General features: G+C 44.6%; 2 protein-coding genes across 6 annotated transcripts in view; both read left to right on the top strand.

Moving 5' to 3' along the window:
• ACVR1B (activin A receptor type 1B) overlaps window positions 1-27,388 on the top strand; it is a 60,893-nt gene extending 33,505 nt beyond the window's left edge. For 3 of the 4 annotated variants that reach the window (XM_044422001.1, XM_044422000.1, XM_044421999.1), the window contains exons 2-9: window positions 3,881-4,120; window positions 7,854-8,102; window positions 11,938-12,168; window positions 15,313-15,480; window positions 16,323-16,479; window positions 18,238-18,362; window positions 21,933-22,063; window positions 23,446-27,388. In XM_044422001.1, the coding sequence (XP_044277936.1) occupies window positions 3,946-4,120; window positions 7,854-8,102; window positions 11,938-12,168; window positions 15,313-15,480; window positions 16,323-16,479; window positions 18,238-18,362; window positions 21,933-22,063; window positions 23,446-23,571 (1,362 nt within the window). In that variant the 5' untranslated portion in view covers window positions 3,881-3,945 and the 3' untranslated portion in view covers window positions 23,572-27,388. The remainder of the gene's footprint in view (window positions 1-3,880; window positions 4,121-7,853; window positions 8,103-11,937; window positions 12,169-15,312; window positions 15,481-16,322; window positions 16,480-18,237; window positions 18,363-21,932; window positions 22,064-23,445) is intronic. The other variant, XR_006413892.1, reaches the window with a different exon arrangement.
• An 8,051-nt stretch (window positions 27,389-35,439) lies between these two features.
• Window positions 35,440-62,955, top strand: TAMALIN (trafficking regulator and scaffold protein tamalin). 2 transcript variants are annotated; one of them, XM_044421997.1, is made up of 8 exons: window positions 35,440-35,643; window positions 50,735-50,784; window positions 54,756-54,810; window positions 55,284-55,386; window positions 58,570-58,663; window positions 58,779-58,845; window positions 59,483-59,549; window positions 60,425-62,955. In XM_044421997.1, exons 1-8 carry the CDS (start codon window positions 35,482-35,484, stop codon window positions 60,877-60,879), a joined length of 1,053 nt encoding a protein of 350 aa, XP_044277932.1. In that variant the 5' UTR covers window positions 35,440-35,481; the 3' UTR covers window positions 60,880-62,955. The 2 variants fall into 2 exon arrangements, with proteins under 2 accessions (XP_044277932.1, XP_044277933.1); XM_044421998.1 differs by lacking the exon at window positions 35,440-35,643 and adding an exon at window positions 44,376-44,481.
• Window positions 62,956-71,152: the final 8,197 nt, after the last annotated feature.

The raw sequence follows: 71,152 nt of genomic DNA, 5'->3' as shown, positions 1-71,152 counted from the left end.
CGTTAAGTAGGCTGTCTACTAAATAATAATAAAATGAGGTTTCCCCTCTCGGTGTAGCTTAAATGGATGGTATCTCTTGGAAAAGCAGAATTTTTTTGTTTCAATTTCCTTTTTTCCAATCTGAAAATAGAAAGGAAATCTGCTTGTGCCAGACAGCAAGGCTGAAGTACTAATCTAAGTTTATCTCTTGTGAACTACTCTTGAGATGAAAACTTTATTTTTAACCTCTTCTCTTAGTTTATAAGTAGCTTTTTAACACACGTTATATAATGCTTTAGCCCAAACAAACTACTTACCTAGTAAGTTCTTTACTACCTCTCAATGCAATGACTGCCTTGAAGCTTACTTGAGCAACATCAGGAGAAAACTAAGGAAAGCAGTCTCTGGTTGAAATTGTAAGGTCAGTATGGGAAGCCTTAATGTATCAGTATTTAGCCAGTTTCCAGTTTAATGGCTGCATAGTTCTGTTTCTGTTGCCTTCCGGGCCAGCGCTATGCTAGATGTGGGGGAATGTCTGCCCACACATCATTTCTTCCTGCATCATCTTGAATATTTCCTTGGAACTGTCATTACAAGGCTTGACCCTGACCTGACCCTGCTTTAGCTTGTCAGATGTCTTCACTGCCTGAGATAGTGTGATTAGTTTTGTTTTTTGTTTTTGGTCTTAATTCACTCTACAGGAAGAGTTAATAGTGTGATGATTGCAGTTGGAAGTTGCATCAATTGTGTTCTTTTCTTCAGTGCAATTTATTTATTTATTTTATTAAAAAATTTCTATGCTGCCCCATTCGCTGAAGCCTTGGGGCGGCTTACAAAACATCAGTTAAAATATAAAATACTAAAATTATAAAACACATTAACATTATAAAATAAGTCGACCTGGCCGAAGAATTAAGCAAATAATATTAGCAATTAAAATGACGTTTGAATAAAAATGTCTTCGCCTGGCGCCGAAAAACAAATAACAATAATTTGTAAAGGATGAGGTATGTCCTTAAAGAAGCAGTGGACAAATGGTGGAGAACTGCAGCTAATAATGATGTGTCTGCAGTGCCAGAAGAAAGGTGTTGCACAGCAATCCAGGTGAAGCTTCCTGAGACGCTTGTAAAAGATGGAGTAAAAATGCTCCAGATAAATAAAATTGAGTATGAAATGTAATTCTGAAGCAGCTCACACGATTTCTTCATGAGATTTGGAGAAAAGTTGTATTCACAGTGAGATACAGTTACATCACAAACTTTTAAAAAACGTCTTTAAAGTTGCATCTAACCTTTTGTGTTAAACTTTGTGCGGCAGGTATGAACATGCTTATTATCCCCTCTGGGGAAACAGGATCTGATGATTATTGTAGAAAGTATGGCACACTTATTAAACTCACCCACCCCTTCTCCTTGACATATTAAATTCATCTTTGCTGTTTGGGGATTTGGCTGATTTTTTTTCCAGGCACCTTGAGAGAAGAACAACTTCTGCTTGGAGGCTTGAGATGTGAAATTTGGCAGCTGTTTTGCATTTAAATAGAGAGAAGAATGCACTCTTTATCTCATGGCATAGCAAATGGCTGTTAGCTCATAGAAAACAATTGGTGTTGCATACCTGCAAGATTCAGGAAAGAGTTGCATGCACTCTTGACAAATGTATGTTCCCAGTCCTGAGTTTGCTGAGATGGAGGTTTGTAAGAGAGAATGTATGCAGTAACAACTGTTAATGGCTCTAGTATATACCAGTTACTCTCTGTAAATCCTATAGTGTTATTCTAGTCAGACTTGCTTCCCACTTTTCAGCCTGAATGGGGAACAAGGGAAATAATCAGAATGGCAGGTAAAAGGACAACATTTACATGGAGAACAAGATGAGAAAGGGTCAAGCATCCACTCCTGCTTTCCAGTTCTATTTTGTAAATTCCACTCTCTTTCTCTCCATTAACATGAGGTGAAGATGACATTGGAAAAACTGCTTTTTCCTGTGTAACATAGTTTTGCCCTTACATAAGATTTCAAAGTAAAATGTGAGGAATAAAATATTTTAAAATGATAGTATAATATGTAGAAATTAAGTGGGAGTGCATTCTTGAAAATAATGTCACCCTTTATATAATGCTTTTCGGCTATAATCCTAAGCACACATGTAGGAGTAAGCCCCATGGAACAAAGGGAACTTATGAGTAAACATGTATATGATTGTACTGTTGGGATTTTAAAGCTTTTCACTTGCATTTGCCCAGTTTACATGCTATGTTCCATGCCTCCAAGAAACTCTTCAGAGAATCAAGGGACATAGCATGGAGTCATACATTCCCTTCTCTCCTCGCACACCATTTCCATCATTGATTTTAAAGTATCCTACAATTAGTTTGCTGTAACATTGAATTGGTCACTGTGGTTACTGATGATCTCTATTGGTTTGAAATTAATTCATGTGCTGTAGTTCAGAAATTATCAGCAACTTAGATTCCCACATTTGGAGTATGAATTATAAAAATTAATATTCCAAATGCATTATTGATATCTATCTTTATTATTTTGGAGTCCCTAGCTTACAATATTTTTAAATAACATAATAAAAATAATCAATGCAATAAAAACATAAAATAGTTAATATCACAACAACAATAAAGAGGTCATTATGATAAAATATTAAAACCACTGGTACTAAAATACTAGTATTTGAGTTATTAAAATATCTGGCCTACTTGTGAGGAATGTAGTTAATGCCTTGCAACCTGGCCTACTTCACAGGGTTGGAGGTACAGACATGCAAAACCTGTTGAATGAGCCATACTTAAAATTACTGTACATTATTACCATTGTGTCAATTTTCATGGAGTGCAGTTGGGTTTCTATAATGTGTCCTTCGTTAAATTTCTTAGTTTCTCTATCTTTTCCACCCTCATTTGCTTTGCAAGATAGGTGGAGCTCAGATTATTTTTTTTAAAGGTTTCTTTTAGAGAATAGGCTGCCACTTCAGATGACTTCTTGTTATTGCATGTTGGTGGTTTTCAGGTTTTGAAAAACCCAACTGGATACTGGTTTTTGTTTTTTAATTTTAGATACCCAGTTCAAGCCATGCTTTGGTCATTGAGATTTAACTCAGCTATTTGGTGTTATCCAGAAAATGAACTTGTCCTTTTCATAGGTGGGAGGAGGGACACTTTTTATTTAGGGTGCAGTGTTTTCCATGTATATTTATGTAAGACTATCTTCATTATTCCAGTTGAAATTCTCATTCTCACATGCCATAAAGAGATTATTTCTCAGTAAATTTGTTTCTCTCCACCTGGTTTGGTGGAGCAGAAATAAGTCTTAATAGTTGGCATCCAAATTGGGGTATTCTAGAGCACTGCTCCTCCATAGCAATAAGTAAAACTCTTTGGCTTGTTTAAGGCTTGAAAGTTGATTCTTTTTCAGTATAAGATTAAGAATACCAAGAGCCACATTTCTTCCAGTATTCTTCACCTGTATTGAGAAGGTGCAGTTATTTCAGCAAATATTCTCTCAAAACTGAATTGACTCAACAGCCCTTAAGTATAGGTGTGTTTTCTATAAAAGGTAGCTGTGAGTGAGAGAGATGGGCTTGCCTTATCCTTGATAGCAGTTGAGTTCATCTCAGACTTATAGGGACTAGAAACTGAATGAGTCATTCTTTTATAGACTTTGACGGACGGGAAGTCTGTGAAACAACAGTATAACTTGTTTGCGTAATTCTGACCTTTTTTGTTCAAAACGGCTTGCAAATGTTATTAGACCTGTTTTAAAGCCACTCAGATCTCATTGAGACTTTGGAACATTCTTTGGAAGAGCTCCTTTTTGATATTAGTGGGACCACATTTACTCTTCTGCTGTGTATTTCATAGATTTGTTTTTCAATTCTCTCTCTTTAGCGTTACTGTGTTTGTGCTCCGACTGCAACCAGCCCAATGCCACATGTGAAACGGATGGTGCCTGTATGGTCTCAATAACAAATGTGGAAGGAGTGAAACATCATGCCCGAACCTGTATCCCTGAAGAGAAGCTAGTTCCTGCTGGAAAGCCCTTCTTCTGCCTGAGCTCAGAAAATGTACTCAACACACACTGCTGCTACTCTGACTACTGTAACAAAATAGATCTTATGGTACCCAGTGGTAAGTAAATTAAAGGGAGCACACTGTCTGCCTTTCCAGGCAATTAAAAAAACTGATTTTATTCTTGGGGCTGTATTCACGCTACCTTCTATGCAGCACCAGTGTTTTTCTCTTTTTGGTTTTATAGTGTCAACTCAAAGGTTCATTTTATTTATTTGTATTTGTTTGTTTATTACTAATATTTATTGTCCTTGCTTCAGCTGTGGCTCCCAGATCAGTAGCATAATAGCTAGTTCCCATATAAGGTAATGAAGTGATCATGCTGTTGCTTGCAACTTGTTTGCTCACACTCTCTCTCACTTTGGAAATTAAGTTGAAGGAATACACATTCTCTGTTTTGAAACACTGAAGTATACTTGGATAGCATAGCTTTCCTTTTTTTATTTTGTGGTTAGAAGGGAGAACACATAACCACTGGGGGCATCATTGTTCCCTGGCATACGTTCACAAAAATGGGATTTCATCTGGATTTTCAGTTTTAGGGTTCTGTTACATTCCTTTGGGACACATGATTATTAACTTTTATGATGATGACCTGAATAGAATAAGTCAGGGATGGGCAACCCTCCCACCCATGGAGCAGTTTGGCTGGCTTGGTCCATGGACCTCAAGTAAAGCTTGCCCCTAAAGTCAAGAGGAGGAGGGATCCCTGTTGTTTTCACAAGCCACTGATTAGTGATCAGTTCAGGGATTCCTCTTACTTAGCATGCTACATGCTTTGCCCATCCCTCAACTTCCCATTGCAGAGAAGTTGCAGAGCAGGCAAGGCAAGACTGAGGTGTGCAGTGCCTTAGCAAGGGAGGCTTCAGTGTGCTTGAATTTTCCCAACCTGAGGAAAGCCTGACCACAGCAGAGCTGGGTCTGCCACACAAGTGTCACCTGGAGCATTTTCTGTCAGCATTTTTGACCAGGGACTGAATGACATCAGGGGCATGACTGTGTTCCCCCAGATATCATTTGACCTGCAGAAGGACCATACAGCAGTGAACCCATGGGTGAATTCGCGGTGCTGTCACCAGACTTTATAATTACCGTGTATACCAGCATATAAGACAACACTTGAAACCAGAAATAATGAGGCAAAAATGGGAGGTTGTCTTAGACACCAGGTGAATATTTTTCATTATATTCATAATTTTTAAAAGGATAGATAAAGACAAAAGTATTTACAAGCTTGTTTTATTAATAATCATAAAAGACATCTTACTGGTACCAGAGGAGCTTGTCCTGTGTTGCGTCACTGCCCGTATGGGCTGCCTCCTCCCTCTTGCCTGCCCCCCAGAGCTGCCTCCCCATAGCTGTCTGCATTGCTGATACTGGCCATCCTCCCCAACCAACCCTAGCCAGCCAGCCTGCCCCTCTGTGGGCTGCTGTCAGCCTCCAAATCAGAGAGGTAACATGACTATTAGCTAGAGTGCAGTAATATGACATCACAATAGTCTAGAACAGTGATGACGAACCTATGGCACACATGCCGCAGTGGGCACGCAGAGCCCTCTCAGCACGTGAGCCAAGTCGCCCCAGCAGCCGAGCATTGGATAACGATGCACATAGGGGCCATGCTCATGCTCAGAAAGGAGTAGCGGTGCCAGGTGATGACATCACGAGCTGCAACTCATTAGCCACGACTCATCCGAGCTTTCACATGGCCGCTCAGTGTACTGCCAAGGATATATATTGCTTTGACTGGCTGTGAGTTTTAATACATACATTTTTATTAACACAAGATTTTAGCTTTGAGTTTTCTTATGAAAAATTGAAATTTAATATCTAAGATTTAGCAAAGAGATGTTCTAACTAAGAGACTGAGATTCTTTTAATGTGCTGTCCCCTTGGCATATTTGAATCTGTAGCATCATATTTAGTGGTTTTTGTAAACTAAAACCTTAGTATTCAGGTTTTATTGCAGTGTTGGCACTTTGCGATAAATAAGTGGGTTTTGGGTTGCAGTTTGGGCACTCAGTCTCTAAAAGGTTCACCATCACTGGTCTAGAAGCTTCTGGCTGTCAAATACCCATATATACCAGTGTGTAAGAGCCCCTTGAAACTGACGTTGGGGGTCATCTTATATAACTGACATATGACAAACACCAGAAAAACAGCCCAAAATACTGATCTCATCTTAATGGAAGTCACCTTATATGCCAGTATATCTGGTAATGGTTCATCAGGTTTTGTCTAATTTTTAACAGAAACAAAGACACCTTTTTTCACATTTCAGTTTCGCCAAATTGCTATTAGCAAAAGATAGAGATTTTCCTTTAAAAAGGGCGTGAATGCTTTGAGTGAAGGATATTTATTTTTAGAACTGCAATCTCTGGATATAACTAGTAAGTCTGATGTACCTACCTAACTGGGATTTTCCAAGATTTTAAAATTTGGCTTCATAGTCATGAAACTGTATGCATAACACTGGAGTTGTACTTAGGCTCCCCCTTGTGTCATAAAGTTTCATTGCATTCTTCTGTTGCTTTTTAGTTCTTGAGAACCTGTCTTTATACTGAGACCTTAAAGACTTATTTGGGTACCCAGAGACCTGAAGGAATTAGACATCCCACGTGTTTTTTTACAGGGTCATTCTTTGCTATATCTTTTAGCTGTTTTAATGCTTTAACGTTTCTTTGATTTTATATTTTTTCTTTGATTTTATATTTTTATTGTATTTTAGTGTCTTGTTTTTATGGATTCTTTTGAACCACCCAGAGATCTTCGGCTATAAGGCAGTATATAAATGTAGTAGTAGTAATAGTTGTAATACATGCCAGAGAAAAAATAACTTTATAGAAAAATAGACTATTTTTAGAACACCTAGGCCAGGGTTACAATATATTTGTAGTGCATGTTAAGCAAAGTTTTGGGCTTAAGTATTTGACCAAAACAAGAGTGAAAGGAGACTCCTGAACATATAAGTGATACTTAATACAAATTAAGTAGTTAGCACGTGCACTATAGACTCACTAGCTTTAGCTTTATTTTTTGGTTAGAGAGTTATTGCATGTTGCTAATATTTATGTGTATAGTTCCTGCCTATTTAAACCAAGACAGCACTGAAAGCCACACCCAAAAGTGTATTTTTGCCACACAGTTATTCAATGCATGGGGGAGGTTGCTCTTATCAGAAAGAGCAGGATTCCAGAATTAAAAAGAGAGAGAGTTTGAGGTTGGAAACCACAAAGGAGAGAGAGAGCCCTTGAGAAAGAATGTGGGAGAGCCTGGATGAGTTTATGAAAGAAGCCTATGGTACACAGAAAAGATACTTGTTTTCTGACTTTGCATCAGTATTACATCTGCAATCTATCAGTGTGGGTAGAGATTGCTAAAATAAAGATGAAAAGTACTAAAAACAAGAACCACTTCAGTTTATTTTTTCATAATTAGAGTAGCATGGTTTAGGCACAATGCTAAACTATTGTTTAGGGTTATGAATGCAAGCCTGTTCCTTCCTCCCACTTCTGGCTCAGCTACAAGGAGAATCATAAAAGCATCCATATCCTAACTGTCCTGGTCACTTAAAAAATGGAGTAATTGCTTCTCTTTGTGGTCAGAAGAGTTGATAGGTGCAGAGTACACATGAGCTTGAGATTTGTTATTTTAGCCTTTATAGATTCCGGTAATATTTTGCACTTTTGATATGTCCCTTCAGATCTGATAAATATTGATACAAACAAAACCTGAGGTTTCATTTGGTTTTTGATTTGAACCTGATTTCCCCCTTTCTTTCTCTCTTTTCAAGGGCATCAGAAAGATGATGAAACTCCTTCCAGCTGGGGACCTGTGGAGCTGGTTGCTGTGATTGCAGGACCAGTCTTCCTTGTGTTTGTTATTATGATCATAGTAGTTTTTGTTTTTCACCACCATCAGAGAGTATACCACAATCGTCAAAGGTTGGACATGGAGGACCCATCTTGTGAGATGTGCCTATCCAAGGACAAAACCCTGCAAGATCTAGTGTATGATCTGTCTACCTCTGGCTCAGGCTCAGGTAGAAATACTTTCATTTTTAAAAAGAGATGTATATATGTATATAGAGAAAGTTGCTAGGCTATGGAACATGGTTCTCTGTGTGTGTAAAGCAGCATTTCCCTTTCAGTCTCCTCCTTTAAAGTGATGGAATTCTGAAATCATCTTTACTCTTAAGAGTTGCAAGTAAAGAACAGGTGTGTAAGCCAATCACCAAATTTAGCAGCTGCTATGTTTCCTAGTCTGATTGCATCTCAACAGTTCCACACATGAGTTAGCATTCTTTCTGATGAATGCTCTCTTCAACAGAAGAAGTTCTTAGCAATGACATCCCCTTTCCTTCTATTCCACAGTGTTGAAAAAGAGGCATATGGGGTGATGCCCTGATACTTAATAACTTTCTATATAGTTAGCATGAGGCATGCAGCTACATCTGCTTTGTATTTTTATTGTAGGAATACTTCTCAAAGTATAATTTAAATTGTTTAGAATACTTTTCATTAATTTTTACAACAACCATATAAGTTAGTTCATTACTGTCTCTTTTTTAGATACGGAGCTGAGTCTGCGATATGAGCAGGTCATTAATGTGATTTAGTGTACCCTCCATGGCTAAAGTGAGACTTGTATTGAGGGTTTCTCAGTCTTTAACTCCTAGCCACTATGTGGACCAACAGTATGTGTAACCATGTAGCTGCTCCTTCAGAGAACTGCAGTTATAGAAAGGCTGTGTCATCCTGGCTTCCTTTCATACGGGACTCTGTTTAACACTTCCCCTTATTCTGCATGTTTCTGCATGCTTAGTGTAAGCACAGGACTAAGCAATGGCATTTAGGCATACCAGTCAAAGACTTCTATGCATGTAAAACTACTGGTTCTGAGCACCTTTTCAGTGGCATGACTGCTCTGTTTCCATTCAGTTGGGTCCCTCATACAATAGATAGAGAATTTATACTACATAGAATTTATTTATTTAATTCAATTTATATGTGTCTACATTAGCCCATACTTGGGCTCTCATAGCAGCTTACAAGCAATTAAAACAACATAACATTTTAAAAATCTGTAATACTAGAACATTAACAAAACACATTTAAAGAAGCATAATTTACAAATTAAAACAATTACATAAAAACTTTTAATTTCTTCATTGGCTTAAGTAAAATAAAAACTATAAGCCAAGAATAAGGTCAGATTAAAATCAAAATTACCAATAAAATCAACTATTAAAATAGTTAGAGAAAAGATATGTCTTCACCTGGTGCTGAAATGATAACAATGAAGGTGCCAGGCACACCTCTTTGGGGAGCCTATTCCAGAGATGGGGTACAATCACTGAGAGGGCCCTTCTTCCAGCCAGCATTTCCCTCACTTCTCTGAGAGATGGCTTCTTAAGAAGGACCTCCTGGCTTGATCTTAGTGGATGGGTAGGGACATATTGGAGAAAGCAGACCTCAGGGCCCAAGCTGTTTAAGGCTTTACATGTCAAGCATTTTAAATTGGGCCCAAACTTCCACTGGTAGCCAGTGTAGATAATATAAAACTGGTGCAACATGGGCTTGTGAATTAGTTCCTGTTAAGTTGTGCAGCTATATTTTGAACCAGTTTGAGTGTCTGGACAATCTTCAAAGGCAGCCTCACATAGAGCATGTTGCAGTAGTCCAGCCAAGATGTTACCAGGGCGTGCATGACGACGCTAAATTTTGTCTGTCATGATGTGGCCATAGTTGATAAAATAACTGCAGTAGGTGCTGTTAGGGTTTTTATCTTCAAAGTGCTGGGAAAATTAATCACTTCAGAGTGTTCGGTCATCTCCAGTAACGGGCCAGATTTTAACAGCCCTTGAACCACTTGGAAGAGCTCAGTAGGATGGCACTGTGAAGATGCAATGGAAGAGGCAAAATATTGCCCCTTTGCCCTATTAATTGCAATGGAACAGGCTTGATAATGAATTCTAACCTGTGTTTGGTCTGATTCGTCACAAGATTTCCTCCACCTGTTCTCTAGTTGTCTTCTCTCTTCCTTCCTCACCATAAATTATAATGTGCACCAAAGAGCTGGCCAGATTAAACGAGGAGGGAAAGGGAGCTTAGCTGCAATCATGTCAACTGCCCTAGTCACCTCTTTATTCCACGCGGTGACTTGGGTTTTGACAGGAGCACCAACTATATCGGCTGGATAATCCTGCAGAGCCCTCTGGAAACCTTCCAGATCCATTAGACTCTGGGGGCAGACAATTTTAATAGCTTCCCCACCTCTGCAGAGGGGGAAAGGGGCCAAAAGACTAAACCTCACCATGACAGTGGTCTGACCATGACAACTGGGTAGCAGTTAACCCCTCTACATCTGAACCACCATCCTCCTGTCCTTTTGAGAAAACCAGGTCAGGAGTGTAGGCCTTTTCGTGCACTGGGTCAATGACATGTTGAGATAACCCCATGGTTGTCATGACAGCCATGAAGTCCTGAGCCACCCTAAATAAGGCAGGCTCGGCATGGAAATTGAAGTCCCCCAAAACCAGCATCCTGGGGGTCCTCAAGACCAGATCCGAGACCATCTCCATCAGCTCAGGCAGGGAGACTGCTGGGCAGCAAGGTGGGCAGTACAGTAGTAGAATCCCTAATCTGCCTTGGGAACCCAGCATGCAGTACAGACACTCAAGATCTGTCTCCAAGGAGACAGGAAGCTTGGAGAGGGATGTAAAACTTAGAGACTATGGCAGCCCCCCCCCCCCACTCCAGCCGACCAAGCAATGTAGGAGCTAAAACGGGTACCTAGGTGGACATGGTTGGGAGAGAGGGACTCCATCCTCTTCTCCCACCCATTTCTCAGTAATGCATGCCAGGTCAGCCCCCTCATCCTTAATCAGATAGTAGATGAGGGAGATCTTATTGTGAACTAACCTGGCCTTGAATAACAGCACCATCAAGTCTAAGGGCTGGCTTGTATGGTTGCCTGGGACCATTTGGCTGGAGCAAAAACTAGAAAAAGGGACAAATGTAAGATAGCTGACCTCTGTTCTCCTAGATGGACATGTTGAACCCCCATCACCATATCTCCCTCTACCAATCACTACCTCGATGGTTGCACCCTGGACCTCCCCATCCCTCCCCAGCCATTCATTAAAAGACCTTTTGTGTGACTAAAAATGCAAAAAGATTACTAACACCCCACCTGTTACCAACCAATTCCAAAACACTTCCAATTACTGACCAGTTCCAGGCCAACCACTAATACCTACCCCACTCTTTCTATTTCTCCTGAACAGCCCCTTCACTTCTCCGTCTTCCTTCAGCTCACTACAGTTCTTAACTATACTTCCTTCTGCTTCCTCCAATCATCCACAACTAACTCAGCCTTCTACTTTCTACAGCCTTCTCCCTTCAAACAAACAAAACAAAAAGGCCTCAAGTTGACTCTGAGTGGGAACAGCACCCTTTGGCATCGCCCAGAGGCAGCCACACAGAACCATCACACTCTGGGCACTACCAGCTAAGAACTCGTGCTGGCTCATAGCCCCACCCTCCACACCTGCCTTTGGCTGCCTCTGACTGCCTCTCCCCTGCCTCTCCTACTGCAGCCCGCCCCCAGCTCAGGTGCTCCCTCTCACTGAGCACTTGGGGATATTGATTTGGGCTGGTGGGCTGCAGTCACTGGCAGAGTCCAGAAGTCGGGGAGATGTTTTGGGAGGGCAGCAGCAGCAGGGACAGCATTACAGCACACAGGGGTGCCCAGGTGGATCCAGCTAGGAGAACATTGGTTCTGAAATAAGATCAGGAAAACTTGAATTTAGGTGCTTGAAAGCTTTAAACTGTTTGTCCACCCCCTTGCTCCTATTTTAATTCCTTTGCTGGCAGGTTTGCCTCTCTTTGTCCAGCGTACAGTGGCTCGAACAATTGTCCTTCAGGAAATCATTGGCAAAGGTCGTTTTGGGGAAGTGTGGCGTGGTCGATGGCGTGGTGGTGATGTAGCTGTGAAAATCTTCTCATCACGGGAAGAGCGATCCTGGTTCAGGGAAGCTGAGATCTATCAGACGGTCATGTTGCGGCATGAGAATATCCTGGGATTTATTGCTGCAGACAACAAAGGTATCATGTTACATCTATGTTTCAGTAAGCAAATGGGCTGCAGGTGTCTTTGGAATTTAGTACTGGTGTTTGACGTTTGAGGTGGATGGTTTGCAGCATGGCTAGAACAAATGTATTTTAGATTGTTACTCTGTAATCTGTATTTTAGTTTGGCAGAGATAATGAAGCCTCTCTTGCATGCTGGCTGCATCGATGAAAGTTTGACTTCGAAAGGTTTGTGCACATTTTGCATGTGAGAGACTGAAACTGGCAATGTGGTAGTCTTTTGTGAGAGGCCAATCTGGAGATGACTGAAACCTCTTAGTGGGGGAAGAAGAGTGGGGATTCCAGGAAACAGTGCATACTGAAGGCACCGCAAAGTTGACAAAAGGAGTCACCAAGAAAACAGTAAGGTTGTAAGGATGTATGGCTGTTGTAAAATTGGTTCTGTCTGTTTCCAGTTGCCAGCCTAGTTCTGTCATCTACACATTGGCAGAATTAGATTTTGTACAAATGAGTTCGTATTCTTTTGTGCAAATAGGCACTTGTACAAATTAGCACTCCTCAAAATGCAGAAATCCCTAAAAATACTGTGTCCACTCTTTAGTCTATGGAGAAAACACACACTTTCCTGTGACTAAATTTTTGTGACATTAAAAAAAGTCTGTAAAGTCCTGTAGTTTATGGAATCCATGGGACTTGGGGAAAGCCAGTCTGCTGTGAGTCAGATTCTTTGAAATACGAATTCATGTAAGTCTGTTACTGATTTTTCTGATACCCCTGAGCTGGAAAGAACTGTGGAAGACCTAGGAACAGGAGGAAAGGATATAAACTGCCTGCAGGTCAAAAACAGGGAAGCAGAAAGAGAAACCTGGAAAATGGAAGTATTGTGTGCCAGAAAGCCAAGGTGACTGGCTCAAATAATTCAAATAAAGTTGAGTTTAGTACAGACCAGCAGCATAGAGATTAGTTTTCCTGGACCTTTGGAGCTCTAAAGCTTTGAGGGCTTCTCTTTTTTGAACTTCATTAACTTTGAATTTTGAAATGGGCTCCATTTATACTTTTCATGTGAGAGTGAACATCAGGCACTGCTCAGGCAAAACCTGTCTTGGGATGACTGTGTACTAAGTAAATCCTCGAACTTTCATTCATATCAAAATCATCTAGTTTCCTCAGATTTGTTCAAACCATCAGATATCTGCATTTGGAGATCCCTGACCACTAAGATCTGGCTCAGAGGTCCTTCTTAAAGAGCCATCCCTCAAAGAGGTGAGGAGGATGGCAAATAGAAGAGGGGCCTTTTCAGTGGCTGTGCCCCATCTGTGGAATAGGCTTCCCAGAGAAGTGCACCTGGTGCCCTCATTGTTATCATTCTGGCATCAGGCAGAGACATTCCTATTTTCCAGATATTTTAAAGACTGAATAATATTGAATTGATTTTATATTACTAGGAATTTTTAGGATGGTTTTATTACTACTGTACCTGGGTATTTTAAAAATTATGATCTATGTAGTTGCTGTAATTGTACTATTATGTGCATTTTGTTTTTATGATTGGCTTTCATTCTTACACTGTGCACTGTGCAGAGAGCCTTACAGGGCTATGGGAACCATTTATAAATTTAATTTATAAATATACCCAGTCCCAGCTTCAGCCTACCTGGACACTGTGATCTGCACCTAGAGCATTGCTCTGACAGCCATCTCCACGGGAGGCCTAGAAAGAGGCAACAAGAAGGAAGGCCTTCACAGTGGTGGTCCCCCAATTTTAGAATGATATCCTCATGGAGACCTGCTTGGTGCCAACATTCTCATCTTTTTGGTATCAGGTTAAAACTGCTCTTCAGTCTCATACATTTAATGGCATATCATGTCATTCATTTTGGTCAAGTTTAATTTTTATTTCACATTTAAAATGTTTTGCATTTTGTATATTGGAAATGTACACCATGTTTTATTGTATCTCTGTTTCTCATATCCATTTTTATTATAGTACTTTGATAAATCGTTGTGAACCTCCTAGAGATCTTCAGCTGTTGGGTGATAGAGAAATAAAATATATTATTACTAATTAAAATTAAAATAATAAATATTTTATTATTAATAGAGGATGCCACCATTATAAAAGTCTTTTGAGTGACTGCAAAAGTATGCACTATTTACAATAGTAGGTACTTTTTCAAAATTGACCATTCTGTGTTAGTTTAGCTGTTTTCCAGTATTGAGAAACAGTTCCTGCTATATAGACTTGCTTTTGTACATCTCATAAAAAATTGATAATCTCATCAAGAAACAGTGTTAACGGCTGTTCTCATTAGTACCTTGTAAGAGTATTTATTGTCTGATGATGCTAAGACTTGCAATTAATCTGTCAAGCCAGACAAATATAGCATGCAAGTAAATACAATGCAGAGTGTTTGTTTTTGGTCCGCAGGGACAGTCTCATAATCGTACCACAGTAAAGTACTTCAGTCTGGAAATGTTGTTCACAGTGCAGGAATACACTAATACCATATGAGATGGAGAAACCACTGCACACACCCACACATTGACTTCTCTTGGCAGCTGGGTCAGATAACACCAGGGATCTGTTCTTAAACCTCATCTTTCAAGAATCATTACCCAATTGACTTCTAAGTCAGGCCAGGCAACTTACTGCCTTTTGCAGAGCCCAAGGCAATTAGCAGTGACTGGGAACACTGCTGGTATTGCTCTCTTTATGTTGGGATGTGTTCTGGGACCAATCCCTCTGGCATATCTTAACCATAGGATATCCCCCAATACTGGTATGCTGCTAACAGCATTTCCAGTTTGCCTCATGTCCTTGGGGCATATTTGGCAACAGATGTACTCTGGCAGTTAACATCTTTTTGAGAAGTGAAGGGGAACCATTGCCAGGTCAGAACTCTATAAAGTTCCTACATTTTTGAGTGTCTGGCAGCATTAAACTGAACCACAAAAATAACCCTGAAGTAGTGGCATTTGTTATATTAAATTCCAGTATAAATGGCTGTACAAATCGAAGTTGTAAGCAAATGGAAATTTTTCAGTGGTACTTCCCTTGCTACTTACAATACCTGTTCTTAAATGAATTTTGGAACAAAAGTATGGCTGTAGCTCTCTTTCCAATCTAATGCATTTTCCCCTGATTTGTCTTGTAAACAGATAATGGTACTTGGACCCAATTGTGGCTGGTCTCTGATTACCATGAGCATGGCTCTCTTTTTGATTACCTTAACCGATACACTGTAGCAATTGAAGGAATGATTAAATTGGCTCTTTCTGCTGCCAGTGGACTGGCACATCTACATATGGAAATTGTGGGGACCCAAGGTAAGAAGCAGAAGTATGCTAGATATAAATTTTGCAGTGGTCAGTTAGAAAATGAAAAAACAAAAAACCTTTGACAGTGATTGATGCACTTGGGCTGATAAAGAAGATGTAATTCATTCTTAAGGTGAAAGCAGAAATGAGGTTTAAGGAGCCTGGTAAAGAGAGTAATAGAATTTAGGCAAAACTGGGTGAAGGAAAGGATACCTGCTCTGAAGGCAAATAAGGTGACCATAGTGTGGAAGCTAAGCAAATCTGGCGCCATCCTGAGCTTAGAGGGGAGACCATCTGAGAATCACATGTAACCGTCTTGAGTTCCACAGTGGGGGAAAGGTGGGATAAATAAAGCATGCAAGTCCTGACATACTAAGTTACAGTTCAGCTGCTTAGGAGCAAGCATCAGGAGTACCCATGGTTCAAGGCCCTATTTAGTAAACCAGTGTTAAACTATAGCTCCCCATATTTGAAATAACTAGGAAGTATAGATTAAATTAACCAGGATCAGCATGAAGAAGTGGGGAGGGGGAAGCAGGTGGTCTTAGACTTTACCCCTAGCTGCTAAAGTGTGGTTTAACAAGCTGGAAAATACGCACCCAAATTGGACCAGTATCTGAAGTAGAATAGCAAAGAAGCATTTCAGCTCATGCTGTTGTTAAAGAAGGTGCAATGAATTTGATAAAAGACCCCTTGTTTCCTTCAGATTTATCAACTTGACACTTTGAAACTGATTGAGCTTAGTGGAAGTTTTGGTGCTGCTCCTTCCTTTCGGCTTTATTCCTGAAAAGTAGTTACTGGCAAATACACAAAATGCAATGATGGACTTGTCTTTCATTGTGCTTTGTTAGGAAAACCTGGTATTGCACACCGGGACTTGAAATCTAAGAACATACTGGTGAAGAAGAATGGAACATGTGCCATAGCAGATTTGGGTCTGGCTGTTCGCCATGACTCTGTTACTGATACAATTGACATTGCACCCAATCAAAGGGTTGGAACCAAACGGTAAGGCAATATCACCTTAACAGGTTGTAAGTATTGATGTTTTGTGTGGACAAAGTCATGTCTGGATATGGTTGCAAATGCTTGCTTTATACTGCCCTTTTTCCTTTCAAGCTGCTTGACTCTCTAATCTTCAGATTGGCATTCTAGCTGTTACCAGATGCTTACCATCTGCTAACTCTTGCTGGTTATCTGTGTGCAACATTAGAGTTGGGTGTTTAATATGCCATAATATATGGACACATATTTTTAAAGCATTAACTTGTATGTAACAACAAAAATACATTCTGATCTTCAACAGGTTTGATAATGTTAATAAAAAATAAATAATCAGTTGACTGCTATTGCAAAACATTTTTAAAATGTGGCAAATATTCTATACATTTAAACACTCAAAAGTTTTACCATTAACCTTTGATCATCTGGCTTTAACAATATTTAGATATCTAGGAAAAGGATTCAACAACTGCTTCTTTGTTCTATTTGCATGAGTCAGCATTTGCATTGAGCTTTAAATTCCTAATTTTGTTTTAAAATAAAATGCTTACATTATTTTGACTTTTTCTGAAAATGATTTTCAACATGTTGGTCATTTTTCTATCTGAATATATGTTGGATTATACATTTAAAGTCTCACTTGCAGCAGAACCCCATGTGTTTTACTTCAGATAGGGGTCTTTGTTCTATAAATAGCTGCAGCCAGGCTATATGGCAAGACAGATAGAGTCATGGACAATCCTAGGTAAACACCTTTGCCACAGATGACTGGTTGTGCTCCTAATAGCCTGTGATTATAGTAGTGGCAAGTTTGGGTCTGGCAAGGAGATGCGCCACCACTGCTGCTAAGTTAAATTTCTATACTGCCACTTAGCCATAAAAGGTTCTCAGGGCAGTTTACAAGATGCATTAATACAATATACAAGAAACAATAAAATACAGTATGAAACAAGGTACAAGAATCCAAAACAAAACAAGATCAGATCAGCTACATAAGGCAATAAATACAACATCTTACAAAATTTGTAAATTTCTAAAGCAGTAACAGCAATACAGTGGAATTGAAATGAAACGAGTTTGTTATCATGTAGTCTAAAACCACAAACTACAAACCATCCAGCCAACAGCGAACATCGCAAGCCTAACCAGGCAACTAATGGTGGAAGGTCTTCAGGGAAATGGGCCACTGTGAGGGGAGCAGCTGTCTTGGAGTAGTCACCCACAAGCGGCCACAGCTGCCATGCTGCTGTGTTGCTCTGCCCTCGCTTTGTCAGCGCTCTGTCAAGTCAGTCCCTGCCATGGATAGACCTGGGCTGCATCTCAGTGGATCATGGGACAAGGATTTCTCTGGCCAGCTGGTCAGGCAGACCAGTATACTACTAAGTTTGCCCCAACTGCTGTAGAGGTTTTGTTTTGGCATTTTTCCCTAGTGGATTTTCAGTAAGTTGCTGGACGTGGCTGTTCCCATCATTTGAACATTTTTAAAACAGGAGAATAATCACTACATTTAAAATTGAACGGTATTCCCTCAAAGATTTGGTTTAGTTGAATGAGTTTTTGTCCAGCGAACCCTGCCAAGAAAATGGTTGTTGAAGCTTACTTGCTGCAAGTAAGCTTCTAAACTGTAATAAGATACACTTACTAGTAATAGGTCTTATTCACAGTAAATGGCATGGATATGTCTACTTTATAGGTATGTATTTTATGTGTATCCTCAAATAGAACACGTAGTTGTTAATCTTGTTGTTTTTGTTTCTGATTCAGTTACATGGCCCCTGAAGTTCTTGATGAAACAATAAACATGAAGCATTTTGATTCTTTTAAATGTGCTGATATCTACGCCCTGGGCCTAGTCTATTGGGAAATCGCTCGCAGATGCAACTCGGGAGGTAATAGGTCTCTTTTTTTCCTGTCCACCTAGAAATTGACTTAAAATGTTTGAATATGGGAGTGTCATCCAAGTGCATAGAAACTTTGAAGAAGTAATTTGTGCTACAGTAAGCTAGAGGTGTAATGGAAGGAGCAGGGAGATTTGCTGCTTGCCTTGTTTGGAGAAGGAAGTGGTCTTGCTGATTCAGGAGATCGGTTTGTTTTCACTGAGTCAGCATTCTAATCAGACTCTCCCTAACAGGTTTGGTTGGGATTATTGGCATTTGTTCTGGTGGTGGAGTCTCTGTTCTGGAGGAGCTCTAAATAGTAGTTCCTGTTCTTTTGGATACACTGAATCATGAACATGAAGGCTTAATCAAAATCTCCTGACCTAATCTCTGTACTGCAAAATTTGTTCCAGAATCAGCTGTAATTTGCATATAATTTTGATGCAGTTTTTGTGTGTTCTTTGTTGCGGACTGAGGAAAATTGATAGTTGTTTTTTTTTTTTATTGAGTAGAAGTCAGTAGTAGAAAAGGTAATGGGGTACAAGGAATGCTGTGACTTAAGCTGAGCGAAAACATTGCACAAAAGCAACCCATTGAATGAAAAAATGTGGGAAAGGAGGGAGAAAAAGATGCACAAGAGATTTCAGAGGATAAGAAAATGACAGAACAAGCCGAGAAAACAAACATTAGAAAGTTAATTAGGTATATAGAGAACCAGTGGCAAAAACAGGATAATACTTTTTGTTTTTGTTTGAAAAATGAATGGTTGAAATAAGAATAGAAAGCAACATGTTAAGAATGATATAATCTTGAGAGGAATTCCAGAGTTTGAGTCCTGTAATGTAGGGAAATGATGGTGGAAGAAAAGGAAAAGCTGCTTTCATTAGATGCAGTGCATAGGAAAAACTCTGTAGCAAGGAAAATAATCTGCCTACAAATTTTACATGAAACAATAAACTATGTAATGAGATTATTCAGAGAATTAAAAAATATCATGCTTTCTCTGATATAAACCTTGTAAAGGGCTGAGACCAAAAGGAGAAAAAAATAAATAACTGAACAAGTGAAAGGATACTAGATCAGCTTTCAGCTGGGTTTCAGTTACTGGTATATGATAAAAGTAAAATAATTTGGAAGAAGAAAATAGGTTTTTTAAAAAAATAACAGAAGATTAAAGATTAAAAAAACTAGCAAGATTGAAACATGTAGTAAGTAGGTAAGATTGAACAAAGGAGATAAATTATTGTAAACTGTTAAGAGAGCTTCAGCTGTGGAGCCATTTAAAAATAAAAAGAAATTGATCAGTTAAAGGAAGATGGGAACAAGAAAGTGAAAACCAGACCAAAGTAGTAGATAAGAAAGAACAAGATCATTATAAAATACAGAAACAATACTACATCAAATAGAACAAACAAGATATTTAGTAATTTACTATGGAGAATGAGAAGATGATCCTGTGGCACCCAAAACATTCTCTGAAGAGCCGTAGGACAGTTCTTGTGCCAAGCTCTGAGGCTGGAGGCAGCACTGCAACATTGGAGTAGAAATTGGAGCTCTGACCCCCTTCCCGCAACCTCTTACCCCCACTGTAGAGAGCACCATGCTGGTTGCCCTCTGAAGTGGGGAGGATTTAAAGAAGTAGAATTTGAAGGATCATTTGGGGGACAGAGAGGAGACTTGAGAGGTCAGGACATGAACTGTTCTGAAGCCACTCCATTCTCTGGAGCTGCCCTACTGTGAGTTCCCAGGCAGACAGGCAGAAAAGCCTGTCTAGCACAGAAAGGCAGGAAAAGAGGAGGGTGGGGGGAGGGCTGCCCCTGGCCTGCATGGGACGCCTGCAGGCCTTTGAACCGGGGGGCTCACAGACATTCCGGTAAGATTGTACCTTACTGACTGCTCATCAAACAGCAGATGAAAATTTCGCCAACATCAAGGGCCTTCACAGTCCCACAAAAAGAGGGTGTTTAAAAGCTGAGTAAATAAAATCCTGACATCTTGATGATATAGAAGACTCCCACTGGGGCACTAATTTTAAAAATAGGGAATATTTATGCTGCAAGTACAATTTGGGTGGGTTTTTATACATGCATTTTTTAAAACCCAAGAAATACTGCAAGGAAAGACATTTTTCCCAGGGTAAAATAATTCCATGTGGGGTCAACAATGGGAGAATTGGTAAATTGCAAGGGAAGCAAACTAAAGGTTCCTAGAGATGTAGAGGGCCATTTGCAGCACTCCAGCTGTAGCATGCATCATCCCTCGTAATTATATTTGAAGATGGATGATGGGAGTTATAGGGTAAAGCACCTAGAGGAATAAAGGGTGTCCACTGCTGTTTTACAGGCAAGCAGAGCAATTAAATTATTTCCCTGGTTGACATTTGAAGAGGTACATATACCTTACAGGAAAAAAATACGTTTTCCCAATTTTTTCATGAATGGGAATGGGGGGATAATTTCTCCTAATCTAGAGGGGTATCTGTGCAGTTCTATGTAGAGTAGACACATTAAACTGAATGGAACAAGTCCCATTGCAATGGCTACTCTATGTAGGACTAACTTTGAATATCAAGATGTTAATAGTCTAAAAAATAATCTTAGTCTGCTGGGAACTGGCAGAGGGAGGGAGGACTCTGTTCCTCCTGCAGCAGCCTAACAGCCTGCAATATTCCAGTGCTGAGTGCAGAGGAAAGGACTTCTTCTCTGGGCTACCTTGCTTGTTTGGAAACTGGACTCAAAGTAGAGACAGAGCACCCCATCATGTTTCTATCAGCTTGTTCACTCACTTGCATGGAATTAATTGAGCTGGTTCACATGCCACAGTAAACCACCTAGGAATGAGCCACTAACCCACTGATAGTGCTAGTAGATGATTGGCCTCTGAGACAAGGGACAGGAAGGAAAGAAATCACAAGAAAAGAGATTGGGGGAGAGAAGAAATAATGAGGCTGGAGGCTGGTACATGAGTGGGGGAGAGAGAGAGAATGAGAGAAAGCGAAAACTCACAAAAGGGAAAGTCTGTGTGGATGGAAGAAGATTAGGCAGGCCAGGAAACCACTCTTTCCATTCTCCCTTCCCCTTCCGCCTCTCTGTTTCTCTCCTTGAAATTCCTGGTCTAGCTGGGCCTCCACAGTAGCCATAATGTGATTAGTCACATCTGCCCTGGGAACCATTTTGTGGCGGTGCCCACAGCTGTTTCTCAAAATGCCAAATGTTCTTAGAAATCCAAATAGACTTCTGAATTAACAACATGGTATGGAGATCAGAGTATTACACAAATAACAAAAGATGGTGGACATATTTATAAGCTAACCATAGCAGAGTAAGTGGGTACCGTCATGGCAGGATGGATAGACATGCTTAAGTTTGCACTGCAAGTATGTTTCCTCCCCTAACTTTTAGTTGAAATTTTTGGCGATACATACCAATGATTGCAGTAATATTTTAGAATAGTTCCATTTCATATTGTTTCCTGCCTCTCTTTGAAGGAATATGTTGGATTAAACAACACACAGCTACTGAATTGGTGGAAAACAATAATAGGTGAAATGACATTGTGGCTCTCTCCACCCCCACCTTTTAGGTATCCATGAAGAATATCAGCTCCCATACTATGATCTTGTGCCCTCTGACCCATCCATTGAAGAAATGCGTAAGGTTGTATGTGATCAGAAGCTGCGGCCTAACATTCCCAACTGGTGGCAGAGTTATGAGGTATAATTTGTCTTGAAGACTAAAGAAAGAAAACTACCTTGGGAATAGACAGTCCAGACAAAAAATATTTTAATATAGCAGTTGTCACATTAGCTAGGACAGGATTGTGCTAGTTCAGGATTGACATTAAACCATTCAGAGAGCTTTGGCTATTGACAGGCGTAGAACAATAATAAATAAAAATGTGTTCAGCAGCAGTTGATATATAAGGAACCCAGTTAAGAGGTCATATTTGAAGTGGATGCCTCCTCTTTGCACAACGTTTAATGTGGCAGTGGCTTTTTGTAGCTAAGTGAGCCAGTCTGTGCATGTTCTTTATGGCAACCCATAAATAATATAGCAGATAATAAACAAATGACTAACCCATAACCAAATGGACTATAGTGCAGTATAAAAGACTAATAGTGATAATAGTAGTAAATCTCATGCTAAGCATTTCTCTAGCACCTTTCCTATATATAAAGTTCCTTAGAATTCTTACCTTGATTACAGTTCTAACCACTTGTTTGATTCCATGTTTGGAGAAAACGAGAATGAAGAAAACCAAAACTTTGGAAAAGACAAAAATGTTTCAAAGTGTTAGAAATGGGCTGGTTAACCCTGTGAGATGTCAGTTTTTTTGTGGTTGTAAATGTCCACTTTCTGTTTCTTTAGACAATTAGCAATCACTGGGCATTATTTCCAGTGTTTTCTAGTCTAGAAGGGAGAGTAATCATGGTATAGTCATTTTCTGAACCAGCTCCTGATTTAGTGCACAATTTCATGTGCTCCTTTTGAAATATTTAGGAGGCACACTTATCTGAGATACAGACATCTGCAGGAGCACTTGCTAAACTCCCCAAAACGGAATATTGGAAGCTAAGGCTGATACCTTAACTAATGTGCCCCTTGATCATGTTACCATAATGTGCATTGTCACAAACTGCTTGCTTACAAATTACCCTTCATGCACCCATACTTGGTCTTCAAGGCCCAAATTCAGGTGGGGGAAATGGGGTGCTTGGAACCAGCAAAGATGCTTGATACTGGCTTTGTCTTGTATTGTCTTATGTGAGTGACCTATGCAGTTTGTTCCTTATCAGTAAACTTTGCTATTCCTAGGATTGCTCACATGTTGGAAGTGGACTTTCAATCTAGTGGATGAGCAAAAGCCACTTGATACAGGTGGCACATCCTGGTAAGGTCAGAGAAGCTGAAAATCACTGATCTGGTAGCAGAGAATGTCCTAATTTCTGGGTCACTTGTTTGTATTGGTAGATGCCTGCATACTGTGGATGAGCTGTCACAATATGAGCCATTAATTCTATGCGGACTGAAAGACACACTACATTTGACATGCTGTGGAGAAATCCCTGATGATGTTTCTCTCCTTGTGTTCATAGGCTTTGCGAGTAATGGGGAAAATGATGCGAGAGTGCTGGTATGCTAACGGGGCTGCACGCCTGACAGCCTTGCGTATCAAGAAAACTCTTTCTCAACTCAGTGTCCAGGAAGATGTGAAAATATAGCCTGCAAGTCCCACTTTGAGGAAATTGCACAAAAGCTGCCATGCTAGAATTGATATGTGGTGGAGAAGGCCTACCTCATATTTCTACACAGCCTGCTGCTATCAACTGGACAACTTGGCCTGCAGGTGGTTAGGTGAGGGGGGTGGACTTCATGGACATAGCTCTCTCCTTGGTTTTGGAGTGAAATGCATCTTTTTTAAATCTCCTCTAGGAGCATAAAGAGGGGCGTGTATAGAGAGATGCTAGCCACAGCTGAAACCTTTGTTTCTTTGATGAAGATCCCTGTAAAATTTACTGATGGGCTGGCTGGGAAAAGGCTTTGTGGCTTGGGAGAGGAAAAGACTTTCAATGAACAGAAAAACGGCATGGGGGCCCCCCCAAGGACTGTCATATATACCCAGCAGCCTTGAGTGCCCCCTTGTCTGTCCACGTGAAGCTCTTGGCCCTTTTCTAGCTTGACAGATCCTAAGCTAGCGCAGCCATTAGTGTTCAACAGCGTGTGCATGTGCAAAGGTACGTATCCCTCTGCCCCTTGGGTATGTATTGTGTCTGCTTGTGCTCCTGTGCATGTGAAAATGTAGAGTGCCCTCTTGTGACGTGCAGGTCCTGGTGCCCCCTTTGTTCCACTAGTTGATCATTAGCTAGCTATCGGCTCACTAGGAAGGGGTAGAGATCTGCCCTGCCAGTTGTTAGACCTAACAGGGCACCACACAAATTCTCTCACTGCCATCCTTCCCCTCTTTTTAAAGCAGGGAATGGGTTGTTTATTGCTTTCAAGTTCCCTATGTAGTACAGGCTAGCAGCAGTTGGCTACCAAGCAGAGCGATCTGCAGAAAGAATAAATCCGTGTTAGCTGAAATTGATGCTGGCCCTGGTCAGAGGAAGAAAGGCAAGAGAACGGCTGGAGAAATAGGCTGACCATATAGGAGCAGGGTCTTCCTGTTTTTCAAGGTGCCTTTGGCAGAACAGTCCTGGCATTTAAGTTTCTCTCAAGAGTGAAGCATATTTGGGAAATATACTTTCAGAGACTTCTGGTGGGATTCGTCCCTTAAGGAATGACAACTGTAAAAATGGATCTGTTTTTGACAGAAAGTGTGTATGTGTGTGTGTTTGCGCACGCATGTGTCCGTGTGCGCATGCACGCACGTTTATAAATATAGATAGATATGGTTGCCCATATTCTGGAAGTGGCAGTGTGTCACTTGGGGAGGGGTGGGGGAAAGTTGGGAAGGAATTAACTGCATGCATTTTGTTTCATTTAAATGATCAGGGTGTAGCAAGGCTGATTTGGCTGTTTCATGTGCTTTGGGAACAGCTTGAGACTGTATTAAGATGCAAATCATGCATTGAAAATTCCATTGTGTGTGGGTTGGGTGTTTGTGATAACTCCTGAAGCCATAACTTTTAACTGGAGTAGTTTGATTATTATTTTTAATTCTTACTTTAATGGGAGGGTCTGGATTTTAACTTTTTTTACTATTCTTTATAAGAGAAGTAAAACTGATAATTACCTCTCATTCTGTTTATAAAGAAATCACTGCAAAAAAACCTGAAAAAATGTACTCAGCTCAATTTTACACTGGAACTGTTTCTACTCAAACCGTGAGCCCTGACTTCCAAGAGGAGGCATTGTCTTCACTCTGAGAAAGGGCATTTTTTTAAAAATATAAAGCATTACGTGTTTGCTGTCTGTGGGTGTGAGTGTTTGTCAAATTGTCTGTCTCTCTTCCTCCCCTACCTCAGTCCTTTCTCTTGTTCTAAACTGTGTCAGTGTGTAACATTGAAAAGTTGTCGCATTGTGCATTGGAGTCAGTCTTGTGTACTCTTTTTCATTTGGAATAAGCTGTTACTTTCTCTAAGGCTATGTTTTGAAAATCTCAGGCGTTCTTATTCATGGAAGAAGATTTGGAGTTTGTGCTTCTGATTGTAAAACTTGCTTTCCTTTGTGATTTTTGTTCTGATCATTTCTGAGCCAGAGGCTACCACACATCTCCAGCAAAGGGGGCGGGGGCAGTTTACCAAAATCATCCCTACATCTCAGGTCTAAGATGAAAGGCACCTTGAATTTATCTAGAAGATGTATTCCTGTACAAGAGAAATGACAACTATTTAGTTGTCAGTATTGCTAGCTGAAGATAGTAATTAACGAAAGTTCAAAATTGGGGGTCAGATAATGGGAGATGTACATAATTCTATTGTTGAATCTCTCTTGGTTTAAAACAAACTTTGGGGAGCTATTTTCCATAAACCTTGGTGTGCATAATTTGGAGGGGTGAGAGAGTTGTAGTGGCTATGAAATTAACTTTATGCTGAAAGGCTGGTCCTTCTCTTAGAGACATTCCCCCAAGAGGTAAATAATTTTCTCCAGAATACAGGTCCTGTTTCTGCTGAACGCAGTACCTTTATGATGTTGTAATTTTAGGTACATATCCTAGAAGTAGAATCTCTTCAGTTCAGTGATACAAGCTTCCCTGTAAATTCAGTGTTAGAATCTAATTCATCACATTTAATGTCTTACAATAATTTGCTGCATGTACACACCAACATACGCATATCTATATAGATATGTAGACCCCATTCTCTCTTCCTTATGTTGAGCCAACTTAATATAACTGTTGTATCTTGAAGTCTAAAGGGGATAGACTGTATCATAATGTTGGCTGATAGACATATAATTTATATATCTGTCCATACATGTGATTGACCTTGGGGACAGGAATGATTTCTCTGTGTGTATTATATTTTCATAATGATTCCATCCCTTTAGCAGCAGAAATATAAGAGCAAATTTGCTCAATTCTAATCTGCAACCATATCAGAAGTAAGGCAATTAAATAAAGGGCATAAAATGCACTGTGGTATTTCATTTAAAGCATTTCTTTATTTTAACAAAAACCTGTCTAGTGACATGTGGCAGTCTTGCAATAGGTGCGAATTACAGTGTGCTGAAAAGAGGCAGATTTCTTTGCTTGCACCTCAGTGGGTCGAATAGAAAGCCTTATGTCAGATTCATGTGGCTGTTCTTCCTCAACACTCCTCTATGGTTAAAAAGAAGAATTTGTCAGTTCCCTTCATAGGTTGGACAGTGATAATTAAAAAAACAAAACAAACAACTAGACACAATTACACTACTTGCTTTGTGTGTGTTCTCTTAATATATGAAAAATAAGTGCAGGAAAGCAAGAAAAATTCATAATTGTGCAATGACCTGACAAGATCTTTTTAAAAGCTTAAAGGTGCATAAGAGAATAATGGGGAACAGTAACTTCCTCCAGTTAGCCGTAACATCCAGTGGTCTAACTAGCCCAGATCCATGGCAGTGACCGGATGGAATGCCAGTTCTTTAACTCAGCTGAGAAGCAACCAGCCATTCATCTTGCTTTCACATGAGATGTAGAAGAGTCCGGTAGTGTTCAGCTGCCAAATGGGAGAGTTTGTTTGCATTCCCCTTAATCTTTTTTAATTTTCGAAAGTAGAAGGTGTGGATTCTTGGTTGGTGCTATTAGATTCTTGTCTGGTAGGTGGCAGACTGGTTTCAGAATAGATCATTTTTGGTACTGTTGTCTGTCATCCCCACTCCCCGTTTTCCTCCTACCTGTCCTCCTACCCCTGACACCTACTTGACCTTTATATTTGTTTCAGGTTTTGTATGTTTTATTAGAAAAAGACTGTAAAATAGCCACTTAGACACTTTACCTCCTCAGTATGCAAATGTAAATATGTGTAATATAGGAAAGAAATCTTTTGTTTTAATATAAGAATGAGGCTGTCCAATTTTCTGTTGTACATTATTAAAAGTTTGTTTTTATTCATGTAAGCTCTGTGACTTTTCTGTTCTCATTCATTCTGGCTTATCTGTAATATCTGTATATTTGAATCTGGTTTATTTGAATTTTAGTTTCAGTGAAAGGAATAGTACAAGATCAACACACAACAAACATCTTTTGTGCTCCATGAGATTCACTACTCAAGTGCAAAACAAGATAGCCTAATGAAATTACAAACTGGCTTACAATGATCTTGTGCAGTGATGCAGTGATAAATCTGTTATGATTCTTGTAAGAAGTGCTTTGTGCCCATCCATCCATAGAATTAAGTTTCTCTTCTGAGAATAGGACCAGTTTAGTTTTACTGTTCTATTGAGTCAGGATAGCTAAAAATGCTCCTAACAAATTAAGTTTTATGTAATTAAAATATTTTAATGGCATAATTCACAAGAAGAAAAAAACTGCATTAAAGTAACATGATCCAATAATCAAATCTAGAACATGTCTAAAATTACTGGACAAGCAGGAAATGAAAGTACAGAAAATCTCAACAGCTATATAACCTCCATAGCAATAATAAGTATTAAAAGCAACCTTTTGGGAAGAAGATGAGAGAGCAGCATCTCTGTATTTCAACTTGGGCATTCCATAGCTTGAAGATAATAGTAAAGCTCCAGCTCATAACTAATATTTTAATGTTGCTTAACAAAAGACACTTGAATCAAAACATTACTTGCTCAACACAATCACTATTGAGCAGAGAGAACTGATCTCTTAAGTAAATGTGGATCCCAGAACATTTTAATGGTGAAATGAAACTGTAATTTATCAAGATTATAATACATTATAAGCTGAAAATTTGGGAGCTTGGTGTTAACATGATAACACTGTGTATATACAGGACATGGAATAAGTTAAGACTGCAAGACTAGGCTTGCTCACTTGGGAGTGGAGTAGGACTTAATTTTTCTGAGTAACTATACTGCATGTTATCCCTAGATGGCTTTACATAAGGAAAAGCTGGGGACAAAGGGTGAGAACAATGCTCATCTTCCTGAGAGTTGGAGAATGTGTTCCTCCTGAATATGGAAGTTAGGCCTGGGGTTTCTTATCTTTTGCTGCCAAACAAAAAGTGTTTACTGCCTAAGACCACTCTGTCCCATATTTCCCTGCCATATATGGAATTTGGATAACAATCATCAGTGGTAGACAGACGTTGAGTGTAAGGAGGGAGGGAGGGATGAAAAGCTAAATCTTCTACTCCTGTAAAAATGTCATCTTAGATTTCTACTGGAGGATCCCAGGGGCAGTAACAAGCTTATCCAGCTTGAAGCCGGTGGAGTGTGTGTAACAGAAATTAAGGATTTTGTTTTTCTTCTATTAGTCTAGTGGGATAAAGTGTGCCCCTTTTAAGCTGTTCTTTGGCAGAAGAGTAGGTAAACTGTTCATCCAATTTTCTGTGATTAAAAGCCTTGCCACACTGATGGACCCTTTAAGCAGAGCATGTGGTGAAAGAGGAGTGCCACCCGCCCCACCCTTATCCCTTAACAATATTAGGGTGCCTCACCCAGTCCTTACGAATCAGCCAAATGGAATTAGGGGGTTAATTTGGGTGTGAGATGGGGGGGTTGCCATCTGGATGTCAGTTTCGCATTCTAATGGGCTTTTTCCTGGGCACCCTACAATTTTCTGAACCCTATACTTTTGACATGCAATTGGAGAACAAAAAATTTTGGCAGGACTCAGCAACTTGGCAATATTAGAAATACAAGGATCCTGTGGATAGTTGTGCACTGTATGTTGCATGAGTTTTCCGTTCTAGTTTCACTGTTGTGCTCTTAAAAACCACTACTGTAAATAGAGAGCGGAATTGAATCTCTTAGACACGTTCCTGTAGCCTCCAGATACTGTTGGTGGGGGGTGGTTGCATAGGATTGTTCAGAGTCCCAACTTCAAGTTCCTTGGACTGCAGAGCAGAAATTCCAAGTTGTTACAGCTAGCATAGAGAGAACCAGACCAGCACCCTTTCCAGGGCTGGAAATCAGCTGTTTGGATGAATTCAGGTCATAAGGTAGAGGAGCCCTGCACTGGATACACAAAAGTCTCCAGAGGCTTACATGCATTAAGCATGGAGGACATTGGATCACATCCTTGGTGTGTAATCCTGTGTATGCTTAAGCAGAAAAACCTGCAACGTCTTACTGGCTGGGGAATTCTGGATGCTGTAGGATCTTTTCTGCCTAAGCATGCAGAGGATTACACTCTTAAGAACTCTCCTTATCTTGCCTATTTTTGAGAGTCATGTGAATTTTCCAATTTAAGTAAAAAAAGACTTCAAATACCGAGTTTGGGGGGTGTGTGTGTGTGTGCAATAGTGCACACAACCAACAATAGCTTTTTCTTACATTGTTCCGTTCAAAATGCTTGGCATTTCTAGGGGTGCTGTTCTTAATGGATTATTCTAGGCCCCAAGAGATGAAATGCAGACATGGAGTACTTCTACATAAGTAGCAATCCTCTTGAATACAAGGGGATCAACTGTTGCAACTGCCTGAGCAAGTCTGACATGCTCCAGTACTCACACAGGCTTTTGACTTAAAGCTAGAACTTTTTCTAATCTTCTCATGCAGCTCAACCAAACATTTTGGGCTTGGTTGAAAATGTTTTCTGGCCATAAAGCTAATGCATCATATCAACGCAAATGCCTCCTACACTAGGAATCTTAGCTATTTCCTTTTCAAGTTGGATGGGATGGCAAGGGGATCCCTCTGAATATTCTCCAAAGGATAGATGTTCCAAAGAACAACCCCCAAAGGGAAAACCATGCATAATCCGCGTCATTCCAAGGGATACTTCGGAAATATCCCCTGGAATCTTGTGCAATCTTCTTCCAGCTGCTAGCCAGCTGTCCCCAGACACCCAGCTCTTGTGTTTGTTCTTAACTGAGAAATATTTGGCTGCTGGTGATGAGTTCATTCCTTGCTAAAAATTAAGATCAGCTGCCAAACCTAAAACTACTCAGAAGGCAAACATATCAAAAGGAAGTGCAAAACATAGCTGCCAACCCTAGTAATAAATGGCAGAAGGCTTTCACACGCAAAGGAAAGCCACAATGAGGGTTTCGTGTGTTTTTATGTTTTAAAATGTGCATAATTATTCCTTTGTTAGTGACCTCAAACATTTTGGAAAGGCATGCAATAAAGATCTTAAATGAATAAAATTTGAATACTTTGATTTGCATGTAGTCAAAAGCAGATAGTCATTTCAAACTAGAAAAGCTTTTTGTTCCTATTTGTTTATGTAAACACGTATGTTCCACCTGTCCAGCAGTTCAAGGTGCTTAACATATTTTTCCAAGAGCAATTAAAAGAGTTAAAATCATTAAAGTTAAGTGTCTGGGCTTCATCAGGGGACAAACAAAAAGATGACAAACATTGATTTTTCATTTCATTGTAATTTGTGAAGCCATATATGTATGCATTGAATTTCTGTACCATCCAACTGATAGATTTCTTTGGAATGGCATTTATTATATTCATTATCGTCAAGATTAAAAAAAAGAATCCAATCACCATTTTTTTTTTAAATTACACAATCCAAAGGAACCAAAACATTATGTAAACATCAATTACGCTCCTGAATTTTCAAAGTTGCTCTCTATGGTATGTGTTAACAATGGCCAGTGAAAAATAATAACACCTGATAGAAAACAGATTGACTTGGCACTGTTACTGCTGAATACAAGATGGTCAACACTGAAGCTGCAAAATATTTTTATGTGGCATGAAAGTTAAGTAAATAAAAATTTAAATCTAGGAGTCAGTGCTATGCTGAACAGTACAGCATTTGGAACGTCTCCTGCTGAGTGACCTGCAAAGATGTCACAAAAGATCTAGGAGAAATAGAGGCTCTGGAGAAAACCAATGTTGGTTCGTTTCAAAGTTGCCTGTTCCAGCATTGTGTACATCACAAGAACTGATTCGCACATCAGTGTCTAATGTCTGGTGTTCAGTGTTCACTTCTTGCTTGCCGATTCAGCTTGCATGCTTTGACCTCATTTTCTCCAGTTTTTCTCCTTGTAAATTCCAATTATGCTGACAAGCTTTCCCACAATTATGCTAACATATCTCCCAGACATCTTGGAAAATAACACACACACTCGCACTCTCTCTCTCTCCAGGCAGGACTTTCTGGCTGCTGGAACTATTATGGATACTGACTGTTTTGGTCAGCCTCCCTCAACTTGGTGCCCACCGGATGGACCATGACTTTAATCATCCCTGGCCAGCATGACCAATTGCCGTGCTGGCTGCAGGATGATGGAAGCTGCAGCTGGCTTTGATGTTTGGGATGCTTCCTGAGGCATTGATTGAAAGAAGTGAGAATGTTTAGAGCAGGGGTCCTCGAACTTTTTGAACTGGGGGCCAGTTGAAAGATGCCGGCGATGGGTGCGGGCTGCCAAGGCGGTGTGGGTGGGGGGCACAGGCCGGGGCGTGTGTGCGCAGAGATCGGATTCTCCTAGTGAGTCCAAAACGATCTCCTTGTGAGCAAGCCATGCCACTGTGCGGGACCACTTTGCCCCATGGTGATGCCATGAATGTAAAAACTGCAGGAAGGAGTCTGGAGAGGAGCTGGCAGCTGGGACGGGGCAAGATCATGTTCAAAGAAGGGAGAAGAAATCGTGATTTTGGGAGGCAGGGTAAGAAGACTGTGGGAGGCATGTGGAAGGAGAACAAGATTCAAAAAGAGACACTTCTCTACCTAGAGCAGGGATTCCTAATCTTTTTCAGTCACTGGGTACAAAGAGCTGCCATAGAGGGCCTTGCTACAAGCACTGTCAGTCACAAACCATGTGTTTCGCAGAAGCCAAGTGGATGAGACTAATAGAAAAGCAGCTTGCCCAGGAACCAAAGAAGAAAGTGGGGGGGGGGGGCTCCAAAACCTCTCCTTTGAACCCAAATAAAGATTTTGAACCTAAATAACAAGCAGCACTCCCCTAGTTATTATTTACATGTATTTATAGCCCACCTATAATTGCCAAGGCCTTCCTAGGAAGCTTTAAAACTGGTTGATTTTATTTATTTATTTAGAATATTTTTACCCTGTTCTACACAATCCAATTGTCCCAGGATGGTTTACAATATAAATAGCAATAAATACACAAACAAATAAAAATATAATACCAAAACAAAATGAGACAGGGAATATAATAAACCCAGATTAAAATTATTTAAACCATAAAATGTTGGGCAAATTAAAAGGCTTTTACCTGCGCTGAAAAGAATATAAAGTCGGCAGCAGGAGCAGCGAACCTCTCTGGGGAGCGCATTCCACAGTCGGGGCACCACGACAGAGAAGGCTCTTCTCCAGGTGTTCACTCTCCTAACCTCTGGTTGAAGAACAGAAGACAGGATGGGAACAAATGGCAAGCTTTCCCACTGGAGAGGTGTTACCAGTGGAGCCTTGCTGGGTTTGGAATTAGGACCAATTCTTTTCACACCTATTTGTAAATGATCTGAATTCAAGAGTAAGCAGTGAAGTGGCCAAGTCTGTAGATGATACCATACTTTTTAGAATGATCAAAATGATAAGGGATCGTGAGGAACTCCAAAGAGATCTCACCAAACTGGGAGAATGTGCATCTAAATGGCAAATGCAATTAAATATGATTAACTGTAGAGTTATGCATGTTGGGGGCAAAACATCCTAGTTCCAAATACATACAGATGGGATCAGAACAAGCAGTGACAGAGCAAGAAAGGGAACTTGGGGTGGTGATGGTAGTGGACCGCTAGATGAAAATGTCAGCCCAGGGCACAGATGCTGTAAAAAAAAGAAGAAGCAAACTCCATGCCAGGCATAATCAGTAAGGGAATAGAAAATAGAACTGGCAAGATATCACTACTCTTGCACAAATCTTTGGCGCAACTGCATTTAGAGTATTGTGTTCAGTTCTGGGTCGCCTCACTTGAATAAGGACATTATTGAATTGGAAAAAATATAGAAAAGGGCAATGACAATTTTCAGGGGGCTGAAGTATCTCTCCTATGAGGAGTTACTGCAAAATCTGGAACTGTTCTGCTTAGGAAAAACGTGAGTAAAGGGAGACATTGGAGAAGTGCTTAAAATTATACACAGAGTGAAGAAATAGAGAGGGAGACATTTTTCTTTCTCTCCCACAAGACCCAAATCGAGGGTCATCCTGTGATGCTGAATGGGGGAAAGTTTAGGACAAACAAGAGAAAGCATTTCTGTACAAAACATATACTGTAGTTAGATTATGGAATGCCTTGCCATGGGGAGTAGTGATGGCCACAAATCCTGAAGGCTTCAAGAAAGAATTGGATAGGCTCATCAGAGTTTATCTGTGGCTACTAACATTACTGGTTGTGTGCTACCTCCTTCAGCAGAAGGGGCATGCCTGCGTCCACCCATTGAAGAGCTTGGGAAAAGTGAAATTCTTGCACCCCTTCTGCTTGAACAAACCTGTCAGCATCTGGTTGCTACCATGTGTCTGGAATGCTGACCTTGATGGACCTTTGGCCTCATCCAGCATAGCTTTTCTATGTTTCTGGAAATGGTACACTCAGCTGGGAGCGGTCACCCATCCTAGCATTCTGCAGTGTGATTCTGTAAGATGCACTAGTTTTAGTTTGCAGCATTCCTAGTTCAGGATCAGCCTGTGCACCGGAAAATGCCACGGAATGCCACCCAGATGGCACCTGATTCAACTTTTGCTGCTAATGGTATTCCTTTTATTACTAGTATTATCATTACTGCACTTTTCTTATCTGCATGAGTCTGATGATGAGAGAAGAGAGGCTTTCCAGGCTATTATGAATGTTTCTCCTGAAATTAAGATGAGTTGACAGCAGAGGGCGCTACACTCCCACTTTTAGTATACTCGCCAATAATAAGCGAACCGAACACGAGCGAGGCTTGAAAAATACAGATATATGATCGATTTACTTACTACGCTGCAGTCTGTGGTCATATTTTAATCGCATTCTGTCTGCATGACAGAATTCATTGGGCTCGAATAAACCAGCCAGAGAGATTTTTGTCTGTCTTTGCTTAATTTTAATAATTTGCCCTTCTCTATAGTACGTGCACATCATTTTCTTGTCCCTAGAAGTATGCACGCGATGACGAGGAAGGAGAATTATCTTTGAAAGTGCGATAAAACTATTCTGAACGGTCCTCTTTAATTTGCCTCTGCGGGTGCGTCTCAGTGTTTTGCCAGAAACGAATAGTGGAGCGGGTGAGAAGAATCCATTTGAAGTGTAATTTTATATTATTTGCTTAAATGCAAACCGCCTGTTTGTCTTCACAATGATCGCTTTCATGATTTAAGAACCAGACAGGCCAAGATCCGGTTTCCCAGCCTTAGGCGGTCAAGCAGCGGAAGCCTCACTACCTGTGTCACATAAAGCGGCATTGTCTCGTCATTGTAGCTGGCCGGAGACAATTAAAACAATTGTGCTTTCTTTGGAAAAGGCCTCGTTTAGCGCCATCAGCGATTCCGGATGCGCAGTCTCATCGGGATCTGAAAGAAAACTGAGGGCTAGTGACTTGAAAAGAGGTCGGTCACGAGAGGGGTGCCCTCCTTTGGATCATATACCCCCCTTCTCACAGATTGAAGGATTATTTTTTTTCTCGCCAAGAATCTGCGATGAAGGTAAATATAAAAGGGGGGACTGCGCAGAATTGTCTGAAAGGGGGCTGATCTCCGAGCAGGTAGTGGCTAATAAAAGTAATAAGAAACCCCATGGAAAGAGTCCCCAAAAATGGCAAAAAGGGGGTACATAATTAATACATCTATGAAGAAAGGCTTCCAGGCGCCGGCGATGAAAGTTCGCGACCTCTCTGAAATCGCAACATCCCCTCCCGACGGGTAGAATGAAAAGAAGGCGGGGGACTTCTCGGAGGTGGGCGCGGCCTAACAAGGCCAGGGGCGGGGTCTACAGGGAAAGGGCGTGGTCCCCCCGCCTAAACAACAACGGAGGCGCGGCTTGCCACGAGAGCGTGAAGGGGTGTGGCCTATCCAGGAGTTGGGTGTGTCCTCCGCAAAGCCCCGCCCCCAGGAGCCCATAAAGCTTCGTGTAGCGCGGCCGCCCCCTTTTGCTTTCCCTACGGCCCGGCCATGACCCTGCGGAGACTCCGGCGGCTCCGGTCCGGGCAGCAAGAGCAAGAGGCAGAGACGGCGAGCGTGGCAGGTTCGGGCGTGCTCGGGGAACGAGCCTCGGCGCTGGAGCTGGAAAAGGCGCTGGCGGCCTCGGGGGGCACCTTGCCCCGCGCCAGGAGGGTGAGTGAGCGACCCGCTGCAGCCCTTTGATCGGAGGCGGGGTGGCTGGCGAGGGACGCAGCAGCCAAAGCTGACCTGTGCACAGGCGCGACCCCCTCGTTTTCCCGGCGTTGCCTCCCCCCGCATCCCTCTGTCTTCGGCGCTCCCCACTCGGGACCCAGATAAAGCCTTTCCCGGCGCTCGCGGCTCAGTCTTTCCATCCACGTGGCCCGATTTTTCCCGACCTCCCCGCCCCAACAGAGATGATAGGGGCGAGCAAGCAAAATGCACGCGGGATTTCCCAGTTGCCCACCCCACCGGCACGGAGAAACACGAGGAAGGCTGCCTGCCCCGCAGCTCTCCCCGCCACGCTTCTTTTTCCGCACGTCCCATACCTTCCTTCCGCCTCGGATGTGTCTGTCCTGGAGGTCAAAGACGGTTTAAGTCCTTGCCTGTCTCCTTTCAGCACCTGTGATGCTCGCCGCTCAAGGCGGCAAGAAAAGGTGATGCAAGCGCGGGGGCAGCGCGTTTTCAGTTCGGGGGTTTTCAGTTGTGAGTAAAGGCGCGGTGGGTGGCGGGGTGTGAGTTATTGTGGACTAATGAGCGCGAGATCTGCTCGTGTGTGCCTGACGCGCATCCCACTCGATCTTTCCGGACCCACCACTGCCCATCATCCTGTGCTGCGCGGAGAGGAAGCGTGGGACCGGATAGTCCAAGCCAAGTGGCCTATTCTGAATATATTGCACTGCAGTCTCTAGCATTCAGCCCCTAACTACCCGTGGTGCGGAGAGTTGTGTTCCCTTTGGATCTGCCGGCGTTACTGAATAGGATGTTCCGATACAGCCTTGAACCTGATTCATTTCCATTCCTGAAGCGCTGCCCCAGTATAACTCATGATCTGTTGAATGAAACCCCATCCAAAACAAGACTGTAAATATAAATATTTTAATTATTATATCTATATTTGGCTTTCCTCGCTCTTGCAAACAACCCAAGGCAGTTTACCTACCCATCCTCCACTCTATTTTATCCTCACAGCTACAACCCAGTGTGGCGTAGTGGTGAAGAGCATGGGACTGGGACTCAGACGATCTGGGTTCTAGTCCCCGCTCGGCCATGGAGCCAACTGGGTGACTTTGGGCCAGTCACAGACTCTCAGCCCAACCTACCTCACAGGGTTGTTGTGGGGATAAGATGGAGGAGGAGAATGATGTAAGCTGCCTTGAGCCCTTTGTAGGAAAAAGGCAGGATATAAATCGAAAAATAAATAAAAAATAAAACCCTGTGAGGTAGGTTAAGCTGAGAGTGAGGGACTAGCCCAAAATTGCCCCGTGGGCAGCAGAAACCAGATCTCCTGAGCCTCAGGCCACTGCACCACGCCGGCTCTCAAATTCATGGCGATCCTACCCTTGGCTTTTGTTACTGTGTAAGTTTGGCAGATGCTAAGTTTAGAATTAGAGTCTATTATTTGGAGTTGGTGGCATGTTTATTCTTGGGACCAGAAAGTAGTGAAAAAGGAGGGATGTTACTGCGTAGCTGTACTTGTATGTACTAAGCCTTGCTCTTTAAGCCATTCGGTGTCTGTTCCAGCTGAGTTCCATGTAACTGTCTGAGGTGCAATTCAGTATCACACCTTATACTAAAAATGCTGACTCTGCCCCACAGACAATGTTCACGTTGGCACAAGTGGCTGAGAGCCCATTCAGATGTGAGGCATGGAAGCAAGTACAGCTGCTTTTCCCAACCTGGTGCCCGCCAGGTGTGTGGGACTAGAACTCCTACCACCCCCAGGCAGCATGGCCATTGGCCCCATCTGGGGGGCAGCAGGAAAGCCAGCGTACGGCTCCATTATGTATCGTGTTTTTGATCTGCCCGATAACGGATCTTTAAGGTGGCTGTGCATATTTATTCAAAAGTAAGCCCTACTGAATGCCACTTGTGTTTATTTTTTGGGCAGACATAGATTTGTGCTGTCTTTAATGTTTAAACAGCAAAGATGGAAAACTGAGTTAAAGTCAATCATGGCGTTTGGGCATTTTCATGCTTGTATGGGAGCTTGCTTTTGGGAAGAAGCTATGTTGTGGGGGGAAGGACAATAGGAGGAAGAAATAATTGTATATCCATTCACCCTCTTCCCTTGAAAACCTGAGATTTTCACTCCTAATCTAGTCCTAGATGGATGCATGATTTCATTCCCTAAAAAGTTCTATTGACTTGAAAGAGTATGAAAAAGGATTTCTTTAACTGTGACTTAAGTGGCAGGTAAGCCACCATCTGGCTCACAGAGTTGGTCCAAGCCCATACGCAGCGCAGGACACCCAAGTTAAGCCCATCCCTCTCAGATGGCTATCCAGTTGCAGGGTTTAGTGTTTCTGGAAAATCAAAGTGAACAGGGACTCCCTTCGGCTCAGGTGCAGTGTACTCACTAGTTCCTAAGCAGCCCTGGACTTGCTTTTCAGATCGTGGGCAATACTAAGGGGGCAATCCAGAACATACTTGCGTGGAAGTACACTTTTGGATGTAACTCTGTGTGAATGAGATTAACACTACTGAGCTGCCAATCTCTTTGTGCATTCTGGATCCTGCCTCTGCCACCAATGCTGCCTGCATTTTACTTCCAGTACAGGATGGTACAAGGACTGGCACAGGTGCAGCCAGAGAGGTTCTGGTGACAACTCTAATTTTAATACACAAAAGCAGCACTACTGCTTGTGGCCCTTGTCCATAAGAGGCCATCTTTTTATTTTTTGGTGTGGGAAAGAGGAACGATGGCATAAAAGACACATCTTGGCGAGTCTTTCGTGGGCAATTCCCATCTCATTAGCCAGAGCAGAGCTGCCTGCAAACTGCTGCCCAGAACATTGGCTAGGCAGGTCCGTCCACATGGCACACCAATGTGCTACTCCCAAAAGTCCAGTATCTCTCCACAGATAGCTCACCTTTTGCTTGATCTGACTATCTTAGGCTGGGTTCTTGAAATTACAAAGTTTGAAGGGAAGAGGCTGAGGTGGTTAGTTGACATTGTTCCCCATTGCCTGGAGTAAGGACACCTTGTTTAGCTGGTCAGGGTTACCCTTCTCCTGTAGTAGCCTTTCGTATCCCTGTCTTTGGCTGTAGCCTGCTTCTTTGGTGCAGGTGGACACATGTGCTTTCTTTATTGCCTGGTACTGTTTAATGCAGTGTTTCTGTTGCTCTCCATCTCCACTTCCTGTATTTCTTTTGCCCCAAATGGCATAATACCCAAACGCAGCCCTTCTCCAACCTTCTCCCTAGATGTTCTAGACAACAACTCTCATCATCCCTGTCACTGGCCACATGGACTAAATTGGAGAATGCTACACTAGTGTATGTTACAGACTCATATCGCTGCCTGCCAATATGCAGCATGACCTGGGGAGCAGTTGTAGCAATTCGCATGCCAGACTAGGAAGAGCTGGTTTTGAATCTCAACACTGGGGCTGATCAACTGTACTGACTGCACAAGGTCATGACTGAGATAGAGCGCAGGAAGAGCTGTTTGGAGGAAAGGGGTGAAAAGCTGTAGGTACCACCAGCCTTGGGAAACAGAACCACGGCTAGATCTTCCAAAAATGATGAAAGAAGATCCACAGGCCAGTGGATCTTCCTTACCTTCCTGGCCAGTGGCATTTGGTTTTTTTAAAGCTGTTCTGCTTCTGAGGAAAACACCAGGAGGTGTTACCAAAGTCTTGTTGAACTGCAGCAGCTGACTGGAATCCAACAGGTAGTGCTGCCACAGACAACCATTTCTGCCACTAGCACCATGAGTTTGAAAGGTGTGATAGAAAGTGGCACAGATTTTCCTCCTGCTTGCTTCAGGCAAGTCTTTTGTTTCTGTCAGAGAGCATCTGGTGGGATTGGGGTTAAGCTAGTTTAGCAACTGGTTGTTTCTTGCAGCAGCGGTATGGCTAAGCCCGGAGACTGCAGAGTGCTGTAGCTGTTCACTAGAGCAATGCACTGTTTAATGGTCTCTCACGTAGTGAATGTGCCAGATGTTGGCAAATGCAGATCCAGTGAAGGATCCAGTGAGGAATAACTTAAGCCATCCTTACCTGACACACGAAATATTGTTGAGGGCTACTCATGGTCATTCCTGCACCAAGACAGCTCCAACCTGCATTGGATTAAAACTCTTAGCCTCCCTAACAGGGTGGTGGGAGGTTAGCGGTTATTTACTTCTGGGAGGTTCCCAACAATTAAAACCATAAAATACAGCATGTGCAGATAGAATAAGTATAAAAGGCAAACTGAAATAAAACCCAGCACCAGTATTAAAACAACAGAAAGTGAAAGTCTAACATGCCTGAGAAAATAAGGCAGCCTTCATATAGCACGGCAAAGTAGGGACCAGGTGAGCCTCTGGGAAGCTCGTTCCATACCTGCGGTGCCACAGCAGGAAAGACCCGCTTAGTAGCCACCCTCCTCGCTTCCTTTGGTGGTCGCTCATGCACAAGGGCCGCCAATGATGTTTGTATCCAAGTGGGTTTAAATGGGAAGAGACCCTCCTTCAGGTATCCTGGCCCTGAGCCGCTTAGGCTTTGACTGTGAATACCAGCACCAGATTTGAATTGGTTTTGAAAATGGACGGGCAGCCAGCACAGATGTAAAGGGGGATCGTGTTGGCCAGTCCCTATCAGCAGTTTTACTGTCCTAACTTCCTTCCCATGGCACAAACTAATATTTCACCTAGAGCTGATGGGAGTTGTTGGCCAAAACATCTGGAGGGCCACATCTGGCCTTAGCTTGGCCTTACTTTGGACAGGATTTCCAGATCCATGCTTCATTCATGCGAGAAATGCATGTGGTCTCCCTCTTCCCTCACTACTTTTGCAAGGTTTTCCTTGTGCCCCATAACCTGGCTGCTAAAGACTATCGTGCTGCTAATCTGCATTCCAGTCTGTTGATACTGCAGGTCAGAGCCTTGCATTTCTCTTCCCCTCTGCGCACCACGCACCTTGGTTTCCACATGGCCTCTTCAGCACCACGCAGCTCTCTCAGCCTGTGTCACAAAGTCTACCTATAGGTCTCAGTCTGCTGTTACCTTCTGATACAGCCCTTTGTCCCCTTCGCTTCTCATCTGTCCTGCTCCTTCACGACTCTTCCGGTTCTCCTTAGCTTCCTCACATGCTTGGATCTCTTGCGCACTTGCAGTGTTGCTGCCTCTTCCCTCCTTCAGAGCTCTCCTCGAAATGCCCCGCTTCCCCTTCCCTACAGCCACGTGGCTCTTTAAGACCGCTTGCCAGAATGCGTGTGTAGTGTTTCCATTAGCGAAGGGCAAGTGTGGTTTTTGCCTTTTAAGATTCACAGAAGCAGAGTCCTCCTCCTCTCCTGAGCACAGCATCTGTGCAGTTATAAAGGTTGGGGTCATTTGAAATACATGTCTTCATAACTGGCAGCATCCATCAAGGAGGGCCTTTGTTCAGCCTCCCCTGCCCCCATGTTTAGCCACTGCCCAGCGGCTCCTTTGTCAGCTCCGCTTCCTCTCCTTTCCTCTGTGCATCACCTTAGGGATGTTTCCAGTGATGTATACGTGATGATCCCTGGGTACCAAATATCTCATGAAACGCATCCTGGAAACTCCTGCCAGCCACGGATGCCTTACTGTGCTGTGTAGGTTGCCTTACTTACCCAGCACTCAGGGTATTTGCCTGATCTGCAAGAGCTGTACTGAAACTGACCTGGTTAATAATGTGGTGTTATCGTCTGCATTTCATTCCCTGCTGGTCTCAATATTCACCTTTCTACTCCATGTGTTCAGTGAAGTGGGCTATAGCCTGTGAAAGCTTATGCCAGAATAAATTTGTTAGTCTTTAAGGTGCCTTGAGACTCTTGGAATAATACAGTTTGCTGTCTATTCCACTGAAGTTGTTTACAGCCCTATTGGTGGGAAAGGAATAGTGATGTGTCTTTTATTGAGAGTTCCTAAAAACAAGCTTACATGTAAGTACTCTGAGTAAGAGAACCATCTCAGTAGCTTTCCCTTTGATGAGCAGGGACAGTCCAGCCTTGAGTACTATGTAGCACAAAGTCCCTGAACTTGGTTATATTTGAGGCAACAGTTGGGGGAAATAAGGACTCATTTCCTGTGCAGCTTTCCACATCCCATAATAGTATCCTGTGGCTATGGCAGCCTGCTACTGCATGCAGAGATAACAGCTGTTGAAAGGAACTTTGTCTGTGGTGACCTCTTCCTCGAGTGCCAGCAGCCGGCTCCAAACAAGTTGCGCTGGCGAAGTACACAGAATCTGTTACCTTGCTGTGGAGAAGGCAGGGGAGGGAAGACAAGGCAGGACAGGCGATGGTAGCCGAACGAGGCCTTTGTGGCTACTGTGGCATCGCTGCTGTTTGGCACAGAAGTGACATGAGAGCTAAGAGGCAGAGCAGCTGCGCGAGGCGACAGTCGTGCGTGGTGATGGCCAATTGCCCAGTTGGCAAGGTTGTTCCCAAGCCAGTTTTCCTTGCTGGCTTTGAACATGGAGGGCCAGGGGAGAAGCATTTGGATAGTTGTTTTCTTTGCTAATGGCTACAGGCAGAATGCTTGTGGAGTGCTGAGTTTCTAAAGCAGGACTGCATGTTCCTTTTCATGTTGTGATGGTTTGTGTTTCAGGCTCTGCTGACTGTTCAAAAACTCCCAGTCTCTTCATAGCGCTGTGGGGAATCCAAAAGTAACAAACTGAGATTCCACAGCATCTCAGTATTCCTCCATTCTCTGATAACTGAACCACACTGCTTGCAGAGTTAAAATGGGGAGGCAAACCTCCCCCTTGCACACAAAACATTTTTGGAGTATGGAAGCATAAGAATTAATCTGCATTTGGAAGATTCGGCCCACCTGCACTGCACTGAGCTCACCTCCTGACTGAAATTCAGCAAAGGTCGGAGCAGTGCGTCATGCTGCGATGTTACTGTTTCTTCCTGTACTTCTGCATCCAGCCTCCAAGGAGCTGAGAGCTATGAGACAGGTTAAGCGAAGGGACAGAGGACAGCTTGACGTCACCTGATGACCTTCTTAGCCAAGTGGGAATTTGATCCTGGGTCTCCTCTCTCCCAGCCCAATGCTGTATCCACTACCTCAGACTGCCTCTCATGGAAAGCTTCTTTTAGGGCAAGCAGCACTGGGGCATCTCTGCACTGGGGCAATTATGAACCATTGGGGAGCCCTGAACCCGCCCCCGTATTCATGCAGGAGAGGTGTCCACCCGATTGCCAAGGCTTCTTGGGAGGAGGCAAGGGGAAAGCAACTGCTTCTGTAGGTGGGTGCAGTGAGCTCTTAGGCATTAAATAATTGCCCACAGAACACTGCTAGGCCTCTGCACACAGGCCGAGACCAGGCACTTCCAGAGTTAGAGTTTGTTCCTGCTTATCCTATCCTTTCTTGCGACGGCTGAAGTACACATGCTCTGGGGGTTGTGGTTCTACCCAACTCCAGTGCATTGCACTCTGCTCTAAATCAAGAACTCTCTGTGCTGCTTCTTTAACACCCAAGTTGCAGTGGGGTCTGCTTAGTCCTATAATTGGGGCAGCACAGAACCCTTTTGTCCTGGGTCATGTGACTTACTCAGTATGTCCCTGAGCATGTGTGAAGCTTATTTTCCTGATCACCCACTAACTGCTGTTTAGTCATATATATTGGGACTGGGCGGCAAAGGGCCATTCGTGTGCACATGTTTGGGCCCTGGTGCCTCTTGCCTTAGTAATTAACTAACTATGGGGGAATTTCAGTGTGAGCTGGCATAGATGACATCGTCTTTTTGGTGTGGGGTTGTTCTTCCTATACAAGCTTACGCAGACAACCAGTGGCAAAAGAGCTTTTGCAAATGCCCTGAAAAGGCAAGAGTCAGGCCCCATCCTGAACTGCCTTCAAAAGTAACTCTGCCTGATTGTCACACAGGTGGTGTTAGTGTGAGACACCGGAGCCTTTCCAGGGACTCCCTGCTGATGTGGGGGGAGGCGGAGTGCTAACCTGGCAGTTTCCCTGGGGCATCTCAGGCACTAACTGGGGCTGATGAAGTGGCTGCAAGGTAGACTCCAGACAAGAGCGAGGCCTTAGATGGAAGAGGGCTTGTGGTCGGGAAAAGTCCCACTTCTGCCATGCGGGACTCAGGGAAGTGTGTAGCTTAGGGCAGAGCAGCAAAAGGATGCACATGAACTGGTCGTGACGCTGAATCAGCGAGAAACTGAGGCACCTCCCCATTCAGATATGGATCCCCGAGGGCCTAGTACACTCCCAGTCGTATCAGTCATGAAAGGTTTTGAATGCGGGCAATGCCTTCCTTTCCTTTTTTCCTAATGAAAAGCTGTGTTTGGAAGAATGGGATACCCTTCGTAACTGCTGTGTTGCACCTGCACGGAGTATCTTTGCCACAACAGATGACTTCTCGTGAGGAATAGCCCTGAAATGACGAGAACTGGAGGGAAAGCTCTTCAAGCAGGACTCCTGGCTGTCCTCGAACATTGATATCTGGTGGACATCAAGTTCAGAGGCATGCCTGGGTGTCTCCAGGGGCAGCTTGCGCCACACCTTAAAAAGCCACAAATGACCTTTGTTAAATCTGTCCCCGGTCACCACGAGGCAGCTTGCTCTGCTGTTTGACACCTAGAGTGCCTCTTCCTTCTGCAAACAATCCACAGGGCCCTCTTTTGGGCATTAAACAAAAGCATTAAGCAGAACAAACCCTCTTGTCACTAGGATCTGGCCTGGATGGCACTTTGGGATAGGCAAGACGAAAGCTCGGCACTGTTGCCGTAGAGGCAGGAGACAGCACCAGCGTGGAGACCTCCTTTGGCGCACCAGCCTCTCCTCTGCTCTCCTGGGGTAGCGGAGCATTTCCTTCCCACCAGGTAACAGCCCCCCCCCCCCGTCTCCCTAATGCCCCCCTTGGTGCAAGAAACATTACTGGAAACCTTGGTTTTTAATGCAGGGCGAGGGTCGCCCCTGCTATTCGGTGAAACGAAGCAGTCCCTGGTGGAGGGAAGGGGATGAGGAGGTGCCCTTCTGGGGTGCCATTTGGGCTGTGCTTCAAGTTGCAAAAATTGTTATGGGGGCGGGGGGGAGGCAAAGCTTGGAGCTTCCCTGTAGGCCAGCTTTGGCCCATTGCCTGTGATCTCTGTAAAACTGCAACCCTGGAAAAGCAGGCCTGCCCCACCCTGCAGAAGGAAACAGTCCCTCTCTCAGCCAGGAGATGAAAAGCCCTGTTTGTTTATGGAGCCACTTGTGGGGAGGGCCCCATGGAGCGGAGGGCTGCTTTTACTTTCAAAGCTGCAGCAAGGAGCGATTTGCATCTGCTTTTGCTTGCTTCCTGCCATGAATCCTGGCTTCCGTGGGGTGACCAGTGTGGGGAGAAAACCCTCAAGCGGCTGGCTGTCCCCACATGGGCTTCTCATATCCCTGCCAGGCAATTAATTCCCTGCTGCAATGAAGGGGTGCTTTGCTCCCCGCTCGGTACGCCCAGCTATGCAGCTCTGGCAGCCAAGCACACCATCCCTAACTCATGGGGACAATTGGTGCGTCTCCCTGTTGCCGCCGCCATCGCCTCCAGCTTGCAATTGGAAGCACATGTTTGCCGAGGCGTCTGCGTTTAATTACTGGTGGAGACAGCAGTCTTGGCAGGTCCAGGGCTGTTCTTTTGCATCTTTGGGCCCAGAGACCAAAGCGAGGGCGTGTGCGTGGAGGGGGATGCCCTGGAATAATTGAGTTTATCTGAAAGACAAGCATCCTCCCTCAGTCAGCTGCCACTTGGAGCAGCTTCTGTCCTCGCTGTTTCTTGCTCAGCTCAGGAAGGTCCCCCTTGGCAAAGGCTTCTTTGTTGATCCTCTGGAGGTTCTTTCTTCCTACAGCTGCTGATAAAGGCTTCTTTAGCCACAACTATCTGGTCACTTGGCTCCAGTCTCCAAACAGCAGAGCGGTTTGCTGTTCATCGCAGATTTCTGTACGTGGCAGTAACACCCTCCCAGCCCGCCCTCCCGGAAATCTCAAGCTTTGAGACTGAAGCCAGTTGTCCTGAGGAGTTACTTCATTGCAAGGGAGGCAGCAGTTAACTAGCCGCACAAAGAGGAGCAAAATATCTCTGGCATACTATTTTAGATCAGTCTGGAGCAGAACTGAAAAATAATCCAGGCTGTGACCTCTTGAGCGCTTAGGTTCTCTGGACAATCACGCGACTGGGATTTTTTTTCTTCTCTGCCCTGACTACATGCACATCCAAGGGGTTAAACCTCTCACTCAAATACTCAAGGCAGGTCCACGTGCCTGGCACAGGAACGCTGATGTTGGCAAGTGTTAGCCGCCAAGGGTGGAAACACCCCTGACTATCTGGGCTTGGATGCTTTGCTCCTAGGTACTGTTTCAGCCGGATGCCTTTTAGATGCATTGCGCTACCAGAAGGATACTGGGTGTTGTAGTTGGATTGGCGAAGGTGTCTGTAAAGTGCTAGGCACTGTTGATGAGGCAGGTGTGTTGTGTAGCTGGGCCCTCAATTTTAGGCAGGAGAGCCGAACTTAGTAGTTTAGACTGACAGTGCAGGGCCCACAGTCCATGTAATGAGTAACACAGAGAAGTGGATAGGGTTGAAAATCACTGTTGTCGGTTTTCCTCCCTCTAATACCTGCTTCAGTCATGTTAATTGTTAAGTGTAACGGAGGAGGAGGACAGGACAGGGCGTTTCTGAAGCATCTGCCAGCCCACTGGGGAAGGGGGATAAGGCATTCCCTACAGAGCTGCAAAGTATCCATTTGTGCCACAATTTTGCATTTTAAAAAATAAACCTCGGGGTAGAGGGTGGGGGGCAATCTTTATGTCTGTTCCAAAGGAGACCCAGAAAAAGCAACTTGTGCAAGCTATTTTAGAGAGGCTGTTTTGCTTTCTCAAGGGCTACATGATTCTCCCCAAACATTGGGGGATGATTACCTGGTTCAGGCATTTTACCTCAGCGCAGAATCAACATGCAAGGAAGGGGAGAGCAAGGTGACACATGCCTGCTGTGCCCCTGCTATCCTTATCACGCCGTGCGAGTCGGAGGCCAGCGCCTTTACTGAAGAGCTCTTGGTTGAGAAGCTTTGCCATGTCGTGTGCAAACCCGAATTTCCCTGGGTTCTGAACAGTGTAGGAAGCCCACATGGGTGAGGAGGGCTCCCTGCTTAAGACATCACCCCTCCAGCGCGGGGAGGATGCCTGGATGGGGTCCAATTCCAGGTGTCTTGCTGCTTCAGCCTGGGTGCCTGCTGCATGCCGTTTGGCTTATGGGAGAGTGACAGGGTTGCTTATACCCAGACTCTCTGGCCCCAGCAGAAGTTTTCAGCCCGCTGTGCTAAATCCTCAGCTCCTTCATAAAACGTTGGCTGGCTTTCTTCTCTAGCAGGCTCCTGTGAAAATCCCGTCACATCTCAGATCGCAGAACCTGCTTTGAGGGAGGCTCAGGAGGAGTTGCAGCTGTGCAAGAAGCTACCTTGGAGTGGACGGGCTGCCACCGAAGCCTCGGATTCACTCTAGGCTAGTGCAAAGGGAGGCTGCGGGGAGCAGGGCACCCTATGCTCGGGCACAGGCCCTGGCTGGCGTGCTGAGGCGCTCCTGTCCATGCACGAACAGCTGCTCGCTTTCAAACACGAGTCTGATTGCATGTGTGGCTCTTTAATGGAAACCTGCTGCCTTGTCTCCTGGCTGCTCCCCACTGAGGCTGCGGAGTCCAGCCCAAACCAAAGGCACACACGTTCGCACTCGCGCAGCTCGGGAGCCTTAAGAAAAGGCAGCACTTTGTTGTTACCAACTGCTCTCTGCTGCTTGTGACTCTGCCAAGATGTCTGACATTCCTAATGCTAAATGTGAACTGGGATGAATGTGGGGCCGCCTCCCACTTCTGGGGGTGGCTGGGATCTGTGTATGCCAATAGGTCTGCCTAACTGGTCCTCCTAACCCCAGCTCCCGTCGTGCACTGGGGGTGCCACTCTGCTTAAATACCCAACAATGAGAGGGTTTGTTTGGGATGGGTTGGCTGATTAATTTTATTGAAAAATTAGGCTGTGAGATAAAACAGGCTTTCTCTCCCAAGAGCTTCTCATTTCCCTGTGGCATTGAGCCATGTGGCCTTAAAAGCCTGCAGTGTTCAGAATATGACTTTAAACTTGCATGCCTGACATCAACATTGGGAGTGGGTGTAAGACCCTCTTTCTGCATTGGTGCCTCTGTGTGCAGCATTTCACCAAGGCTGAGGCAGGGAGGGGGGCAGTTCTGAGAAAGAAAGGAGGGAAAGAAAGACCTTATGGCCTACTGGTACGCTGACTGGAATTGTCCAGTGTGTCGTCTGAGTGGGATGGTGTAAACTGGGTGTCCAGCACCAGCAGAGTGTTGGCCCCTGTGGCCTTCATGGCCCCTTCCAGCTCTACTGTTCTGTGACGCTGCTAGGCCCAACACTGTGGGCGCTGCAAAGGTTAAAAGGCATAGATTGGTGATGGTGCCTCTCTGGGCGTGGACATCCACCCAGATCTTCTGTTATTATGCAGTTTTTCACAGCCCAGGCAGGACATGGAAAACTAATTCTGAATGTCAGGACACAGCAAACCATGTAAAATATCACTGAATGTCTAGATAAAGTAAAGTAGAGCCACTGTTGGGTAATACCTTGATTAGGACCCATTGAAATTCCAGGAAATTGTGCAACATTTTTTAATTCACCAGGACTCTTCTGTCAGGCTAGGTAATACAAAAAGCAGGGGATAAGGGGGAGACAGAGCCCCCAAATTTGGCCAAATCTAATGGCAGGTGAGAGGAGTGCAGGTCAGATGGGCCTAGTCTCAAAATGGATGTGCCGGGCTGTTTTTCTTTTTTGAACAGGCTAAGAATCTCCCGGTTCGTTTCTGAGAGCTAAACTAGACAAGGTGCTGCTCACATAATTAGCAAATGTCTTCTTAAAAGCACTTGGCCCACTAGGCACGTGGGGTCACAATTCAAATTACACTCCCTTCCCCTGCCCTGAACATTGCAATGAGGACAAACTTCTGTGGGTGCAAGTGGGAGCGTGAATCTCCCTGCGGGCGGCAGAGCGGGGCACTCAGTCTGGATCAACACCAAGCAGGAAGCAAAGGGTTCAGGTCCCTGCCAGGGCCCTCTTCTAACACCGGTCTACAGATTTTGGGAAATTATCGACCTCCAAGATAAAATGTGCTAATTCATACTTATTTTGATTAGATGAATTAGAAAACAGGTGATAAAGGTGCTGGTTGGCTAAAGTTTTCAAGATATTTCACAATAAAGATTTATACACAGGCGAGTAGGTATATTTGCCTACAAGGGAGGGAAGTGTCTGATGATCATGACGTCTTGTAACTTCTCGACAAAGTACAGTAGAACAGTGAAAATGGTACCACGTGGAAGTGTATAAATTTATCTTCACTTTGAAACTAAAGATTATTAGCTAACTGTGATTTATTGTTCTTTTATTGCAAGGTACATTTGTCTTGGTCAGATCTATGCATCATACAGTTACATCTGGTGGCTTGCGAAAGTGTCATTGCTAACATTTCCAAGGAACAGTTGCGTGATATTTTCCCTCAGAAGCCAAGACTGCCTCAAAAAGTTATCTAAACAAAGCAGATAACTTCTGCTACATTTGTGGTGAGGTTACATTTGCATGTCAAAAGTGCAGTATGACGGCAGTGGTAAAAAAAGGCACACCACCTATATTTTGGATGCAAAATAGGGAATCAGGACAAGAGTTGGGCCCCTCATTATTGTTGCATTACATCATTGGCTAAACAAGAAAAAGTCCGTGCCTTTCACAGTCCAATGGTGTGGAGAGAACCCACCAATCATAGTAGCAACTGCTATTTTTGCATGGCTCCCCCAATTGCAAAAGGGATCTCAAGAAAGAAAAAGTGGACCGTGGAATAGCCAAACATTCCATCCGCACTGCGTCCTGTACCCCCTGGTGAGGACTTGCCAATTCCAGATCCACCAGAATCCTGTTCTCTAGACTCAGATGATAATGATAAAGATGATGAGCTTCTCAGTTTTTCATGCTAAAAGCATGGAAATGTTACATGAAAAACCAATAAATGAATGGAAACGTATGTTAGTGGTATCAATAAAAAGAAAAATTTATTATGATTGGTGTGGCGCCATTCTCATTGTTATATCACATTTTGCAGAAAAGTTATGGAGCATAATCACACATCCTCTTCATAATTTTGAATTATTTTGATGCAATTTTGACCTGAAGCTTTATCTTGGAAACTGGAGCCAATTAATACGCAGGACTTAATTTTCCTTTATTAGTGACCCAATTCTGGTCAAGTTGAGCTACTTTCATTTCCGAGGCTTTCGCCTTGTAGACCCCTTGGGCTCCCCGCGGCTGCTGTTCAACCGTGCCGGCATGATGGCTTCCTCAGAGCGATGGCGTGCAATCGCCTCTCGTCCACTTCAGTCCTGAGGAGCCGCTTCAGCATGAGCGGGGAGCCGCACCAAGGGCACCTAGCTGTCTTTGCTGATCTCATGGGGTCCCTTTTAACCCGGGCTTTGAAAAGTGATGTCAGTCACACTAATGACACGTAGCATCTCCATAGCACCTTTTAATATAAATTACCCTTCTGTCTTCACAACAACCCTGCAAGGCGCCAAGGATTGTCTGTGAGGCGGCCAGGTGGACTTTGCATTTGCAAAGACCACCTGCTCCGTCCATGGCCAAGCTGAAATTCAAACCAAGTCCCAGCCCTGTGGGTGTCCCACGTGGCTGGTTTTTCCCATGCTTCACAGTGGTCTTCTGCATCTAGCACCCTCCAGATACCTTGGGCTGGCTGAGGATGATGGCAGTTGCAGTCCAGCCCACCTAGGGCCCCTGAACTGAGAAAGGCTGCTTTCAGGGCTTGGGCTCATTGGGAACAGCCAGACTAAGTAGTGGTGGGAGGGGGTAGAAACGGGAGGCAGGACTTCCTACAGCACTGGGGCTTTTCTGTGCTTCAAAACCCCGCCTAGTGTCTTTCCTAAGCAAGCTACTATGAATTCCCTCTTGCCATGTGGAGTGGGGGGTGGGGAGGGAGGGAGAGAGATTGTGTGCGTGCACGCACATGCAAGCACAACTAATGTGCGGTTATTTTCTTTTGTCAGGGCTCCGGATTCAAATGGCGCTCTCTTGGCCAGTCATTCGAGCAGCACAGGTAAGTCCCTTTGTTTCTTTCTGCTACAGAGCATTCAGCAGAATCAGCGCATCGCATCCCGCTCGGCCCCCTAAACAGATTAACAGATTCCTGGTGCTCCGTCGCCTCAAGTCAGACTGGGCACGGAGCCTCGCGGTCTTTGTTAGCTGTAAACAGTGTCTGCTAGGAGGCGACCTGCTCCCTTCGGATGCGCATGTGTATGTAACGCTGGGCCCAGAATCCCCCATCCTGGTTCCTCGGAGGCTCCTGAATCAACACATCGTGGGGTCTGGAGGCAGGGAGGTGAATCGCCTTTGGGGAGGGCTTATAATGAAGCATCCTCCTTCTGTCCTTCGGAAGGACCTCCTTCAATTGCAACAATAGCTCGCCTGATTTGCTCAAGACAGAGAGCAAAGCAATCCTCCCAGGGAGATTTTGACATTTGCCCTCCTGGGCTGTGCTTCACCGGGAAGGAGAGACAGATACAGATTATTTCCCAAAACATTGTCATGGCATTCAGCCTTCCGGGTGGGTGGGTGGATGGATGCATGCATGTGGGGTGAATGTGGGTTGTCTTAAGAAAGACATCTACAGAACCAGCAGCTGGGCCCCTCTGCTGTGTCAGATGCAGCCCCTGCCATTGTAACTGGGGCCAGAATCCTACCATGTTCAGTAGATCCCCAAGTTTTACTGTTCGGCAGACGCCAGCCTTCCCTGAACAAAGCTGCAAGCAGATACTGGCTGCAACCAAGTGCAAACTGCTGATAGTTATCCTTATAATGCAGTCTTGTCCAGCTCGGCAACCTGCAGGTGTGCTGGACTACAGACCCCATCATCCCCTGGCAGCGTGGTTAGAGAAGGCTGTGCTTTAATATTGGTGGGGAAACGTCACACTCTTTATCCTAGCCGTATAATTGAGTCATGGAAGCCCCTGGCTTGTGGGCCTGATCAAGCCTGCCAAATTTGCTCGTCCAGCCAATGGGCTCTTCCAGGGGGTGGGACTTGGTTTCTAAGCCCCACCTCTTGCAGGAACTGCCATGGTTATTGCTAGTCTCTGGGGTTCCCTAGGAAGGTGAGCAATGCACAGGGGAATCGCTGCTGTTGCCTCCAATCACAGTCAGAGATAGCAGTGGGGATCCCTGGGGTGCCTAAAGACGGAGCTCTTCTCCATGCTGAGAAGCTGTCTGCCTCTGGAGATTTGCTTTGCGCCCATCCCTGGCCTGAGCTGCTCTGTGCCTCTCAGCAGCATAGAAGGTGGCTTTCAGTGCCACCATTTCCCTTGATGGAAAGGCATGGTACAAATCAAATACCTTGGGTACAGCTGCCGGAGGCTTCTGTAGACAGAACAGAGCAGGGGGGACCATTCTGTTCTTTGCCCAGGCCACAGACTGTCTTGGGCAGGGTTGCTCTGGTGCTTGTGGGGTAGTTCCCCCATCAGCCTGTTTTGGATACCTACCTGTGGGGCTACAGTCTGGTTGGGCTTCCATATAGCCATCAGCTGATTAGCTATGTCACAGAATGTGGCTGCATTGCGTGGCCTTTTCCTTCCTGTTAATGACTTTTACTACGTGATGAGGAGGAGGGTTGAAAATAAAATATCAGTATTTTTATTTAGCATGGTGTCTAGTTCTAGTTTTGGAGGCATTACAGGGAAATTGTGATGAAAGCCATTGGAAGCATGTGACAAATGTTATTGCTAGCTATGCCATTTAGAAAGATGCTTTGATGCATGGAAATGAGGATATGAAACCATCTGAAATACTAAGTTAAGAAGGGAGCTTTGATATAGATATTGTCTCTGCTTTGCTTGTGGTTTTCAAAATTATTTGGTTTCATCTTTAAGTTCTTGTGAAACAGCAGCTCTTAGAGAAGAGAGGGACATTCATGAAAGCACGCAGGAAGTGGCGTAAAAGAACCTCTTCTGCTATGTGTATTTCTCAGGCTGCTCGGGCGTGATTTAACTCTTTAATGAAGTGGAAAGAAATGTCAAGTTATGAAACCTGGCAATTAGTGGTAGGGTGAGCAGCTGTCTCGGAATCGGCTGAATGCATCTCAATAAAAGCACCTTGTCAGGTGTCTCTGGATGACATGCAACTGAAATGGGCCGCATGCCAAAGTGTTGTGTTCGACTCACTCACATTGGGTCAGCCACACTCCATCAGCTGCTCAGTGCTGCAGTCAAGTGTGCGTACATTGGTGGTCCAGCCTCCGGGATTGCTTCAGTCAGCCACCAACTTTCTTAATCAACCACCTTCTTACCCTGGCAGATCCCCTTATCAGGCCACATGGCTGGAAGGTTCCCTTAACAGCTTACCCTCAATTGGCTTCAAGGGATGCCGGTCAGTTTTCTGGTTGATCACAGTCATGAAAAATTGCACTTTGTGTGGCATGTCAAAACTGGAAATAGTACTCATAACCAGCATGCTGAACAAGAATGCTGGGAATTTTTACTGTAAAGCCAAGAAGGTCCATGGAAGTAAAGGAAGATATTTGGAATTGCTGACACTTTTCTGATGCTGAAAGGGAAGATGGTAGGGGATCCATCTGAATAGTAATTGAAGTAGCCCTTGCAAAAGTGGCAGAGCTACATTTCATCCAAGGGTTGTGCGTGGTTGCTCACCACCACAGCGTTTTGACGTAGGATCTTGCAGAGGCTTGAGATGCTGTGATTCAATATATCTGGAGAGCACCAGGCTGGGGAAGATGGATGCTAAGCTTTAGTTAGATGCAGGAGAACTAGTAACCTGTTGTCAGTAGTAACAACTGACCATATTCTAAGCTTGATGGGATATGATGAACCTAATCACCAAATTACAGGTGGCCTTTGCTCAGATACCAAAGTAAAGCATCCTCCAGCTGCATCTGGAGATGGTGGGGACTGAACCTTGGACCTTTTGCATGCTGTGCAGGGAGTCTCACCCCCTTCCTGACATCACCATGATAAATGTTGCCATATAGCAACTGTCACCCAGAATATTCCTTTAATGGAGAATCAATCCGGCTGCATTAGTCATGGTATCTAAACCAGTATGATTCATTCTTTTAAATATCTGCCAGCAAAAGTGCTTTTCAGAAACTGAAAATGTCACTTGCAAATGAGACACTCTTCTGTTTCTTCTTGTAGTCTGAAGTTTTTAGTACTATGTACATTGAGTGTGATTGTAAATACTTTTGTAAGTAAACAGTGATTTTTATTATATTAAGCCATATACACATAGTACTAATAGATAATATAAATAAATGCAAGCTGCAGAAGGGCGACAACAAAAGGCAGGGTCTTCATGACTTTGGAAAAGTTACTGTTCCTGCAGCCTACCCAAAAGTTTGACTCCTGCAAAATGCACGTGGTGCCTTTCTTCACTGTTAATCCCCTAGGCTATGCCATATAGTCAAAATCCACTATATGATTTTGTGGATTACATGTGACGAACCCACACACATGTAATAAGGCTGCGTTGTTCAGTCAATTGCTGATGAGAGCATATTTTGCTGTTTTGCCACTGGGCTCCTATTTGATTCCTTTTGGCCGCACCTCTATGCCTGCGTCTATGCACTGTCGCTGGTGCATGGGCACCAGCCTGGCCTTGTAAAGCTGGTATGATAGGGAAAGCTGCTCCCTTCCTGCTTGATCTGTTGCCTTAATTTGGAGGTAGGGACGGAAGGGGAGAGGAGGTGCATTCTGCAAAAGTAAACATAAGCGATGGCAAAAACTTTGAATCAGATGCCTGGACAAGAAGCTTAGAGTTGTGTTTTGCCTTTCACATGCCCGTACTTGGAAACACATGAAGCAAGTATGTTTGCAGAATAATTGCTGGGCTGACTGACAAGCAGGGGGAGCTTCTGTTACTTAACAGTGGCAGGGTAGCTGGGGAGGGGTTGGGAACGCTGATAGGAAGGTCAGACTGGACCATTGCACCTTCAGATGCAGTTGCAGCCTGAGCAACTCCTTGGGAATTTCAAGTGCTGATATCTTTCCCTTTGTATCTTTTCAGGAAGGTGATCACACTGGAGAAGGAGGAGACACAGGCCTTTGGATTTGAGATTCAGGTAAGGCAAAATAATCCCTTCCGCCTGTCTTTAACCTATCGAATTTGCACCAACCAAAATTATGGGTGTATTATCAGTTGCAATTGTGGGTGTCAAAAATTCATATTAGTGTATTTGTAAGTGTGAAACTCAGAATGCCAAATAGTGAAATGAATGTTTAATCTTTGAAATTCTGATGTTTAGTTTGCAGAGTTTTAGGTGCCTAGCACTAGACTTTGGGGTCCTGGCCAGAGGTGACTAAATGAAAGCCCTGGCAAAGTTGGAATTTCAGCATTGTCTGGGCTTCACAATACACATTTGGGGAGATTCCAAATTCTAGATGACTTTTACTTTTTTGTCTCAGTTAGTTCCCACATGTTTCTGCCCCCTCATGCTACTAGAAGGTAGCTGTTTCTCAATCAGATTTTTCTACCTTATTAAATAATGCTCAAGCTATAGTGTCGGTTAATTGTCTCTATCTCGTCTATTTTCAGACATATGGCCTACACCACCAGGATACCAAACGTGTGGAGATGTTCACTTTTGTATGTCGTGTGCATGAAGATAGCCCAGCCCATATAGCTGGCCTGAAACCTGGTAAGAGATGATACGACTTTGCTTGGAACCAAATGAACTGCTTTAGGTCTCGTTCTTGCTGCACAGCTCATTCTGAGGCATGGAATGAGCCGTGGGTTCAGGGCTGGCTGGTCTTTCATCGGGAGCGAAGGTGGCTTGCTCCCTGTGCTGTGCCAAAAATTTCTTCTACATCTTTGGACCATTTCATTCAGTTTGATAGAAGAGGACATTGGTTTTGAAAATAAATTAAAAAGAAAAGAGATTCTGGGGAAATTCTTACAGATTCTTATGCCTGAGAAGTGTGTATAAGTGTCCTGCCTTTGACTGCATGTGTCTGGCAGTCCGAAGTTTCCTCAACTTCCCACAGTTCATTTTAAAGCCCAAGGGAAGATGTCGTGATTCTGCCCATAGGGCCTTTTTAGATCAAAAATTGCAGGGAGCCTGGGAGAATGTAGGCCACTGCAGCCATTTCTTTTCTTAACCACTTAAAGAAGTGACCACTTTGCAGAATTGTCTGCCTCATTTTGGGTGGTGTTCAGCTTTACCTCCCACTCCCACACAGCGCTCCAGAACAATACTAGGTGTTGGGTTCCTGTGGAGAATGCAAAGCAGTTGAGGTTGCTGTCCCTTCCAGCCGCAGTGCAAAAGCACCAGCAAGAGGCCATTTGCATGCAGCTCTACTGGCTAGGCCTTTGAGCTGAGAATACAAGGCCAGGACAAAGCTGCAGTGGGAGGTCTCAACGCATGTTTCTGAAGCAACTTTTCTATATGTCTTTGTTACCTGCCCCCAGAAGCACCTTTCACAATTTTGGCTGTTGCAGGGCCAAAGGGGAAAATAGCTCAAACACTTTTTTCATTTGGAAAACGTCCCAGAAGATGACGAGCCTATAGAACAGTGGAAAAAGACTGGGGAAGGGCAGGCCTGGCCTTGAGAAGAAAGACTTCTTGCCTGTCTCTGGCCCTTTATCCTGAGGTTATACACCCTCTCTTCTGAGTCCCAGAGAGATCCAGGAAGTGTTGAGAGAGATGGCAGAAGCAGTGATGTCAGGCAGGCCCTTGCTGACCGTTCATCAGCTTCCATGAGCTCTCCATGCCATCAGTGGGCTCTGCGTCATTCCCAGCCGTTACTGAACAGAAGTTGGGCCAGCAAAACCATGAGAGCTGCGCATCATGGCTGCCTCCCATGGCAAGCACATTCCAGGAGGGTCCACCCTGTATTGGTCTCCCAGCCTTGAAACTCTTCTTGCCCTGCATATTCAGAAAAAAAGGGAGGGCTGCCCATTCCTAAACAAGGACACTTCCTGCCTGCTCCCTCCTGGCCCTTGTAGTCCTGTTCCCTATCAGTCCCTGCTTTAGGTTTTTCTGTGCAGCTGAGCAGTTGCTGATGAAGGAAGGAAGCCGGGGTGGGGAAATGGGGAAAGAGAAAGAGGCAGTGCCACCGTACGGGTGCATCCATGTCTCAGCCCAGTGGAGAGTCCCTCTTCTTGGGCCAGGGCTGGAAGGAAATCCAGCAGCAGGTGAAAGACCTGAGGCCTTGTCAGGGAGGAACCACACAGTGACAGCCGTTTCTCCCCAAGATCATCCTACTTGTTGCCCAGGGAAGGTGTGCTGAACAGGTGAGATGCAGAGAGATGAGGCTGGGAAGTAGCTGCTTTGGGAGCAGGGCATGTGACTCCTCCCCAGAGGTGCCCCACTGCTCTCTTCCCAGGGGAGCTGAGGCTGGTGCAGCTGCTTGCAGGGTCACATTGACAGCAGGCTGAGCTGAGGACGGTTGAGAAAGGTGGGAGTCCAGGTGCTCCATCATGCTTAGCTGTGCAGCATTCCTGCTTCCCCTTCCCTCCCAGGTACTCTGAAGTGGCCACCACCCGACACGTACAGCTTCGCAGTGTGGGTGATTTTAAAAGCAGGGCTTTCTCTGTCCCAGCACGCCAGCAGAAAAGCTGCTGAATGGAATGTTCTTTTTCTTGCTGTGTTTTTCACTGTGTTTATAATGGGGGTGGTTCTTACATTGAATTAAGATCTTTTAACATCCACATATTACTATTACTACTGTGAAGATCATCCTTGTAAGGCAGAAGGCTGGGAGATTCATTTAATAATTCGTGAAGGGTGCAGTCTGATGGCTCCCACCTTAGCTCCATGTAAACCTCCAAAATCATATGCAACTAATCCTCTGAACTCAGAGGCCCACATGCATCTTATGGGAGGAGCTGGCTGGGATGGCAGCTCTCTTGGCTGCCACCATGCTTTGCCCTGTGTATTTTATCTAGACAGCTGGTTTGGGCCATTTAGTTAAAGCACTGAGGAGGGAGAAGGAAGGAGACGGAGGCGATGCTAGCAACTGGCGTAGGTAAAGGGTCAGTCCCCTTCCCTCCTGCTCCTCCAGCACACCCCTTTCCCCCTCCCTGAGGTGCGTTTGCGCTCTCAGAGAAGCACCCGGCGTAGTTCCTTCTGTGCTGGCTGCAACGGGGGCTTGGCAGTGGCTTGGCTGTCTGAGTACAAGCACCTTAGTGTTGGGACCACAGAGAATCCTGTGGTCCCACAGACCATGTCAGGAGGCCATAGGATTGTGCCCTCATTTGATTTATATTGGCTGCCGAGCGGTGAATCTCTGCTCTCGTTATTTGAAACCTCTCTGGCCCTTAAGGCTATAGCATTATGCCTGGCAAAGATGACACACCAGAGGAATGGCTTGAATGAGAATTTCCCAATGGTCCAGGCAAGGTCATCTGGCATTTTGTAGAGGGCTCCTGGGCCCATGATCCTTGTCAGTCTGCTCAAGCTAAATAAAGCAAAATAAGAATCATGTGAATGGGCATCATCTATCCAGGTTGCAAAATGGCATTTTTATTGTGGAATGTGCTATCCTAGTACATGATTTCTTAAGTATTGCTTAATATCTTGCATATAATTTAATTTATTAAAAACCTCTCAAAATAAATTTATCTAGGCATTCTCCAATTTAAGATGCAATAATAATCACACAAAAATACAAAAAATCCAATAAAAACAACCAACAATAAGCAACTAACAAATACATCCAAACAGCAAAATAATATAAGAATACAAAAATTGAAAATGACTAACAGGTCAGATTGCATTTCAACAGAGATGTTCCTTGCTAATGCCAGAAGAAACTGGGTACACCTGGTTCACCTATTTCTGCTGTGTATTCCAGGCTTTTTGTTCCTCTTTGATCTACAGGAGATACCATCACTGGCGTGAATGGGCTCAATGTGGAGGGGATCCGCCACCGTGAGATTGTGGAAATCATCAAAGCATCTGGGAAAGTGCTCCGGTGAGAACAAGAGTGGGCAGAACACTGGGGGAAGCTGGCACATGGTGCTCTTCTAAGAGGGATCCCATGACGGTCTCTGACCAGCCACCATTCATCACTGTTTTGCTTTATCCAGGTTGGAGACCTTGTACGGCACATCAATCCGAAGGGCGGAGCTCGAGGCCCGTCTGCAATACCTCAAGGTTAGTGCTTCAGTGAAGCAACCTGTGTGGGAAGGCAGTCCCCAGGATTACTGACAGAAGCAGCTTAGAACTGGAGACCGAGCCAGTTGCTCGTTGCAAACATACAGCTGTGCAATGTTGAAACAACACAGATAGTGAATATACAAGAATGGCTGTTTCTGAATGGTTGGCCTTCAAAGATAATCAGCTGTCTGTTGTGGCCATTCACCATGTGAAGTCTTCATTTCTGTGCTGCTCTTGTAAACAACCCACTGTGTGGGGATGTCACATTTATTCCCATTTCCTGGTAGATGATAGAGTTTGTCTGGGTCTTTCCAAGAGGTAGTGAAACTGAGGGAAAGGTGGAGGTAGCCTAGGATAGGGGCTGTAGCTGGACTTGAGGTGGCATCACTGTTCTCAAGGCTGGCAATGCCCCGTGCCCTGCAAGGCTTTTCACGTAGTGCTCTGCGTGGATGTCTCGAGATGCTGTGCCATCGCACAGAGCCCTCGCGAGCTGCCATGCAACAAGTCAGGCCTTGTGTGTGAGCATGCAAATAAAATGTGCAGGGATTAGACTTCCTGGCAGGAGATGGAAATTAGGTGGGACTAACAGCTTAAAAACCAAGCTAGCAAACCGACCTGGCCTCCTTCGTTGCAGCAAACGCTCTATGAGAAGTGGGGAGAGTATCGGTCGCTGATGGTGCAAGAGCAGCGCCTCGTCCATGGTGAGTGCCAGGGGAAGGTGACAGGCGCCTTCGTGTGAACAGACTTTTAGGCCAGCTCACACATGCGGCACCCGGTAACGTCTTAAGTCTTCTGATCAAGTCTTCTATTCTGCTGTGCTACAGGCTGGGCACACCTCATTGTATCCAAGCTCATGAAACCCTTTAAAACCACATTGTTCCTGAAAGCAAGCAGAACTTCCTTCTTCACAGAACAGCCATGCTGCTTTGTCAGACTCTCATTTCCCGTCCTTAAATCCTGCGGTTCTTCCACCCACAGTCTTGGGGGAAGGTTAAAGCCTTCACTTTTCCCTTTGTGATGGTTCAAGGAGCAGTCCTGGGATCTCCCAAAGGCCGTAAGGTGGTGTGGCTTCCCCTCTGTGCCTGCAGAGGGAGTTCCACCGGCTGAAAGGAAGATCTGCCCTTGCTGACCTCCTTGTGGGTGTGCAAAAGCAACACTCCTGGCCGTGTCGCTCTGCTACCGGGGCTCTGGCAAAAGCAGCAAAAAGGAAGCCTGCCAAGAGCAGATCTGGGGAGGCTTTGCACCACGCCTCCGGGACAGGGAAAGTGTCCCACGCCTGGGGGTGGCATTCTTCGCCTCCCAGCCCCTCCCCGCCCTCTTTGCTATGCCACAATGAGCCCAGCGGGGTTTTCCTAGTTCCCCTGCCCAGGTTTCTTCCTCCCCTGCCCGGTCTGGATTGCTGTGCTAGTGATGTAATTGGTAATGCTGAGGAATTGCGGGTGAGGGGGCTGGTGGCACTGGGAGTGTCTCCTGAGTCAAGAAGAAAGTCCCCCTCCCACACGTCAGAGAAGTCGAGGCTTAGCCTAGTCGCATCCTTTCTGAGAATGGACACGTGTCCCCTGCTCTTTCCCGCTAGGGATCGTCGTGAAAGACCCCAGCATCTATGACACCTTGGAGTCTGTGCGCTCCTGCCTGTACGGCACTGCGCTGGCAAAGGGCTCCGCACCCCTCAGGACGCTGTTGCCGGGAGCAGGGAGCACGTACAGCAGTGTGGGCTGCGTCAGCAGCACCACGGAGGACAGCGAGGATTCGGTTTACCAGACCTGCTTTTTTGACTCTGCCAATTCCCTGGACGCTGCCCCCACGGCCGCCCAAGCCTCCCGCCCCCAGGCCACGCTAACTCGCAGTGCCAGCGTCAAATGTACCAGCAGCAATGGAGCTGCCCGCTTCTGGGACAAGCCATGCGACCCAAACAACACCTCAGCAACACCGAGGCCCAGGAAGAGCAAACAGGGAAGCTTCCGGAAGAGGTTCTTGAAGTTCATCCCTGGGTTGAACCGCTCTCTGGAGGAAGAAGAGAGCCAGTTGTAGAAAAACTGAGGAAGTGGGAAAGGCGGGCTGTCTCCCCCTTCAAAGTTGGCTATTTATTTATTTATTTGACCATCCTTTGGGTGGTTCAAAAGACTCGAGCTTCCAAGAAGACCTGAATGCCAGCTGCCTCCCTGTGCTTTACGGGATGCAGCTCATGTTGGATAGATCTGGCCATGGACTTGGCTGAACTGCCAGTGCTGAACTGATTGATTTTTCGGGCAATGAGCTCACAGGGGTTGGGAGAAATGCTGAGTCTTCAAGGAAGCAGGAAGCGATGGCGGCAGGCAGGGAGAGGGGATCTCAAAAGGAAGTGCAGCAACTTGTCAGGCCAAAGAAGCACACAGTGATCCAGCCGCCATCATCTGTGGGAGGACATTGTTGGAGCGGGATTCCTCTCAGGAAATAATAGACCAAACTATAAATGCTACTGGATGGCTCCTTGCTGTTGAGGGCTTCAGCAGCTTCTGAGAAGGGTGGATCTTGGGAAATGGAAAACTGCTTCTGGCTCCTAATGGGCAGGAGTTTTGTTTTGCTTTTTAAAACAAAATCTTCTGGAAAATTGGGTGGTCCGGGATTGTAAATCGTGGGGTTTGTGTTAGGACTTGAAGGTGTATTAGCAGAACTGGCATGAAGTAGCATTTGAGCTTTAGAGATTGAGGTTTTTCTAATATCAGTAGGATGTGGCAGCCCTGTCCTGGGATAAAAATGGCTTTCAGAGGGTGGGGCCCATGAGGTGTGGGGTGGAGCTGAGAGGGAGATGAAGAGGACTGCAGGGTATGTTACTTCTGGGTGGCCAGTCTTTTCCCTTCCAACCTGCAGGCCCTTCCCTGCCTGCTTCTGAACCATATTTGAGAGAGGCGGAACTGTTAATTCGTGGCAGGCCAGACTGCTGCATCCAGCACTTTGTCAGCTATTGCGATTGCTGTCTTCTATCAATCTGGTCGCAGTGTCTGGGAATCCCCCTCCCCCTCCACCCCCAATTTGTAACTGTGGTTTTTGTGCTGCCGATCCCTATCTGTAATCTGCTCAAAGAAGCACTCTTAACAAACTGCATCCTGCCTGTCTCATCACCTCCAGAGGCTGGTCCCTGCAGCCTCCTGCCAGCCTTTTAAAAAGCCCAGATGTAGTTTATACTTGCCTTCCGACTATTTTTACTGCAGCTCTTAAAATAGGGAACAGTGGTTTTATCTTTCATGTTCTCTGTTGGCACAGACAGCATGATGAGAAAGACTTTCTGGCTGCAGAGAGGTAGCACTGAGTAGCACCTCTTCCCTACACATTTTTAATTGCGTTTATTTTGGTTTAACACCAAGGGTGCTGATCTGATTTCCATATTCTTTCCCTTCTGAACTACAGTTCCTAGAATTCATTGGGACAAAAACCCCATGGCCAGTTACCTCCTTTATTCTCTCCCCCTTCTGAACTATGATTCCCAGAATTCCTTGGGAAGAGAAGCCCTGGATTCACCCTGGGTCCTGAATTCTGTGGGTTGGCCTAGCAATAAACACTATTTGTGCTGCCGCCAAACAAGAGCTACCCTGAGATGAACCCATTAGGAAAGCCAGCCTGGAGAATATAGATACTGCACTGATGTCCTAAGTGAAAGACCTCCTAGAATGAGAGTGAGAAAAGTGGAAGATGGTGTGGATTATTCAGCTACTGGAACTATTCCTGTAAAAAAGATGTATTTTGAATCAATCTGCTCTGCTCTCTCTTTGGAGAAGGCCAAGAGTAACAGCGAGCAGAGGGGCACTTTCTTTGTTTTTGCGATTGAAACTGAACCTTATCTCAGGAAGTAGCTGCAGGAAGGGGAGGTGGCTGACACAACATGAGGAGGAAAAAATGGGCAAAGGGTGCACATCGACTGGTGCATCTCAGAAGGAGATCTAAGTGAAAGTGAAGCAAGACCGTGGATGGAGGCGGTGGGGCAGGAGAGGGGCTAAGTTCAGCTTACATATGCATAAAAATGTAACCTGGGTAAGGGGAAAACAAGGCTAAGTATTTTGTACAGACATGTGCTCCAATGTTTCAGAGGTTAATTTTTTTGGAGAAATACATTAAGACATTTTGCATTCAGGTGGTGGTGCTCTCATTTTGTGTTGGCCTTGGCAAGCAGCTGTAAGCAGTTGTGGGTTAGTGGACTGGATTGGACTTTGGGCAGGGACATCAGAGTTCAAATCTTCCGGGGCCTCCTGCTCTGTTCTTTCAAAAACTGGGGAAGATTACCCCCTGGCCTTACGGCTCTTCCAGCTGTACAGATGACTTGGCTCTAATGTAGACCGCATCCGTGCTACCAAATCTTAGTGGAGTTCATTGCCCAGTCTCTAGATATTGCTACTGGGAGTTACGATGTTCTGAGGATGGATGGGTATCTTTCTCCTGTAGCACTCTGTAACCTACATTCTTCTGCTCTCAGGATTTAGAGCCTGGCCCAGTTGCATTCCAAGGGACCCAAGCAACAATTTTTCAGCATTTCCGCAAAATTGCTGAGTCCAGGCTTTTGCTTTTCCACAATCTTTGATTTGTTCTCTGTTCTGAAGCTGGGAGTTCCCAAAATGGCTGTTTGTGCATGTTCATGTGGTTACTGTTAATTGCACAGGGAGCTGTTCTGCCCTGACAGATGCCCCAAAATAACCCAGACCAGAGGCAATTCTGGTTAAGTTTAGCTTTGGAGGTAGGCAGGTGCCATCTGGCCTCTGAATGGGAACTATCACATGGTCATAGATTCATACAGTTGGTAGAGGGCTAGGAGGTTGTCAGGTCCAACTGCTTACTCAGTGCAGGACTCAAGTCTCCCATCCAGAATCCAACCAGGCTGGAACCTGCTTAGCTTCCAAGATTAGGCAGGATCAGACACTTCAGGCTATAGTATATCACTATGCTTGGATTCTGCAACTAAATTTAAACAGGATTTTAAAAGCAAGTTACCACACGGACTTTGCAGACTTTCTCTTCCACTTGACTCAGCCAACGGCTTTACCTGTGAAATATTTAGATTAAGCAGTTTATTTATTCCTTCCAGCAAATTGGTGATATGTTTTATTGTAGAGGAGCTACAGTCACAACAGATGTAAGAAGGCAACAGCAAACGTAGTGCTCCATCAGGTCAGATGGGTGTGTAAGGAGCCTTAGGCTGTGGTCCTGCCACTAGACAGCAACAGTTTTCAGAGTATTGGCCTCTGAGTGCTTTCTGCTGAAAAACTTGAATTGCCCGGATCCACTTCCCAACATGGCTTTCTATTCTAAGCTGCAAGACTTCCTGGCTGTTTTTCCCCATGCTGTTCTTCAGGTTTAGCAGTTATTCGGGTTGACATAAAAAATAAAATTCCCAGTACCATAATGCCCTTTTGCGTGACTGCATCTAGAGGACACATACAGTTCTCATTGCTGTGTCTCAGAAGAAGAACAGTAAAGGGCAGCAGATGGTCACCAAGCTGATCAGAATGTTGCAGTACTTTCCCTAGACAGAAAAGCTGCAGCATTTGGGAATTTTTAGTTTAGCAGGGAGTAGATGAAGGGGGGATCACATGGGAAAAGCACACGACACTTAACTAGTACATGGACTTTGCTGTCATGTGAGGGCCACTAGCTTCGAAGAAAAGCTAGGTGACTTCATGGTGATCATTGCCCAGTGGCTGCTAGTTTTCATGGCCCTGCTAGTTCAGAGGCAGGCTGTCCCTGGAGGCAACTGTGGGGTAAGGCCATTGTCTTCATCCTGAGCTTCCCAAGAGGCATCTGGTTGGCCGTTGTGGGAAGCGACAGGCTGGACTTGGTCAACCTACCCCAGTCTGAATCCCTCCAGGTACATTGTCATTGACAGTGCTTGCAGGAGTTGTAATCTAACACACCCGCAGAGTGCCAAGCTTTGAACGACTGGACTAGCTGAGTCTTCAGTCCAAGGGGGGTCAGCTCCCAGCAACCCTAGCCAGCAGAGCCAGGGGTGAGGGAGATGCTATACTTAAGTGTGAGGCACAGAAGTTCCCAAGTTCAGACCCTGACATCTCCCTGTAGAGCTAGAAAAGAAGCCTGCCTGAAACTCCAGCAGTGTTGACAATACTGGGCGAAGTGGACCAGAAGACTGGCTCATCTTCCTCTGTTCCTAAAAAATGAGGGAATCTATAGGCAGAAACCTGGAATACCACAGGTTGTCCATCCCTGCTTTTAGTCTAACCCAGGAGATTAAATGGAATCTAACCATTTATATTCTCAAATGGAAATGTGCTCAAATGAGCCATGACATTTGAGGACAGGTGCAAACTGGGAGGCCTTACAATGCGGCTGCAAGGTGCTGAGGCTTAGACGCGAGCAAATTTGCAGTGGGAAGGAGCCAGCAGCATCTTTCTTCATTGACGGAACCTGAAGCACAGGTGGCACTGTGAAGAGGGTCCACTCAGTGCGTTTTATAGTTCGTGATTGATTGATTGATTGAAAGTTTTTTCTATGCTGCCCCATTACTAAAAGCCTGATACAGCAGATAGTAATGTGCTGGTCTTTGTTACACATGGCTCCTACACACTTCAGAGTAGAACTCTCCCAGAAATTCTGCATTTCTAGTTTGCCCCAGAAAATATAGTGATGGGTAGCAGATAAGGTCAGACTTGGGCCACGGACATCAGAATCCAAATCTCTTTGACCAAGCAGCTCACCTACTGTTTTTCCCAAAGCCATTATCTCTTGGCCTAACCTACTTTAAGTGTTATAAAAAGAAAATGATCAAATCCTGTGCATGCCACCTTGTGTGCCTCAAAAGAAAGGTGGGATGCGGCTGTGATAAACTTGCTCTAGATGTGCAGCGAGTCAAGAAGTGAAGTCGCTTAGCCAAAATTTCTCAGAGTGCCAGTGGTGAAATGATAGAATTGGAAGTTTGCATTCCCAGGTCATTCTTTCCACTGATTCGAGGTGCCATAAGAGATATTTTCAGAAGCGGGCAGATTTGGAGCCAAGGGCAGAGATCTTTGACTCCACTGCTCTGTGGCAGAGCGGTGAGCCCACATTTGCAATAGAGCTGGGATACTGAAGCCCCCTCATGCTTGCTGAGTCTCCTGTGCAATGCCTTTGGGTTGCTTTTGCCCAACCGAGCCTGCTAGCAGTGCTGGAACTGATGGGGGGGATGATTAAAAACTGCTTTGTGGGTTTATCCCTGAAGAATGGGGGTGGGGTGGGGATTAAGCACTTACCAGCCTGCCCAAAAGGCCATTGTCCTCATAAGAGGGAAACAGGTTGAAAACTTTGCTCCCCTCCTAACAGCTGGACCTGCCCTTACTGAAACTGCATAGAAGAGCGAAACATCTTGGTCTCTGCCTTTTCTCCTGCTAGTGTCACCACCATATTTGTCTTTATTTTCCGCCAAGGGCAGCCAGTGAACGATAGCAAGCTAATCAGCTGTATTTGGGCGAGTGGGAGCTGATGAGGTTTATGCTCAGGGTTTATGCTTTCTCCTGAGCCTAGCTTACTCAGATGAACCCCCCACTCCCCATCTGTCATCTGCCAGTCCAAGGCCAACTGTTCTCCTTGTTCAGGGAATACACACTTCAGTGGGAGTTTGGGAGCCCTCAACAAAGCCCTTTCCGCGAAGCTCAAAGTACATCTGGGAATAAGCACAGAAGTCCAGCTTTGCAGGCCCCTAACCCCAATAACTTCCAAAGCTGGGCTGGCAAGGTCTGAATGTGCCTTTAGTGGCCATTTCATTAGAGGTGGAGTTTTGCAGGCACAGAATGAAGATCTGTGCTGTAAAAGTGCATCACTGCTGATTTTTGCACATCAAGCTGTGTACATGGGCAAGGTAAACTATGATTTTCTGTCACTTGATAATGCTAACTGCAGAGCTGACTCCAGGTTGGAAGAAAACCTCTGGTCAGCCCCCTCTTTTTAAAATGAATCCTGGTATGGTTCCCTGGCAGTAACAGTGCTTCAATCAGTGTTGGGTGGCTGAGCTTGGAAGCCACCATTTTAAATTTGCCACAGTGCCTCTGACATCATTGCCCTGGTGCATTGTGGCAAATTTAAAAAGTGACTTCAAACTCATCTGATTGAAGCACTGTGGACGGGTGGGTTCTCCAGCGTTTTGATCATCTGTACACTTGTTTGAGACAAGGTTCCATCACACTTAATGGGATGGACTTCCACCCTGAGCACCAAATCCAGCTGTGAAGTAACTGAAGATCTGGGGGTGGAATTTCTCCCATCACAATAGCACATTCACAACCAAAGAACACACTGTCCCTCCCACATAATTGAATAATAGAAGGAGATGTTTCTGTGCACCATAAAACCTAGCTACAACCTGCGTCTTATTTAGTGAGCATTTTTGCCACCTGTGCACCTTGAGACAACCTGGGGATGGGGCAGATTTTTTTTGTTGATCAGCTTATTTAGGGGGTGGAGTGCGGGGGGGGGGGTCCCTGGGGATTGATTGATTGTAGGTACTGCAGCAGAAGGGCGCTAAGTGCCATGGGGACTGCATCTATAAATGGCAGCCACATCACCTGGAGCAGGCAGGTGCTGCTGCCTTCTAAACACACACCTGGCCCTGGTTGCTATAGTACCTGAGCACCTGGCAGTTCTGTCAGTGATGTTCCTGCAACAGGCCATCTGGAAGCCAGGAGAGAGAGAAGTGAAGGAGAGGGCACACGGGCTGAACCGTAGGGTGTACGGTTGCCCATGCTTTTCTTTGTAACTCTGCCTCTTTTCAGCTTCGTGGCAGGCAAAAATTAAGCAGAAGGAATCTTTTCCAGCTCTGTGCCATTGACATTTCCCTGCTAAATTCCTGCAGGTGCATTTGTTGTGTTACAAGCAGTGAAACTGCTCCAAGAAAAAAAAAGTGGTGGGAGTTGACCCAGTAATGAGATCGTATGTTAGGGGATGGATGTCTTAAGAGGGCCATCCTGCGACTCCTCACCAGCTGCTGTTGTTCCTACTCCACACTGCCTCTTCCTTGCATGACAGGCAGGAAGCCAAGCACACAGGCCAGGGCATCCACTGTTCTTCCTGCACACCACCACAGTTGTCTTAGCTAGAATGAGAGGCAGGAGAACAAGCGGGTCACAACAGTGAAGAGGAGCAGCTTCAGGCAGCCTCATCAGTGGGCCCTTGCTGAGTTGTGGGCCCTTGGCGAGTGCCCAACCATGCCTTCTGTGGACACCGGCCCTGCAACCCTCCTTTCCCCTGCCTGCCCCCTGTTCCTCGCTTCTCATATCTGCTGCAGGGTTGCAGAACTGCTCTTAAAGCAGAAATGCCTGCACTGTGACGTGCTACAGTATTCCCTGGAGGTGCAAAGGGTTTTGGAGGCATCTTTCTTGGGTTGCATGCTGCTTCACCAGCGGTACCTTTAGAAATGTTGCCACCCACTCATAGAATGCTAGGCCGGCTTGTGCGGTGAGACTGAACTTTCAAATTGATGCAATCTTTCTCTTCTGCTTTTGTTGTTGTTCTTGCTTTGCTATGAGAATGATGCAGAAAGTCTGAGTAAGCATCTTTCCTGACCTTTCCATAAAGGGAACAAAAAGCAGCAGAAAGAGTATCGGTTTTCTGACTTCCATTTGTGTGCTTTGCTCTAATTGTGGAGTACACAAAGGAGATCCAATATGTGTGCTAGAAGCAGGCAGGAATTCACCTGGGCAAGACCCTTCTGCCCAGAACCCTCTTTGAGTTAAGGTCTCTACCTTCCTTTTAGCATTTTCTGATCTTAGAATAATTCTATCACCTCTTTTTTGCCTCTGCAAATTATCCCCAGGATGCCTTCCCCAACATGGCAATGTATAAATAATGTTCAGTGGGTGATCTTCTGGATCAGGGCCCTAGACTAGAACATGATTAATTGCTTTGTGGTTCATTGTTTTAGGTGGAAGCGATCTAGCATCACTGCTGTTTGTTTGGGTTGGTTTTTATTTTTTATTTTTTGCTTTCTTTAACAGGAATGTAGGGGAACCAAGGAGGAGGAGGCTAATTTCTCTCTCACCTATCTTCTCGGCTTTATTCTTTCCTTGCAATTCTCATCAAGAACCATGTGATCTCATCACTTAAAACACAAGAAGGGAAACACTGATAAAGAAAGAACAAAGCATGCCTTCCCCTCTGCAAAAAGAAGTACTACTCTGTGGGTTTTTATTTGTGGCAGTTTTGGCATGATATTAAAATCTCTCTCTCTTGGCTTTTGGGGAAGTGCATTACCAAGTGTTGGTGGCCAACGTGAAAGGACTAATGTGCACCATGAGAGAGAGTTAGGAAAACTGTGTGTGAGTGCACGCATGCACAGTGCGTCTCCTAATAAAGAAGGCAATTACAAGGAGAAACATATCTATATGGATGTGCGCAGTTCTGCTCCTGTCGACCCGTCTGGATTTTTTTTCCTGTAGTTGCAGTGATGAAGCTCTGCAAAGTTCTTTGTTGGAACTTTTTGCACCTAGTTTGCACATAGGGCTTACTCAAGTTGTTGAATTCTGGGTTGCCATAATGTGTGAACACAGCCACAGGGGGAAAAAAACCATGGGGCACATTCACACATCATACTAAGCCACCCTGTGAATAAGCCACAGTGGCTTAGTCATTCACAGAACAATCAACTTTAGTTTGACAGAGGTTTGGACTTACTGTAGATTGTTCTCCCTTTCCTTCCCCTTCAGTCCTCCAGCAAACTCTGGCATGTATCCTAGTCTCTTGTGCCGCAAAACCCATCTTGTCTCCTGCTCCATGCAATCCCATTTTGTTTACAATCTCTGACATTGCAGTCATAACAGTTTATTTTTTTCTCAGTTTACACAAGTGAGCTCTTACAGCTGTTCAATATGTGTAGTCTTGCCTGGTCAATTAGCAGTGGTGGTGCAGGTAGCAGTTTGATGAGGCAAGACTGCATATAGCTGCTAAGGAACAATTGCCTAACCAAATGGCCCAAAGAGACATTTCTCCCTTAGCATTATAATCCTCTCAAATTTAAGTGTTCAGCTGACACTTCTCATTGCCACCCACCTTTTAAATGCTTTTTTGGGTCTCCATCTTCTCCCGAACAAGGAGATATTAAAGGAAGTGACCTGGCAAGACTTCTTATATCCAACTGTTGTAAAAGCGCACTTGTGAAAGCTCAATCCCATTCAAGATTAGTACTAGTAAAAATTATTAACATATTGGGGCAATTTTCTGAGGCTGATTATTTTAAGGGTGCCAAACCACTGACAGTTGCTCCAAAATGCCACTGGGCATAGGTGAAAGGGATATCACTGGTAGCAGCACAGGTGAGATTGCAGAGTGGCAGCTTGCCAGTGGATCTCTGCAACTCATGATGAAATTGCTCTGCCAGGTTCAAACAACATGACAGCCCTTGATGGGCTGAACAAGCCATGGCTTGCCATGATGACTTGTTGTCAAAATGTAAGCCACCCTATGGGAAGCAGTCTGAGTTCAAATGACATGACAACCCACTAGATGAGCCATGATGGCTAGTGTACCTATGATGGGTTGTTGTGCCATGTGAACCCAGTCATTACATGTGAACCCAGAACCATGGGTTGCTGTGCCAGGCTTTAGAAGTGGCAGGCAAAAGCTGTTTAAAATAACCCAGCCAACAATATGCTAGTACTATCATTGCGCAGCTCAATGAAGCTATGAGCTATGCTGTACAGGGCCACCCAAGACAGACAGGTCATAGCAGAGAGCTCTGACAAAACGTGATCCACTGGAGAAGGAAATGGCAACGCACTCTTTGCCATGAAAACCCCATGGACAGTACCAAAAGGCAAAAAGATATGACGCCGGAAGATGAGCCCCTCAGGTCGGAAGGTGTCCAATATACTACTGGGGAAGAGCAGAGGGCTAGTACTAGTAGTGCCAGAAAGAATGAAGCGACTGGGTCAAAGCTGAAAGGACACTCAGTTGCTGATGTATCTGGTGGTGAAAGGAGAGTTCGATGCTGCAAAGATCTACACTCCATAGGAACCTGGAATGTAAGATCCATGAATCAAGGCAAGCTGGATGTGGTCAAACAAGAGATGACAAGACTGAACATCGACATCTTAGGAATCAGCGAACTAAAATGGACAGGAATGGGTGAATTTAATTCAGATGACCATCAGGTAGATTACTGTGGGCAAGAATCCCTCAGAAGAAATGGAGTAGCCTTCATAGTCAATAAAAGGGTAGGAAAAGCAGTACTGGGATACAAACTCCAAAATGACAGAATGATCTCAGTTTGAATCCAAGGCAAACCATTAAACATCACAGTAGTCCAAGTCTATGCCCCAACCACTGGTGCTGAAGAGGTTGAAGTTGACCGGTTCTATGA

This window comes from Varanus komodoensis, unplaced genomic scaffold (assembly GCF_004798865.1).
Source record: "Varanus komodoensis strain SLA01 unplaced genomic scaffold, ASM479886v1 scaffold12, whole genome shotgun sequence".
Taxonomy (NCBI): Eukaryota; Metazoa; Chordata; class Lepidosauria; order Squamata; family Varanidae; genus Varanus; species Varanus komodoensis.
Note: the sequence above shows the minus strand (reverse complement) of the source record. Positions and strands in the feature narration are given on the sequence as shown.

What these genes read in the sequence shown, in the direction of transcription:
- TAMALIN (XM_044421997.1), top strand. Translation starts at nt 35,482, where the DNA reads ATGACCCTGCGGAGACTCCGGCGGCTCCGGTCCGGGCAGCAAGAGCAA. An exon ending in CCTTGCCCCGCGCCAGGAGG is followed by an intron (nt 35,644 to 50,734) that starts GTGAGTGAGCGA and finishes TTCTTTTGTCAG; the next exon opens with GGCTCCGGATTCAAATGGCG. An exon ending in AGAGCAGCGCCTCGTCCATG is followed by an intron (nt 59,550 to 60,424) that starts GTGAGTGCCAGG and finishes CTTTCCCGCTAG; the next exon opens with GGATCGTCGTGAAAGACCCC.